The sequence below is a fragment of the Juglans microcarpa x Juglans regia genome, chromosome 3S, assembly GCF_004785595.1.
Source record: "Juglans microcarpa x Juglans regia isolate MS1-56 chromosome 3S, Jm3101_v1.0, whole genome shotgun sequence".
NCBI lineage: Eukaryota > Viridiplantae > Streptophyta > Magnoliopsida > Fagales > Juglandaceae > Juglans > Juglans microcarpa x Juglans regia.
In genome coordinates, this window is record NC_054599.1 from 26,009,820 (window position 1) to 26,073,082 (window position 63,263).

At 35.2% G+C, this 63,263-nt stretch overlaps 8 protein-coding genes across 10 annotated transcripts; 4 read left to right on the plus strand and 4 right to left on the minus strand.

The window, feature by feature from the left end:
* Nucleotides 1-651: 651 nt before the first annotated feature.
* LOC121256931 (7-deoxyloganetin glucosyltransferase-like) lies at nt 652-2,655 on the plus strand. Its single transcript, XM_041157740.1, has 3 exons — nt 652-1,186; nt 1,330-2,323; nt 2,522-2,655. Exons 1-2 carry the CDS (start codon nt 667-669, stop codon nt 2,265-2,267), a joined length of 1,458 nt encoding a protein of 485 aa, XP_041013674.1. The 5' UTR covers nt 652-666; the 3' UTR covers nt 2,268-2,323; nt 2,522-2,655.
* Nucleotides 2,656-5,383: 2,728 nt separating this feature from the next.
* On the plus strand, nt 5,384-7,142 carry LOC121258281 (7-deoxyloganetin glucosyltransferase-like). Its single transcript, XM_041159744.1, has 2 exons — nt 5,384-5,941; nt 6,084-7,142. The coding sequence occupies exons 1-2, from the start codon at nt 5,422-5,424 to the stop codon at nt 7,016-7,018; spliced, it is 1,455 nt and encodes a 484-aa protein (XP_041015678.1). The 5' UTR covers nt 5,384-5,421; the 3' UTR covers nt 7,019-7,142.
* Nucleotides 7,143-20,139: 12,997 nt separating this feature from the next.
* Nucleotides 20,140-21,867, plus strand: LOC121257785 (protein EXORDIUM-like 2). Its single transcript, XM_041159017.1, has one exon. The coding sequence runs from the start codon at nt 20,731-20,733 to the stop codon at nt 21,640-21,642; it is 912 nt and encodes a 303-aa protein (XP_041014951.1). The 5' UTR covers nt 20,140-20,730; the 3' UTR covers nt 21,643-21,867.
* A 968-nt stretch (nt 21,868-22,835) lies between these two features.
* On the minus strand, nt 22,836-25,568 carry LOC121256881 (polyadenylate-binding protein 2-like). 2 transcript variants are annotated; one of them, XM_041157668.1, is made up of 6 exons: nt 25,423-25,568; nt 25,222-25,324; nt 24,862-24,932; nt 23,520-23,711; nt 23,270-23,391; nt 22,836-23,138 (listed from the first exon to the last, which is right to left on the minus strand). In XM_041157668.1, the coding sequence occupies exons 1-6, from the start codon at nt 25,480-25,482 to the stop codon at nt 23,090-23,092; spliced, it is 597 nt and encodes a 198-aa protein (XP_041013602.1). In that variant the 5' UTR covers nt 25,483-25,568; the 3' UTR covers nt 22,836-23,089. The 2 variants fall into 2 exon arrangements, with proteins under 2 accessions (XP_041013602.1, XP_041013601.1); XM_041157667.1 differs by having other exon boundaries at nt 23,270-23,394.
* Nucleotides 25,569-26,853: 1,285 nt separating this feature from the next.
* Nucleotides 26,854-33,977, minus strand: LOC121258133 (ABC transporter G family member 1-like). Its single transcript, XM_041159508.1, has 8 exons — nt 33,551-33,977; nt 31,820-31,899; nt 28,744-29,214; nt 28,560-28,646; nt 28,343-28,471; nt 28,050-28,244; nt 27,840-27,926; nt 26,854-27,687 (listed from the first exon to the last, which is right to left on the minus strand). Exons 1-8 carry the CDS (start codon nt 33,873-33,875, stop codon nt 27,088-27,090), a joined length of 1,974 nt encoding a protein of 657 aa, XP_041015442.1. The 5' UTR covers nt 33,876-33,977; the 3' UTR covers nt 26,854-27,087.
* Nucleotides 33,978-45,045: 11,068 nt separating this feature from the next.
* LOC121258571 (eukaryotic initiation factor 4A-3) lies at nt 45,046-51,971 on the plus strand. Its single transcript, XM_041160107.1, has 8 exons — nt 45,046-45,580; nt 47,169-47,409; nt 47,526-47,606; nt 48,887-48,994; nt 49,112-49,231; nt 49,748-49,915; nt 50,604-50,690; nt 51,619-51,971. Exons 1-8 carry the CDS (start codon nt 45,270-45,272, stop codon nt 51,730-51,732), a joined length of 1,230 nt encoding a protein of 409 aa, XP_041016041.1. The 5' UTR covers nt 45,046-45,269; the 3' UTR covers nt 51,733-51,971.
* A 682-nt stretch (nt 51,972-52,653) lies between these two features.
* LOC121258569 (phytosulfokine receptor 1-like) lies at nt 52,654-54,984 on the minus strand. The gene has a single exon (XM_041160104.1). The coding sequence runs from the start codon at nt 54,801-54,803 to the stop codon at nt 52,836-52,838; it is 1,968 nt and encodes a 655-aa protein (XP_041016038.1). The 5' UTR covers nt 54,804-54,984; the 3' UTR covers nt 52,654-52,835.
* Nucleotides 54,985-56,193: 1,209 nt separating this feature from the next.
* On the minus strand, nt 56,194-60,176 carry LOC121258570 (dicarboxylate transporter 2.1, chloroplastic-like). 2 transcript variants are annotated; one of them, XM_041160106.1, is made up of 5 exons: nt 60,056-60,176; nt 59,117-60,020; nt 58,241-58,554; nt 56,899-57,347; nt 56,194-56,557 (listed from the first exon to the last, which is right to left on the minus strand). In XM_041160106.1, exons 2-5 carry the CDS (start codon nt 59,921-59,923, stop codon nt 56,442-56,444), a joined length of 1,686 nt encoding a protein of 561 aa, XP_041016040.1. In that variant the 5' UTR covers nt 59,924-60,020; nt 60,056-60,176; the 3' UTR covers nt 56,194-56,441. The 2 variants fall into 2 exon arrangements, with proteins under 2 accessions (XP_041016040.1, XP_041016039.1); XM_041160105.1 differs by having other exon boundaries at nt 59,117-60,010; nt 60,046-60,176.
* Between the last annotated feature and the right edge of the window lie 3,087 nt (nt 60,177-63,263).

The window sequence follows — 63,263 nt, forward strand, 5'->3', positions numbered from 1 at the left end:
TCAGTGATTTTTTTTTTTTTTTTTATTATATCTTTTTAATATATTTAAATATTTTTAAAAAATAAAAAAATATATATCAATACACTTAAAATTATTTTCTTAATCATGAAGTCAAAAAAAAAAAAAAATTTAACCAGCAAATTGAACGGACAAAGGGGGAGGCATTATAGTTGTATTCTTCTTGAATTGGAAGCGGAGATCAAAAGTCACTTCTGACGACTGAACGGTGAAAAGATAAAACATGTCATCTCTTACGTTTTCTTTCGGCTGTACGTGGTCGCAGTGTCTAATTAGGGTAGCTTCCACATTTTCCCAAATGTCAACTGTTTCCTTTTATTCGACTTCTTAATTCCCTGATAATTACATAATGAATAAGTGCTGTCCAATTATTTAAAAAAATATAAAATTTATAAAAAATAATAATAAATTTTACTCTTTTTTAAAACCTTTTTATACAACTGTATAGCATTACTCATATTAAAAATCGCAACAAATCAAAATCTGAAATCTGAAAAGGTGAACATAAGCAAAAGAGGAAGGAAAAAGCTCAGTTCTGTTCACACAGTATGGCTATAAAAGGGCTTGAAATGGTGCAACTTCCTCCAAGCTTTCCCCATCTCATGTGCCTGAGCTGCGTGTGTTTGTCAGGGAGAGTTTCACACAGATATGGTTTCCATTTCTGCAGATTTTAGAGGTCATGTTCTCTGTGTTCCATACCCACTTCAAGGCCACATCAACCCAATGCTCAAGCTCGCCAAACTCCTCCATCACAAAGGCTTTCTCATAACTTTTGTGAATACCGAGTACAACCACAAACGCTTGCTCAGGTCCAGAGGCCCCAATGCCCTTGACGGCTTCCCGGGCTTTCGCTTTGAGGCCATCCCCGACGGCCTTCCATTTTCTGATGCCGATGTTAGCCAAGATATCCCTTCCCTTTGCGATTCCACCTCCAAGAATTGCCTCGACCCTCTCTGCAGCCTCCTCTCCAAACTCAACGATACGACCTCTTCCAACGTGCCTCGCCCGGTCACCTGTATTGTGTCTGATGGCTGCATGACCTTCACCCTTGATGCTGCTGAAAAGTTTGGAATTCCAAACGTACTTTTCTGGACACCTAGCGCCTGCGGCTTCTTGAGTTATATGCATTATCGTCATCTAGTTGAACGAGGTTTAACACCTCTCAAAGGTACTTACGTAGAGTCTCCATCAACCTTAATATCACTATTTATCAGATTTAACTTTTTAAGGCAAGTGTTTCCTATATAGAATCATTACTATGTATCAACCTTAACAAAGATTTTACCTTACTTCGATGGATGTGATTCACAGATGCAAGCGATCTAACGAATGGGTATTTAGAAACGGCAATCGATTGGATTCCCGGAATGAAAAACATGCGGCTGAGGGATCTTCCGAGTTTCATTAGAACTACGGATGAGAACGATATCATGGTCAACTTCCTCATCCGGGAAACGAAGAGAACTCCAAGAGCTTCAGCTGTGGTTTTGAACACGTTCGACCCATTTGAAAAGGACGTTTTGGATGCTCTCTCGTCTTTGCTTCCTCGTATATACACCATCGGTCCAGTTCTGTTACTTGCCGATCAGATTAAAGATGACATATTGAAATCATTAGGTTCCAATCTGTGGAAAGAACAGCCCGGGTGTGTGGAATGGCTAAATACAAAAGAACCCAACTCCGTGGTGTTCGTAACTTTTGGCAGCATCACTGTGATGACGCCCCAACAACTCGTCGAGTTTGCTTGGGGACTCGCCAACAGTGGAAAACCCTTCTTGTGGATTATAAGGCCTGATCTTGTGGTGGGAGACTCGGCCATTGTGCCTCCTGAATTTGTTACCGAAACTAAAGATCGAGGCATGCTAGCAAGTTGGTACGCTCAAGAACAAATCCTGAAGCACCCATCAATAGCTGGGTTTCTAACGCATAGCGGGTGGAATTCCACGCTTGAAAGCGTGTGCGGTGGAGTGCCAATGATCTCCTGGCCCTTCTTTGCCGAGCAGCAGACGAATTGCAGGTACTGCTGCACTGAATGGGGCATTGGGATGGAGATAGATAACAACGTCAAGCGGGACGAAGTTGAGAAACAAGTGAGGGAGTTAATGGAGGGTGATAAGGGTAAAGAGATGAAGAAGAAGGTAATGGAGTGGAAGACAATGGCGGAAGAGGCTGCAAAAGCTGGTGGTTCTTCTTACCAGAATTTGGAAAGCTTGATTTCCGACGTACTCATAACTGCAGGAAACATGTAAATTAAGTAAAGCTAGGGAGGAAGATGCTGGCAAATATTAATTAAAGTTTACAATCAATAAAGTAGCTAGCTGTTGATCTGCCTCGGAGCCTACGTGGACCGCTGAGAATAGACAAGCTTGGCCTCCCCTATATCGTCCTAATCTGGTTTACTTCAGTTTTAAAGGTTTTTTTATCAAGGTTTTAGACAAATGGAAAGACAGGTTCATCAATAAAATCTGGAGGTTTGGTCCTCCCTTGATAAAAATAAAATAAAATTAAGTAGCTAGCTGTTGTGCTATATATATATGATTTTGATTTATTAATCAATAATATTCAGATCATCTACTTCATTAGCATTGTTATGATGATCAAGAGAATAATTAATCTGGTCTTTCTAATTTTTCTTTCTTATGGCTTTTCTAATCAATAAAAAGGCGGCAATGTTATTGGATTGTTTGGATGGTGAGATAAGATAAGATGGTTTTAGATGAGTTGAATAAAATATCATTAAAAAATATTTTTTAATATTATTATTATTTATGAATTTGAAAAAATTGAATTATTTATTATATTTTATATGATAATTTAAAAAATTTATAATGATGAAATAAGATGAGATAAAACAAGACGAGTTGATCAGATGATTTCTATATCCAAACCAACCTGCCTTATTTAACTATTTTTTTTGTTTTTCTCGATTATCATTTTACTCGCTTGTGTATGGTCAACTTTCTTACTCAGTCAATGCAAAAGTAAAAATTAAAAAATTCTTATTGAAATCGATAAAATATTCCTATCTCCAAAAAACAAATATCAAAATGGACAAAAGGTTTACTCTGATGATCTGGGAGAGGTGGCGCCGGATCTAGCAAATATTTATTTTATATCATTGTTGTTCAAAAGTTTAATACGTCAAAAAGATATAAATTTATCATTTATCTGACAATTATTAGATAAATTTTATTAGCTATATATTATGTTTTACCAATTTTATATTTGCGTTTATCTCAGCACTATTGTTATTATTATTTTCTTAGAAATTAACTAGCTTGCTTGTAACTCGTAAGATGAGGTATCTTAAGATTCTTGCTCTCCGAAATAAAATTATTAAACAAATTAATGTTTTTACAATGATCGAAAGTTAAAAGTAAATTTTTTTATAAAGAAATGAAAAAAAAATAAACAAAAAGAAATTAAAACCAAGAACTAAAATAAAGAAGGGTACTGTGGGTAGAAGAGTCCGCCGTCCTGCAATAGTACTCTCGAGTCTCGATGGATGTGATCACCCTTTTAATAAAAATTCTACTAATCGGATTTATACCATAAATACATCACATTTTTTTTTCTTATCAAATATATGATTTATGGATGTAATTAAGAAGAATAAAATAAATAAAATAAGAGTTCTTAAACAGCACATTGCACTTAATTTTTTATTTTATTCTTATTAAACTAAAAGAATTATTTTACTATCATTCATATACTATATATTTTATAAAAAAATAATAATAATATTTATAATGTATAGCGTAAGAATAATGATAAGGACATAGAAGCATTAAAGCCCGAGAGAACCAGTCCCAATCGAGGAGGCCTACTTTTTAAAGCCCTTACCTTAAAAAAAGGAACCCAGTTCTGTTTCTGAGTTGTTATGAAACTTGTTATTAGAAAATCAGTTTGTTTTTGTTTTCACTTTACTTATATAAATATGTTTGGTTTTTTGTTTTTGAAATTCTTAATTTTAGATATCTAGATTTTATTTTTATTTTTTATTTTTTATCCCCACAAAATAATTAATTAACGATAGTGAGTACATGCATTGGGTTTATTAATTAAGCGTATTATTGCATTAATGGGTTTTTCTCATGTAGCATGGATCTAAATAATTATTTATGTTTTTTTTTTTTAAAGTAAAGAAACTAATTCAATTAAATATTTTAAATCAGGATTGTGCATTAATGAGGCAATTTTTTAGGAAATTTCTTCAATTGTATATATATTGAGGCTATATATTTTGGGATAATTGATTTGAAATATATATGAATGTAGTACTAGATCAGGAGACCAAATAAATTAGGAATACATGTTCAAAAATGGTTATCATGAAATCAATCTCGATCGGCAAATTAATTAATTATTAATACTCTTCTCAAATAGGACGCTAGAAATTGCTTATAATCAAGCAGGCGAAGGCACTTCGTTATCAGACATGACCAGATGAAGAAAACTGCACACACACACACACACACATATATATACACGCAGATGGCAAAAGACACAAACTACGGACAGACAGATGCATCGACCATTTTAGATTTGGCATTCAAATTAATTAATTAGCAAATTAAACAAGCTAGGGTTGCTCGCATGCATGTTGAATGCGTACGCGTACATTCGGCACTCTCATCATAGAGTACTGCGTACTGCTGACCATAATCGAGCAGTACTCCTGCATGCCCTGCATGGCCGGCTACGTACGTACAGCTGTAAAGGACATATATATACGATGAACCTCGAGAAACAATATTATCAAAGTGCATGTATATCTGTCGGAAAGATCGACAAAGTTTGGATGCATTTTACTCCGATGGCCTTTTTTTTTTATTATTACAATATTTGGTGAGAATCAGATAATGATGTTGAGAATGTATTTTACAGTTTGGTTGGCATCGAGAACCCAAGATGCCCCCGGATTCACCACTCTTCTCTTATAGTATTATTTGTTTCATTACCGGGCCGGGGATGCTCATGCTGTCTTTAGTTAAACATTGACCGGCCAAAAAATATATCTCGAAGAATGTATAATCTCAAGTTAAACTTGAAATGTACAAGTATTCTTATATACTTATTTGTACAGTTTTAAATTTTGAGAGTTTTGCGCATTCACTTTAAAAAAAAATTGACAAATCTAAAAAATATGTGAAAAAATTCATTCTTTAATGATAGATCTCATTTTTTAAAATAAAATATGCAAAAATTACACACACTATATAACTATATCTAATATTGTTCTTATTAATTTACTATTTATATATATGACCTCAATTAATTACTTAAAAGTGATAAGTAAGGTTGCACATTCAAAAAGTTTATTAAGTGTAGTAGTGCTCATGTGCTGCGAATTCCAACTTTCTCCGAAGATAACTTAATTTGTGTGCCTGCGAGAGAGTAGAGATGGGTTCGATTTCTGCAGGTTCTAGAGGTCATGTTGTCTGTGTTCCATACCCACTGCAGGGCCACATCAACCCAATGCTCAAGCTGGCCAAGCTCCTCCACCACAAAGGCTTTCAAGTCACTTTTGTCAATACGCAGTACAACCACAACCGGTTACTCAGGTCCCGAGGCCCCCATGCCCTCGACGGCTTGCCGGACTTCTGTTTTGAGACCATACCCGATGGACTTCCACCTTCGGATGCCGATGTCAGCCAGGATATGTCTGCTCTTTGCGTCTCCAGCACAAAGAGTTGCCTCGCCCCGCTCCTCAACATCATCCACAAACTCAACGACATGACCACCTCTTCCAACGTGCCGCCTGTGACCTGTATTGTGTCTGACGGCGCCATGTCCTTCACTCTTGATGCTGCTGAAGAATTCGGAATCCCAAATGTACTTTTCTGGACGCCTAGCTCTTGCGGCATCTTGGGCTTTATGTATTGTCGCCAACTAGTTGAACGAGGTTTAACACTACTCAAAGGCACGTATTATATATAGTTCTATCCTCATCCATAGTCATTTTATCATACAAAAAGGTTTCTGTTTGATAGATTAATTTTGAAGTGAGCCATGCTGTATCCTCACAAATTTTATACCTTTGACTTTGATGTGTGTATTCACAGATGAAAGCTGTTTTAAGAAGGGGTTTTTAGAAACCGCTGTCGATTGGATTCCCGGGATGAAGAACGTCCGTCTGAAGGATCTTCCAGCTGTTCTTCCATCAACGGATGAGAACAAAATGATGATCGACTTCCTCATCCGAGAAACCGAGAGAAGTCCAAGAGCTTCGGCTGTGGTTTTGAACACGTTCGACCCATTTGAAAAGGACGTTTTAGATGCTCTCTCGTCTTTTCTTCCTCCTATATACACCATCGGTCCGCTTCCGTTGCATGCCGATCAGATTGAAGACGACAGTTTGAAATCTATAGGTTCCAATCTGTGGAAAGAACAGCCCGGGTGTCTGGAATGGCTAAATACACAAGAACCCAACTCAGTGGTGTTCGTGAATTTTGGGAGCATCACTGTGATGACGCCCCAACAACTCGTCGAGTTTGCTTGGGGACTCGCCAACAGTGGAAAACCCTTCTTGTGGATTATAAGGCCTGATCTTGTGGTGGGCGATTCCGCTGTTCTGCCTCCTGAATTTGCTGTCAAGACTAAAGATCGATGCATGTTAGCAAGTTGGTGTCCCCAAGAACAAATCCTGAAGCACCCATCAATAGGAGGGTTTTTGACGCATTGTGGGTGGAATTCCACGCTTGAAAGCGTGGGCGGTGGAGTACCCATGATCTGTTGGCCCTTCTTTGCGGACCAAATGATGAATTGCAGGTATTGCTGCACTGAATGGGGCATTGGGATGGAGATAGATAACAACGTTAAGCGGAACGAGGTTGAGAAACTGGTAAGGGAGTTAATGGAGGGTGTTAAGGGTAAAGAAATGAAGAAGAAGGTAATGGAGTGGAAGACAAAGGCAGAAGAGGCTGTCAAACCTGGCGGTTCTTCTCACCAGAACCTGGACAAATTGATTGCCGATGTCCTCCTACCTGGAAATGTTTAAATCCAGACAAAGAAGCCACTTTCAAGTTTATAATAATAAACTTATCTATAGGATTTATCTGGTTGCCTTCTTGCATATATGCATTTTTAAAGAAAATCTAATTGGCAATTTATATTTGTTTTAACATTATCTAATGTGTGGCTTAGACTTCCCTTTAACAAGTAAGTCTAATACGTGAAATATTTAATTAAAAAGATAAAGTATAGAGCTAGAATTCAAACTCAATATCTCTACTATGATACTATATAAAATTATCAATTGTTTCGAAAACTCAAAATGATAGAAGAGATATATTTAATCATTTATACTGTTATAACAATTAGATCAAGTCACATCTATTTATAAATAGATTTAATTTCATAAGATTTTTTTTTATAGACCTATCCCTCTTTTATTTTAAACCTAGTCTTTCTCTTGATCAAGCTAGCGATCAGAGTACTTAGTTGGAGTTAATGTTGTTAGAAAGCTGGGATCTGGGCTTTCGCTGCTTATTTTCCGACATTGCTGATGGGTTTCGATGTTTTCATTAGCTATTTTGTTTTGTTGTATGGCCTTGGACATAGTGTCAATTGATTTGGTTTTAAAAATCCCCATCTCTATAATAAAGGTTTGGGCTGAGGTGGGCTGGGCTTGAATTGGATTGGGGGCAAGGGACCTAACCAACACTTGAGGTGGACCACATGGTGTTGACTTGGATCCAAAGAGGTTTAGCCCAAGCAGTAGATAGGCCTATCAGATGTGGGTAAAGTTTGGACACACTTATTACATCAGAAAAATATTGGGAGCAGCCACGGTTGGTAGCAGCCACTTTTGTACATCCTATGTGGTATTATCCAAACTACACATCTCCCAAATTCAAAATTACTACCGTTATGATAGAGAGAGCGGAGATGAGAGAGAGAACCGAGATGAGAGAGAGAGATAATGAGAGAGAGCAGGCGAGAGAGAGACGATGAGAGAGAGAGAGAGACCGAGAGAGCGGAGATGAGAGAGAGAGAATCGAGGAGAGAGAAAGAACTGGCGAGAGAGAGAGTTGATGAGAGAGAGATGATGAGAGAGACGCTAGAGAGAGATGATGAGAGAGAGAAAGGGGTACAAGCCATCTGTGCGTTTTGCACCAAAAAAAAAAAAACAAAACAAAACAAAAAAAAAAACAAATGGATTAGAAGCAGTCACGTAGTGTGTGCAATGTGTGCATAGCTACAGTGGCTGCTCTGTAGCAATACTCTATTACATCTCACCTGCCTTCCAATTCCTTAGGCCGAAACATTGTTGTGCGCTGATTTGCTTCTGCTTGGTTCCTTCAAATGAAAGATTAACATGATACCATTAAAAGAAGTCTAGAGAGTGATGAACAAGAAAGGTTTTTCCTTAATCCATGGATTCACGCGAGAGTGGATAACGTTTGACGTTGTAACACTTCAGTTAAATTTCCAAAATACTGTAGATAATAAATTTCTCACTTAGAGGGTGAGTACCTCCAGAACGATGGAAGAAGAAAGAGAAGATAGAGAAAAATAATTAACTGTCTATTACTTTTTGTATAAAAAACTCAATATTCCCTCCCTTGTTATATTGTTCACCACAGTAGTGACACTAACCGAAAGTGGTCCCAGCCAATGAGACTTTGACAGCTAAAAAGGATATCACAGGAATTGTAAATGCAAAGGAAGATAAAACGTAAACTATAGTTTGCCTCTAAAATGAAAATACAATAATATGATTAAAGATAAGTTCAACCCTCACCACGTGTCTTTCCCAGTTGCTTCACAGCTTCAAGATCCAATAGCTACGAACTGGAACCCTAACTACTAACCCTTTGACTCGTTGACTGGCCTTTAGACTTCATTCTTTCCTTTTTTGTGTATTTCTCCCGAGCTTCTCCTTCATCTTCAACCTTCAACTCTTCTCTACAACCAATTGTGACAATACTCCCCGTTAGAACACCTTGCCTGCAAAGTGGGCATACGGCTGATATACGATTCCCAAGTGGCGTCCTTAGCCCTCTGTCCTTGCCAATGGGTAAGTACCTGTATCACTGGTTTATTGTTTCTCTTGACCACACAGCGAGCCAGAGCTTCCTCAGGCTCATGCTTTAAGACTCCTGCCGCATCCTCGTATGGTATAGTAGCTAAAGGCGTAATCTTGACCCCCAAATTCTTTTTCAACTGAGACACATGAAAAGTAGTATGTATCTTGCCAGATGGAGACAGATCCAGGCGGTAGGCCACCAATCCCACCCTTTGCAGCACCTGAAAGGGCCCGTAATACCTCAGGGCCAGTTTTAGATCCCTCCTCTGTGACATCGATATCTGGGCTATAAATGGAGATAGACTCAGTCCCCAACGGTAAACTCCCTTTCTGTCCTCTTTAAATCTGCATACCTTTTCATTCTCTCTTGGGCTTGGCATATGCTCGATTTTAGCCCTTTCATAATCGGATCCCTTGACTTAAGCTCTTCCTATACTGACTCTCCTCTTATTGTGCCAGGGATATAATTCCTGATGCGAGGGGGTGCATACCTGTATAAGGTCTTGAATGGAGACAACTTTGTTGAGACATGAATATCGGTGTTGTACCACCACTCGGCCAAGGTAACCCACTTGGACCAATCCCTTGGTTGATCTCCATCAAAACATCTCAGGTAATTCTCTAAACACTTATTTACTGCTTCTGATTGGCCATCGAACTGGGGGTGGTACGTTGTGGAGAAAGCCATTTGCACCCATTGTAGTTTAAAAAATTCCTGCCAGAAATGACTGGTAAAGGTAGGGTCATGACCTGAGATGATGGATAGGGGTAGGCTATGGTGTTTAAAGATATGTTAAGGAAGACCTGGGCTATGGTTTTTGCTATGTAAGGGTGGGCTATGGGTGTGAAATTGCTGTACTTTTGCAAGCGATCCACCACGACTCAAAGGCTGTTGTACTGTTGTGAAAACGGAAGGCCTTCTATGAAATCCATGGTTGTATGTGACCCTGGTTGAGAGGGTACTAGTAACTTGGTAAGAGTTGTAAGAGTTCTCCAGAATAACTCTTCTCACCTTTCACCCTCTGGCACACATCACATTCCCTCATATATTTCTTCACATCTGCCTTGAGTCCAGCCCAGAAAAATTTCTTTTGAGCACGGTGCATAGTCTTGTCATAACCTGCATGTCCTCCCAATGAACTCCCATGTACCCAGTCTAATAGCTTAGCCTTAAAGGCCGCATCTCTCGGAACATATAGTCGGCCCTTGTAAAACAAAAGGCCCTCTCTGTAGGTATAATGGGGTGGTAAGGGTTTGGAGATCAGCTCCTAAAGTTGAGGGTCATTAGCATAGGCAATCTTTAACTCAACAAGCTAGTCCACTGAGGGAAATGAGATCAAACAAAGAATGGCTTCTTTCGGTTCTGTTTTCCTTGAAAGTGCATCAGCAACATGGTTTTCCTTGGCCCTTTTATACTCCACTATAAAATCATACCCCAATAATTTAGTTAGCCATTTTTGTTGCATGGTAGTGCCAACTTTTTAGTCTAGTAGGTACTTCAGGCTCTTTTGGTTAGTTTTGATGGTAAAAGACTAGTCCAATAGATAAGGGCGCCACTTGTGGACTGACAAAACTTGTGAAAACAATTCTTTTTCATAAGTGGAAAGCTATAGTGCTTTCCCCTTCAAATTTTGATTGAAAAACATGATTGGTCTTCCACCTTGCATGAGCACTGCCCCCATTGCTCCCCCGAAGTATCACACTCTATGCTGAAGGGCTATGAGAAATCTAGTAGGGCCAGGATTGGTGGCTATGTGACTCCTGCCATCAATTTTTCAAAGGCCTCCCTTGCTTCAGGTGTCCACTCAAAGTTGTTCTTCCTTAGCATTTGAGCAAAATGTACTGCTATACTCCTGTATCCCCTAATAAATCTTTTGTAGTAGCCTGTTAGGCCAAGAAAACCTTTAAGCCCTTTTATTGAATTAGGAAGTGACCACTGCAACATGGCCTGTAGTTTCTCGGGGTCTGCCCAAACCCCTTGAGCCAAGATCAAGTGTCTCGAATAAGTAATCTTACTGCAGCCAAACCGACACTTTGATAGTTTGGCTAGAGTTGTTGTTGTCTCAATATCTCCAAGGTAGTTTTTAAGTGTTCAATATGTTCCAATTCACTCTTACGGTAGATTAAGATGTCATAAAAAAAATCAAGATAAATTTCCTAAGAAATGGTTTAAACATCTCATTCATGAGGTTTTGAAAAGTCAAGAGCGCATTAGTTAGCCTAAAGGGCATAACTAAAAATTCATAGTGACCCTCATGTGTCTAGAAGGCTGTTTTGTGAACATCTTCATGCCTAACACAGATCTGGTGGTAACCAGACCTGAGATCCAGCTTAGAAAAATTTTTAGAGCCATGTAATTCATCCATAAGTTCTAATACGAAAAATAGGTCTCACACAAAACAGGTTTTGTTTGGGGCAGTATGTTAATTGAGTGGTCCTGTGACCTAGGAGGGGGTAACCCTTAGGTTTTGCACAGACATCAACAAATACTTCCAACAACTCTTGTATTGGCCCAACTTTTTGTTCAGCTTCATAACTCTCGGGTTCTTGCATTAGGTGTAACACTACAACTCTTGCTGCCAGTTTGTGACTCTTATTTAAGTCCCACTCCTCTATGAGTTGGGAAGCTGCCAACGCTTTAATTTTTACCTTCTAATTTTGATGAGTAAATTGCATCGTGAGCCTCTCAAAATTTCATAAGATGGAGTCCAAACCCCTCAACCATTGGATGCCTAACACCATGTCACACCCAGCCAACAAGGACATGCATGATTAACCCCTTGAATATTGAACCTTGTATGGACACTTTCCCCTTCACTTATTAGTTGCTCCCCACTAGACACCCTGACCTTAACTTGCTTGTCTTGGTTAATAGGTAGTTGTCCCGTCTCCACAACAGCTGGGTCAAGAAAATAATGCTTGCTGCCTGTATCTATTAAAACGATGGACCATTGGGAGCCTACTTTCCCTTTCACCCTCATAGTTCTAGGATTTAAGGGAGCCCGCAATAGCATGCAATGATATCTTAGGATTGGCCTCAACAGAATTGAGGTCCAATGAGGCTACAACATATTCTTGATCTTGCAACTCCACCTTATCTGTAACGACCCGATCCAATATTATTAGGGATAAATTGTGAATAATTTTATTATGTCTAAATTAGGTTAATGGGATAAGTGGGAATTGGCCCGAAAAATTTATAAGACAGGTTGTATTATTTTTAGAGATTGAGTCGAGGCCTATAATTCACTGAAAAGCCCAAATCTCATACTCCCAAAACCCGAGGCCCCCACCCGTTTGCCTTAAACCATGAAAACCAACTCAGTTTATAATAAGTTTCTCCACCCCACACGTCTCCACTCCCATGCACAACACGTCTTTATTCCTCTAGGTTTCCTCTTGATTCTCAATCACCTATAAATATATATATATATATATATATATATATATATATAACGCTTATCCCTTCTCCTGGAAAGAAAACTCCAAGCCACAAACCTCCTCTAAAGCCTTCCCTTCCATGTACGCTGCTCCCTTCTTCAAACACCACTTTAAGCCCTCCACCGTGAGCCTCTTCATCCACGTCGCAACCACTCCACTACCGCTAACGAGGCCAGCCCGAGACAAAATTGGTGGCACGTGATTCGTCGTGTTGCTACGACAGAAAACCAACTCCGTGTTGGTCAAGCCACCCCAAATTACCGATGCTGCCCAGCCCCACGTAAAGCAAAAACCTTAGCTCCTTTCCATAAACCACTGCCACTCGCTCACACGGCAACGCCACCACAAGCCGCCCACCCCGTTTGTTGACCCATACTCCTCAGCTGTTCAACACAGAAGCACAACCTCACTAACAACCTCTCATCCACCGTGAACAACCATGGGAACAACCGACAGTAAACCCATGAAAGCCACTTCTGTTTTATACCACCAAAACAGGGAAAGTGTTTCCACTGTGAGCCACATCGCCAAGCCCCAACCCGTCGTTACCACCGGCACAGAGAACTCCGACGAGCTCTCCACGCTGTTCCAGGTCCGCCGTGTCTCTCTCTCCTAGTAAGCCACGACGAGCAGTTTCCTCCCTTCTCTCTCTCTCTCTCTCTCTCTCTCTCTTTCTCACCACTCTCCCTTTCAGTCGCATAGTCGCCCAGCTCGTCGAAGTTGCCACCGCGCTTGCAACTGTTGAGTGCAACCCATCCTCACGTTGCACTGCCTAACTCACGGTAAGCCACTGCTTCTCGCATAAGTCCAACCCGAATGCATGCAATCCGTAGCATATATTTTAGGTAAGTTAGTCAAATTATAAAAATACCCCTGCAATCCAGCTTGGGTTCCTGTCTGAATATACTTGAATTTCTGGGCCAAAACTTGGACAAACAGTCCTACGCCTGCCAGTTGAATGCTTGAAGACAAAATCTAGCAGCATGTCGCGAAGAAGACGAAGGTTAGGAACCCAGCAGGCAGAATGTGATTAAATAATTAAACGCAGTTGAAGTTAGAAACTTTCCCAAACCAAACTAGCAGTTCAAAACCGAATGAAGATGTTGGCCATTGATAATGATATCAAGAAAAGAAGAGGCTAGAGACAAGATCAATTATCTGATATGCTCTGAATCTGTAAAAGTAGATAGAGGTGAAAAGTAACTCGTGTTAAAATTCAAAGCTGCAATAATTTCTTTCAATGGCAGATTCTCGACCGTCCTTTGTCTTTTTCTCTGCTCTTTAATTTCAAGTTGCCTAGGACAACTGTACACCCTGCATGACGTCCTTCTAACCAATGTACCAAATAATTAAACATGATAATGCTGCCACAACCATATCTTTGACTCTGATTTTTAATTGAAAGATAGTCCTGTGAATCACTTCCATAATTAATAATCCAATTGGGTCACTTTCGTTGTCCTTCAAGACTTAAACAGTGTCCTGGCCTTCTCCTTCTAAGCCAAGATAATGATTCAATGCTACTATATATTATATAGTACTTCGTAATATACTGCATGCTGTACGCCTAAAATGATTAAAACAGTGAGTACCTGCAGCACCAAAAAACACATCATCGATGACATAAAAATCGTATCTTTTTCCTTTATTAGGTCCAACATTGACTTGGATATTTACATATTTATCACAATAATTCTTTGGATACTGACCCATGGCATTCAGTGCCACCCACCCTTGTTCACTCGTGCAGGGTAAGGCTGAAGTGGTACTGCTGTCCTAGGTTCAAAGTATACATTAATTTTATGATCTGTACACTGAAAAAAATAATGTTTGGTTGGGAGACTATATTTTTGTAATAATTGGCTCGACCAAGTTCGGGCCACCCCCTTATAGTTATCAGCACCACCAACCAGTCGCATGGAATAATGATCTCTTAGAGCTATGCATTCACTGCTGATGGCATTTTGCCTAATTACCTTCATCTACTTCTTCAATATGACATTGGTTTCTGATACATGCTGAGTTGTTTGACCATTGACCTGTCTGTGAATGCCGAGAGTACAAATTTTCATTTACTGTCAAGATAAAAGATAGAGGTTGCAGACCAACCAGAAGGAAAAAGCTTGAAACTAGAGATCTAGGAAGTTGAACTGTGATGAACACCAGCTTGACGATGTCTGCTCCAGACAGTGGAAAGCATTTGAGTATTCAAAATGGAATTGGAGTTAGTTTTTATTACTGGCCCAAAATGTATGTGAGTGAAGTAGTGGTAAGTTGGAGATCAGACAGCAACCTCAAAATATGTTGTCTGAGAATAATCTGCGCCCAATTGGCTCATCTCTGCTCTTGGAAAATAAAGCTTATTTATCGGAAAATCCACTTGTGCATGCATCTTTGATTCTAGAAAAAGGCTCACTGCTTCTTAATTGTAAGCATGTCTGCTACAAAAATAACAAAGCCAACTTAATCAGCCGTCAGGCTAGCTCGCCATTAATTTAGTGTTAATTCTCGATCTATACTACTATTGGCGAGTAAAGTCAAGAAAATTTATTATTAGAAAGAAACACATTGGCAAAGTACGGTATGGTTCAATCCCCACTTGTTCTAAACTTATAAATTAATAAAAATAAATTTAGTCATATATTAGACCTTTGACAACATCATGTAAGAACAATCTTTTTGCAGGTTTTCTTTTCCTTTTTTGTGTCATTTTCCATTAAAGCTGATTTATGGTAATAGCTTGTTGGTAACGTGTTGGTTTCGCGGGTAATGATAACCTTATACATTCTTTATTATTATTTTATTATTTAAATATTTTTTTCCTTTTTATAATTTGAATCTAAATTAAAAATTACTTTTTTACATAATTTAAAAAAAGATAAATTCAATTAACCAACTTAATCTTGTAAATAAATTAAAAATAAATTTAATTTAATTTTAATTAAATTATATGATTACGTTAATTGATTAAATTTATTTTCTTCTAAAATATGTAAAATCATATAGATTTTTAATCTAAATTTAAAAAACAAATGAAAAAAAACTAAAAATAAAACAATAATAGAAAATAATAAGGTTACTATCTTCCTAATACCTATTTATTATTCTTTTATATTTAATTTTTTTTAATTTTATATTTTACTTAATAGTTAAAGAAGTAATTATTAGTAAAATTATATATTTTTTTAATTTTATTTTATGATTAAAGATGTTAATAAAATATTTAAAAAAATAAAAAAATAAAAAAAATTTCAAATACGTATAAATAGTAAATAGGTGATAGGTGATAATAGGGTAATAATAGGACTAGTTATTAGGCGGCTAGTGCAGCCGACGTTGTATGGATTCCGATCCATAAGCTAATCTCTGTCAATCACTTTGATGGAACCACCTTTGTATTAATGCTACCTTGGCGTCGGCAGCTTCTTCATGAATCTTCTTGACTAATCCAGAAGCAACACAGCTCATGTTACACATGAAAATAATAATAATAATAATGCCTAGTTGGTGGACTTCATTTTCATGGCGCATGCATATAACATGCATCGTTCTAACTATATACAGCCTGTTAATAACTCTAATCACATCATCATCATGATATATAATATATTAATGCAGTGCATGAGCAGTAAGATAGTGACATGTTTTTTTTTTTCTTTTTCTTTTTTTTATGGCCACAAAACTTTGGTACTGTTGAAATATATAGAATTAATTTCCCATTTAATTTTGGAGTATATAGTTTTCTGAAATTGAATTGAAGTGGACTTGTGTCTTTTTTTCCGGCATTAATATACTAACAAATGTTGATCTATATTTGACCATGTTCACATCGCACAGGGAAAAAAAAAAAAGATTATTTTATTAATTTCCCGATCGACTATAGTATTACATGCATGTTTCAAACACCACTCAAAGATTAGGTACTTGTATAAACAATGGATGCAACGAAACTAATTGGTCTGACTAAACATAATATTCGATCTTTACAGATAATCAACTCGTGGGTTAAAGCTTACAAAACCTATGTATAGGATTCTTTTTTTTTTTTTTTTTATAATTTTTAAATCCAAATGTAATTATAATTTCATGAATTTAATTTATAGCTTTAAATTGTTGAAGTGTTTGAACAGTAAGATGAGATGTAAGTTAAATAAAATATTGTTAGAATATTATTTTTTAATATTATTATTGTTTTAGAATTTAAAAAAGTTGAATTATTTATTATATTTTATGTAAAAATTTAAGAAAATTATAATGATAAAATAAAATAAAATAAAATAAGAAGAAACTATTTTTATATCTAAATGAGACCTAAGTCTGATCTCTAAAATGTACTGCAAAATAATATTTGTTTCCTCTGCATTTTCAGTCAATAGATTTTTTTTTTTAAAATATTGCTTTATATAATTATTTTACATATTTTTTGTATATTTCATTAATATAATTGACTGTACTATTTTTATTTGATTCAATCAATCATAATAATAAAATACATAAAAAAATGGAAAAAGTTACTTTACCTCTTAATTTTGATCGCTTCATTTTACCATTCGTAAAAAATATATATTTTTTATTTAGTAATTAAGAAAGTGATTTTGAGTATATTGATATATATTTTTTTATTTTTTAAAATTATTTAAATATATTAAAAAATATGAAAAAAAAATACTGAACGGATAAGAATGAAACAGTAGAGTAGCCCTATTCTAAAAAAAAAAAAAAAAAAAAAAACAGAAAATGTCAAATTTTTATTTTTTAAATACCTGTGTGTAGTCAATTTTCTAGGTTTAACTTGTAGGACATGTACACGCTATATGCCTACCGAACCTAATTTTCCTTTTAATTTTTCTTTCTGGCAAAGAGGCTAAGAAAAGTAGGGTATGGGTTTCGACGTTTCGTGTACAATGCGCCTCTGTATAGTCGAGTTATGGGCATTTATGACACATCAATTTAAGGTTTTGAAGGTCCATGCAGTTACGTTCCCACGTAATAACTGAGGCATTTACTGTCCCCATAAATCTCTTGCAACTGCAGAGTTTTTTTTAATTGAATTAGAAAAAATAATTCGGCTCCTCTTTTCACATCATTATAATTTTTTTAAATTATTATATAAAATATAATAAATAATTTAATTTTTTAAATTTTAAATTATATTAATATTAAAAAATTATATTCTAATAATATTTTATTTAAAATTATCTCTCATCTCACAGTCTAAACCCAACCTTAATAAATTTGAAAGTGCTTAATGTATTGCTGGTTGGCCATGCATGTATGCATGCAGGTTTGTATGGAACAGCTGTGATCGGAGTAAATCGAGGGGCAACTTGTTGAACGAGAAAGATTATCACGCATGCGTTGGAGTTTGTGATCATATTATAGCTTTTTTCGCCTGTGAGTGTGAGATCAGATGGGTCCACCGCTTGCATTTATAACACGAGCCAAACGTGCCTTTTCCCTCTAAAAATGAGACCTTTGGGAGCACCCCAAAAGATGGCCAGGCATCATCCTGTTATGAAAAAATTTAATTGTAAGCGATTATGTGTATTAATATGCATATTCATTCAATATGATTGGTCAAAAAGTAAATTTTATTGAAAACAGTACTAATTTGAATTTAGAATATAAAGATAACAACATTAATACGCAGATTGGTACGCAAACTTGCTTGTACCTAACAAAACTCTTCTGTTCTCGTAGGCCAAAACCAATCTATTCTCGAGGTGATTTGAGATTGTAATGAATAATTTTAAATTAAATTTAATATTTAAATATTTAATTTTTAAATTATTAAATATTTTTTAACTTAATATTTTTTACACGAAATATCTATAATTTTTTTCAATTTTTTATAAATATGTCTAAATTCAATTTAATATCTAAATACATTTAAATTCATCTTAAATAAATTCCACAAAATTTATTCTATCATTTTATTTTATTACTATTTATAAAAATTTCAAGTCATTTTAATTTAACTTAACATCCAAATGGATTGTAATCAACCAAATTATAGCCTTTTTGAAAAAAATAAAAAATAAGCATAAAAACAAAAATTTGAAGATAGAGAGAGAGAGAGGCCAATGTCCTTTTTAATAAGGCTTATTTTGTCGTATTTTTAGGTCACGATCCAAGTTAATTAGTCTTGTTGATTAAACTCCTCATCGACTCCATGATTCTGCTTTTTCTTTTAAGATTGCTTTGCACCGTTCCCCCTTTTTCATTGTATTGGTTTTGTTTTGGACCTTTGGTTCCGTCAATTTGTTTTCATCAATTTCTCTCTTTTATTTTATGGGGTCCAATGCGTTGGGACCATCCACTCCACCCTCAATATCCCTAGATTTTGTTTTTTAGTTCTGCTATTTTTCTTTAAAAAAAAAAAATTAGTGTCTTAATTAATATTTCCAAAACTAAAACGTTGCCTTTGAATTTTGAAAGGCCATGAATCCTGTACGCACGTGTCCAGGATGGGTGGCCTTTCCCCGCACACGTTGCCAATGTGAAACATGTCCGAAATGCACCAAGTTGAAACCTTCGGCCGAGGTTTCGGAACTATGCCGAGATTGGGCCCAGCAATCGCGGGTTTTGAGTCTTGACCAGACACACACCCATTTGTCGTGCCCCTGTCCTTGTGTGCCGACGCTGTCTGTTCCGCCAGCCACGTCTTTTTAATTTCTGCCCACATTCACCGTTCTGTGTTCACCGCTTCACAAATAAAAAGAGTAACTGTACCATACCAATTTATTGTAATTATTTTACAGCTTTATAAATTATCATAAATAAATTATATTTTACAAAATAATACTCTCTTTAATAAAAATACCCACAATTTTATAAGTTATGTAAAATAATTATATAAAAAAATTGCGTCTGGATAATACCCAAATATATGCATGTGAATTAAAGTCGCTTAGTATTCGGCAGCTACAAAACAAAACAAAACAAAAAAAAAAAAAAGGAGCCCACTACCACCAGCCTGGGTTGTTGCCATATTGTCCTTGCCCTATTTACCATCATGCCCCTCTTATAATACAATAATAATAAAATTTAAACTGAGGTAAGTCTCCCAAAAGCCTGTGAGTGGGTCCCACCTAAGCTCACAGGTCTGAGTTCCTGGAACCCAGCTTCTTGACTTGAAGGCGTCATGAAGGCTAAAGCCCCCCTAAAAATAAAAAAAAATAAAAAATAATATCAACGGGCTTCTTATCTGCGCGGAAAATGCTACGCTTAACCGTTGGGCTCCCGCTGATAATTTTATTTATTTATTTCGTGATTAAGTATTTTTTAATAATACTGTAAATTTTTTTAAAAAAAATATGTAAAAAATATTGAAATAATAATAATAATAATAATAAAAATCAAAGTACTGCAACACATAAATCGAAGTTGTAAGCCTCCCTTGAGCCCATGTCAATGTCCATAAAAGTCCGTGCTGGGGCCCACATCACCTCCCCAATTATGCACCTTTCTTCTACAGTTCTGCTACTACGGTGGTGGTCACTGGTCACCTCACGGCCTGTATGGATTTCAACAATTTATAGTTCTTTGATCCAATTTAATTCAAGACTTTAGAGATAAGACAATGAGCTTTACGGTATTCATAATTATTTATATAATAAATATACCCGCCATGCATACCGTATACTAATCCTCGCTTGGTCATTGGGATTCCAATCGAACGGTAGGGATAATCCATTTAGTAGGCTGCTGATTTCTTCTCTCTTGAAATTAAAGGTGAGATATGGAAAGAGAGCGTTGGAGGAGGTGTGATTAGCGAGCAGTGGTTTTGCATGGGGATCCGTAAAAAATCTATTAAGTTATAGGTCAAATCAGCTCAAATATGATTGACGTCCGTCCACACACTCACAGCTGCTGAAACGATACCTAGCTACACGCTTTACTTACTACTTAAACTGGGGAGTGGGGCTCTACAATTGCATCATCATCATCATTTCCTTCAGTTCAAAAAAATACATACATCTCTTTCTACTACAGTAGACCCACCGACTACAGAACCTTTGACAGCCTGTCAAAGCCTCCCCCCCTCCCCCTACTTTTCCTGCCATTTGCTTGCTTGCTTGATGCGCACACCTCTTTGAGCTGTTTCTCTTACGCTTTCCTCCCCCCCCCCAGTATAAATACGACAAATCCACGATCCTCTCTTCCACTCCAACCAGCTTTTTAGCTAAAACCCAAGACTTTAAGCAATAGCTCACCACTCCAACCAGCTTTGAATCACCATGTCGCTTGTTTTCTTTTTAGCGATTCTTATCTCTCTCTTCTGTTCGATCGACCCCGCTCTGGCTACTTCCCGGAAGCTCACCGCTCTAGTCGAGCAACAGCCGCTCCTTTTCAAATACCACAACGGCGCTCTTCTCAAGGGAAATATCACTGTTAATCTCGTCTGGTATGGCGATTTCACTCCCGTCCAACGCTCCATTATAGTCGACTTCATCCAGTCCCTCAACTCGCCTCGGGCTCCGTTTCCTTCCGCGTCCTCGTGGTGGAAAACGACGGAGAAGTACAAGGGTGGTGCCTCCACCCTTGTCTTGGGAAAACAAATCCTCCACCCGGCTTATACTCTCGGAAAGTCGCTCAAAAGCTACCACTTGGTGGCTCTGGCCAACAAGGTAAACCAGCTGAACGCCATTAGCGTGATTTTGACGGCGAAGGACGTTGCGGTAGATGGGTTCTGTATGAGTCGGTGCGGCACCCACGGGTCTACTCGGCGGGCCAGTGGGAAAACTCGAACGGCGTATGTCTGGGTCGGTAACTCGGAGACTCAGTGCCCGGGCCAGTGCGCATGGCCTTATCACCAGCCCATTTACGGCCCACAGACGCCACCGTTGGTCTCTCCCAGCGGAGACGTCGGAGTGGACGGGATGATCATTAACCTGGCCACACTTTTGGCCGGCACCGTCACGAACCCCTTCAACAACGGGTACTTCCAGGGCCCGGCCACGGCGCCATTGGAGGCTGTATCGGCATGCACGGGGTTGTTCGGATCTGGAGCTTACCCGGGTTACCCGGGTCAAGTACTGACGGATAAGAGCAGCGGAGCGAGCTACAACGCTAACGGGGTGAACGGGAGGAAATACCTCTTGCCGGCGATGTGGGACCCAGAAGCATCCGCCTGTAGGACACTCGTGTGAGGGAGATGGTGATAAACGATGACGTGGCGTCACATGTGTCAGAAATTTGTGTTCGTATGTAGAATACCGATGTCGGGTGGGTTTGGTGTTCAGGTGGTCCGTGTTATGGGGAAAGGAAGCGGATAGGGTTTCTGATATTTTTGTACACATTTTAAGATTGTCGTCTTGTGTGACGTGTAAATTCCCTTTTTTGTTTCTATATAAAAAAGTTCGTAAATTATGAAAGTGGGAAAATGTTCTCTTTTTACGTTTTTAAATAGTAATACAATTGATGGCCATGGATGATGCTCTGATGCCTGGGGACCTGGGAGACGATGGGGGTGAGGTCAAGCAAATGATGGGCGATAAACATTCATACGACTATGGCGTATTTGCATTTATAATGCTTTGGGTGGGTTGGTGGGGCCCAAAGCGTAGAAGCTCAATCATGGCACATGATTTCAAAATGGAAAATGAGATAAGAAGGAAAAGTCAGATTTCCTCAACGAAGGAAGCCTGCTGATTTTTGAAACCGAATAATCTTTCCCCCGCGACTATTTACTACCAAAAAACACATCTTATAAAATAAAAATTATTTGTATAACCTTTGAAACCCCAATGAATTCTATTTCTATATGTGAAACAATTTTACCAATAAATATGATAATTTTGCAGACAGATAAAAATATATGAGCTGGTTTTGGTTTGAATTTAAAGCCGAGATGAGATTATTTTATATAAAAAAAATAAAAGTTAAAAAATATTATTTTTAAATATTATTATTCTTTTAAAATATTAAAAAATTCAATTAAAATTATAATAATAAAGATGAAATATTTTTTTGAATCCTAACGAGCCGTAATCAATTTGAACTTGAAGATTGTTGTTTCTCCTCAAATTTGTGGACATGTCACTCAAAATTTCACGAAAAATGAGCTAACCAAGCCATACATGTTAACCACAACCAAAATATGACACCCAAAATATGTTTCAATAAGCTCAAATATGTTTCATTAAGAATTTATTTGGACAGTAAAATGAGATGATTTTAGATAAATTGAATAAAATATTATTTTTTAATATTATTATTAATTTAGGATTTGAAAAAATTGTAGTGATGAAATGAGTTAAGTTGAGTTGAAAGTCTTTCTGTATAAAAAAAGGGTCCTAAATAAAAAAAAAAATTAACTACAACCAAAACTTACAACGGAAGCTTCACGGAAAATCTCAGCAGTATTATATAGAATAGGCAGCATGGCCGGTGCAAGCATTGAAATTATATCGTTATAAATCAGCTGAACAAAATGCTCAAATCTCAAACAATTAAACAGCAACAACTTAAGCAGCACAACTGTCTCTCTGAAATCTTTCCAACACATTATCCATCAGATGACAAAAGGAATAAGACGTCGAACCTGTCCATTCGATCGTCTAGCATCATATCTGATTCATGCAAAACTTGAGCACCTCAAAAGTATGGACTGTAACGCATTGGCATTCTGAATCTCGGAACCTTCCTGCATACGAAATATGCCAAGGTTCACAAAGTGCAGTTGCTAACAATGAAATCAAGGAAAAGCAAGATTTTTCAGGGGAATCACAAGTTAATGCGTGACCAAGAAGAGGAGGCAATGTTCAAGAAGCATACCCATAACCATAAGGGGAGTATAAGTAGGGAGCAACAATGGGACTACTAGCTCGCATATAGGGGTTGGGTCGACGAGGACGATACTGCTTCATCCCAGGCACATTGGTCCGTTTAGCAGTCACCTGCAAACATGTACAAAAAGTTCATACGGTTGAAAAATGAAATAAAAAGGATAAGAGTTAATAATTAATCGTGTCAATATAAAACCAAATGAGAAAAAGGGAAAAAAAACTGGAACCATTGCTTTCACCTTTAAGTGACGTCCATGTAGTTCAGAGTCATTCAACAGAAGAGCCTCTTGAACAGCCTCAGCTTCAAGGAATTCCACATAAGCATAACCCTTAGGTTGGCCAAACTTGTCAGTGCGAATAGTGACTCTGTTCACCGTCCCACATGGCTGGAAATGCTGATGTACTTCTTCAGGAGTACAGGAATAATCCACCTGCAGAACCAATTTACACATGAAAGCGTTATTTTTGGCAAAGAACAACCAAGCAAAGAGAAGAAAATAATAAACATAAGCCTAGCAGATCTACCCATTACAGCCGAACTAGAGGATGGAAGTGAAATCAACCTGTTACGTCTGATATTAGTACAACTGGCTATTCAACTTTCCATTACATTAGATGTTAGAAATATGATATAGGGAATGTACAATTCTCGTGGCACTCTAGATTCCTAATCAGTTTCTGGTATGCATGTTCTTCGACAACTCTTCAAATAACACTATTATTTTTTCTAAAAGAAAAATAAAAGATGCCAATAATTATATAATTAGGCCTCAAACCCACCCCATCATCAATGCCTTCACCACTTGCTAGATTCACCTTAAGAAACTTTCTTGCCCCAATTTCTAAGAAAATGATAAAGGCTGAAACATAGATGTTGGGCAGGTATAAGGATCCAACGTCAACCAAAAAAGAGTTTTTTGATGAACCTTCAGTATGATAAAGAATAGAAAAAGATAGACACTAGCATAACAAAGGAAGAAATGGCTTTTGTGTGTGTGCGCACCTGTTTGCTTCCCATTAAAAAGAACAGTTTTATGTTCCTAGAGTAAGGGGCATGGAGAGGGAAGGGGAAAGGGAGAGGAATCCACCCGGGAAACAAAACCATTGGAAACACGTGTATCAATTTTTCTTCTTCTTTTTTTTCTTTAAAAAAAAAAAATCTGTTAATAATAAAGTAGGTTTCAGTGTTCTTGTACCGAAGATCACACCTCCATCCAATTCTGAAAGGGTGAGGAGATGCCATTCAAGCTAGAGCTCATTTGGAAACTTTCAATAACTATTTTATCTAAAACAACCGAATAGGCCCTCATTCTCAAGGGCATTTAAGCAGGAACATTAAAATTACTTCCTGTCTCAGATTTCAAAAGATTCAACTTTGGTTGCACCGAAATGTCAATATGGTATTTTATTTTCCTCTTTCACTTCAATTTCCCAATGCTTTTTTTTTTCTAGGTAAAATAGTTAATATTGAATTTCCCAACGCTAATTATACATTCCCTTTTCAGACATTTATCAGACTACATTAATGATATCAAATTCTACAAAGCCAAACAGCAATTAAATAAGAAAAAGTGGCCTCACATTGCCAACAAACACTGATCGAGAATCTGCTTCCTCTCTATTTGCCTGTGTTGCAGCTGCACTACCAGGATCTAATTGCATGCGAGACAGAGAGAGCGGAATAAGTGTGAATGTTGTTTAAAACAAAGCTTAATCTTCTAAATAGCAGTGCATTAGGGCCCAAATCAATCTTCTCACATAAGTTTAACTTCCAAAAAAGGAATGTAATGCCAAAGAGTATTCAGGAAAGTAAAAAGGTAAACTGGTAAACATCCGAAGCCTAGAAGTTTGATTAAGAAATGAAATTTGAAAAAAAAAAAATGAGAGAAAAATAAACGGGAATTTGAGGAATTCTACAAAAAACACAAAAGAAAAATAAACCTTGTGTGGAAGCCATCTGCGACTCGAACTTGGCCTGCATCTCTCGCAGAGCAGCCGATTCATCCTCCATCTCTTTCAAGCGCTTCTGCATGTCTTCCAGTTCCTGCAATACACAGTTAACAGTTAGGGTTTCGTTGTTTATAAACTGTCTTCACAAAGAATCCAATCAAATAAAAGGTTTTGGAAAAGGAAGAGTATTACTGTTTCGTTGTTATCGGGGGTGCCCTCTGCGCCCGCCATGTCCACATCCGCATGCTCCATCTCTCTTCCTCTTCCCTCCTCTCTCTCTCTCTCTCTCTCCCTCCTCTCTCGCTCTCGCTGCCGCTGCGTGTGCGTCTCAAGCACAACCAACAGTAAAAAGCGCTACGAGGCCCACTACTTGTTGGGCTTTCACTATGGTCCTTGTAATCCTATTTGTTCCAATTCCCACGTGACACGTCCGCATTAATAAAAATAAGATTTTTTATTTTTTTTAAAGAGTAATTTATTTATATTCAAATAAGATGTGACATTTTTATTATTTTTAGATATTTATTATTTTTTAAAAATATAAATTTAAAATTGTTGATAACATTACCTCCTCATTACAAGTAAAATGGGAATATAATTTATAGAATTTTCTGAAATATAAATAGAATAACATTGTATATTCCTATCTTTAACTTACTATAATTTTTCAATATATATTTAACAAACATTTTTTCACTAAAAAACGTTTGGGCCTTCAACAAAGAAGGATTTGGATCTTGGATTACATACCGGTTTCGATTTGTTGCATGGGTGAAATGAAGACTTAAAACACAGTTTAGCCGCTTAAAATTTTTGAAAGTTGCGTGGTGGAGGATTATATAGAGTACTAGTAGACTTAAAGTTACCTTTAGATATTAAACTGAATTGAGTTGAGATGATAAAATATTATTAAAATATTATTTTTTAATATTATTATTATTTTAAGATTTGAAAAAGTTAAATTATTTATTATATTTTGTGTTGAAATTTGAAAAAATTGTAATGATGAGTTGAGATGGATTGATGATCCAAACGTTTAGTAAGGAACTAGGCATAATTAAATTTTGGCCAATTTTTAATTATTTTATTTAAAAAATATCTATATCAAACTAGTCAAGTGTATTGTAATTTTGGTCATCATAATTTTGGCTACCAAATCTAGCCTATCCAAATCTCTGGTAAAATTATTTTTTAACTTCTTTTTTAGCCAGAAAAACCATTTCATTATCACTAACATGTTCGAACATTTTTTTTTTTTTTTTGGGCATGTTCTGAACTTTCTTTAGCGCTTAGTTTCTGTCTCCATTAGTTTAAACTGATCAATGAATCACTTCCAGATTTGGTGGGTTACTGATGATTTGGTTAATGATCTTATCCGTTTTCTTATTGTAAAGAAAACTATTAAAAAATTATATTCGTTAGAATAATATGAACGTTAGAAAATTAATGTATATTTTTTTAATAATGAATAAATATTCTAATTATAATTGGAATTAAAATAAATAATGTCAAAATAAAGATTTTAATAAAATAAAGATAGATTCGAAGAGTTTGTTATTTGATGTGGTTTAAAAGTAGTTAATTAAATTTATAAAAGTGAATTTATAAGAAACACAAAAGGAAAGCCAAATTTCCATTTGCAGTACTTTCAGCATTAATTATGTATACTTTGATAATATCAGATATCGACTGATGTACCTCTACAACCATATTATTCAATTTCAACCACGGATTCATGAAGCAACTCTATTGCCAACAGTAGATTTTGCACTTTACAGAACATATAGCAAACACCTTTGATCCAGATAGTGAACTCCAGCAGCTTCTCTCCAGGACATGAAGATCACCTTAAAATAATCAGGGTCTGACCTTTTCAGTAAGCTTGACGATGAGCAGAAACAAGAGTCGATAGAAAGCAATCATCCCCAGCAATACAGCAAGATCACCCCACTTAGAGTAACCCATTTCAGCTTGCCATGTATCTCTCAAAATCTCCTCCCCGGTGATGTTGTGTTGCCCTCCATCTCTGTTAGTACTGTGAAATATTGTTCCTTCGAACTCGTTCTTGAACATTCCTTGGTATGCATACTTGTGGAAAGCCACCTCATGTAATGGGTATTTCCACAAGGGTTTAGGAAGATCATTTGGCAATCTGAAGAATCCGCCAACTAAAAGCATCAGCCCTTGAATTCCTGCACCCGCAATTATACCCATCAGATAATTGGGCACAATGCCTGCCACAATCATCATCTGGCTCTCGACCAACATCATACAAGCAAATAGCGACGAAGCGAAGTAGACAAAGTATTCTTGTCCGTTGCGCAGTCCAGGCAGGAAATAGGCTATAGCTCCCGGAATGACTGAAACCAGTAGCAGGTATGGCACGGCAGAGAGTGTGTTGCTAATTACAAATGCACCAGTGCTGTAATGCCCATTTAATCTTTCTTTTTCAAATATCTGGATTATGGCGGGAGAAATGTCCAGCAATTCTGGTAATTAATGTTAACACGATACAAAAGAATTTGATTTGAAAGGAAAGCATAAAGCTAAATTCTCTTGTACACTTGTGATTAACAGAAAGAAAAGGGTCGAAGTTTATATATACGGACCTTCATGTCCTCCACAAAAGATGGGAATCCACCAATGGCCATGAACGTTAGGAATGAGGCTATAAAGATGATCAGTGAAACTCTTGCCTGAAACAATCCAATGCACCATGTTCAATACACACGAGTCATCATGTTAGTTTGAAAAGATGGAATCATGAACGTAATTTGCTTCTATCAAATTTATTTCTTCTTATCCTCATGATGTTTCACCTGAATTGAACCATAACTATGGCCAATGTTGAAAAACACTGTACCGAGGCCTATAGCCAACGCGATATAAATTGCTAGGCGCAACCAGTAGTAGCCTAGATCACGATACATGTTCACAAAAGATCTTCTTGTTAGAACATGACACTGAGTAAGGAAACTTGCATGGCTTCTCTTCGTCTCCAATTCTCTGTGGTCCTTAAAACAGCAAATCGAAAAACGTCAGTCGTCAGTTTGAGTTTGAATATTAGCCTGTTGTGTGAATAACTGCTAAATATATTTACATGCATGCTCACCTGTTTACATATCTCAGCTACCTGCTTTGGTACTTGTTGGAACCTGTCTGATGATTTATACGACTCTACAAGTCTTTCAATTGCTTCCTCTGTGGATATTGCTGATACAGCTAAACCTTCTTCAATGTCCTGTAATTACACAAATTCATGAGCTTTGAGAGCATTGTTTTTTTTTTCCCCCTTGTCTTAGCACTCTGAGAAGGGACATTGAACCCACCTTTTCGAAATCCTTGTTTATGGTTTTTAGGAAGTGATCAGAAGGATTTTGGAGGGTAGGGCATGGGAAACCACTTAAAGCAAAAAACTGCAAATGAATTAATCAGAAGGAAGAGTAGTGGTTAATTAGATACTTACTTCGAACTCTAGCATGCTGCAGAAACATGGAACGACATTTAACTGACCTGATTTGCTGCAGAAGCATGACCAAAATACACGGCTCTACCTGAAGATAGGAGACAGAGATTGTGAAAGAGTTGAAAGACTTCAGTGCTAGGCTGATGAATGGATGCAACAATGGTCCTTTCAATCCCATCTCTTTGACCGAGGTGTGCAATTCTGCTCATGACATAATATGATGCTGCACTGTCAAGCCCGCTGGTTGGCTCGTCCAGGAAGAGAAGCTTGGGGCGTGTTAGAATCTCTATGCAGATGCTCACTCTCCTCTTTTGCCCACCACTAATGCCTTTGACTCCCCACCCTCCAATTCTGGTGTTCATTGCATCTTGCAATCCCATTTCTCTTATTGTCATGTCTGCTCTCTCCTCCTTTTCTGATTTTGACATTGAGTCTGGTAACTGGAGCTGAGCTGAGTAGTACACTGCTTCTCTCACCGTCAAAGTCGTCATTAAAGTATCATCTTGTGTTACGTATGCCTAAGTTACATAGAATTTATATATTTGGGAAATCTGTTAGAATTGGAATGGCTTATCATATGCAATACGTTTTTATTTTAATTTGAGAAATGATATTTACAGTCGTGAGTGTACAAATACCGTGTAATTACTTGAAAAAAAATAAATAAATATGAAATCTACATAAAAAAAAATTAATTTTTTAATAATAAATTCTATTTTTATTCAAAACGATTGCATAACGCTTGTATACTTTAAAATTACATATAGCATGTACTATCCATCAACTATTTGATCTAATTTTATTTTTCAAAATGATAAATTCAAAGATAGATTAATAAATTCAATTTCGATGGCTTTTAGGACAAACAACAGTGTTTTTGGGTCACGGGTGTTTTGAGTTGGGTGCAGGTTTTTGGATTTAAGCTTAATAAGGATTGATGGGTCAAGTTTAAACTGATTCAGCATTATAAGCGTGCTAATAAGGATGTCATGATCTACAATTGCATTAACCGACCTAACCTAGTCCCATCCCTAGGCAGCCCCAACCTTCGTTTTGTTCAATGACTTTGTCGTTTCCGGCTCGAAACGAGTTCCGCTGCTTACAGTAACTTTCATATGCTATTTGTATTCTCTTTGTGTATTAAGAGGTGTAATCGGTTCGATCTAATCTGATTTTAGATAAAATTTAGAATTAAATCAGTATGTATTAATTTTATATTTTGTAAAATCGATTACGCACCGGTTATCTTCCTAAACTGATATTTTCAGTTTTATCGATTTCCGGTCCGATCCGATCCGATTTTCTGATTTTTTTAAAATGTAAGTTTCATAATTTATCATTAAAAAATTATTTAAAAAAAAAACTAATTTAAAAAAAATTGTTTTATACTTTTATTAATATATTAGACTATATAATAGTATTAATATTAGACTATTGGTATAATTATAAGTTATATATTAGTATTAGTTATAAACTTTTAGTGATTTAGTATTAACATTTTATGTAATAATTTATAAATTATAATAAGAAGTTATTTCATATATGAATATATATAATTATATATATTATATATAAAAATTTCACATAAAAATTCATAATTATACATAATATATAAAACTTATATATATTAATATATATATATATATAATATTTTGTATAAAATTTATATATACAATAATACAAATATTATTTTTTATATATATTTTTTATTAACCGGTCCGGTCCGGTCCGGTCTGAAAAATCCTAAAACCGGAACCGGCTGGTTTTCACATTCTAAGAATCGGTCTGGTTCGGACCAATTTTTTGGTTTGAATTTACACCCCTAAAATTTCTACTGATGTTATTTTGGCCTATTGATATGATTGGTTAAAATAATTATTTTATATTAAAAAAATGATGCAACCAATCACAGTAGTATAGTATAAAAAGAATATACAAAAGTGACCACACATAACTTTTTTGAATGTTATAGACAGTTTAAATAATGATAGAGTTATTATTCTATTACTACTCATCTACTACTTTTTTTGTATTTGATTTTTTTTAATTTTTAATTTTACTTAATGATTAAGGAATTGAGTATTAGTAAATTTATATATATTTTTAATTTTTTTCTTAATAATTAAGAATGTTAAAAAATTATTTAAAAGAAAATGATAAAAAAAAAAACTTGGAATGCAGTTAGGTAGTAGATAAATAGTAATAGGATAATAACTCTATCACCACCCATACAGTTTTTGAGTGTGTGATATTTGCATAGTATTTTTGAAAAAAAAAATAGAGGCCACCATAAAAAAATATAATTTTTTTATATAGGTCCCAAATTTATTTTTTTAAAAAACAAAATACTCAACTATTGAAAATATCAATTTTTCAACATTATTTGTTTACAATTTGTTCTATTTTAGTTTTTGATTGATTAGATATCGATTCATACATACCGTCAAAACTTGTAATACTTATATAGCATTATCTGTTCAGATTTATATTTATAATTAAGTTGGTATAGAAAATATATCATTCACGTCACTAATATTAATATTTAATCTGTAAAAGATATTATAAATAAAATTCTATTTTTTTACACTGACTTACGATAAATGACTTTTATTTTTAAAGAGAGAAATTTTATTTGCAGTCCCTATTTAGAGATTGTATATACTGGTTATTTATTAAATGAGAAAAAATATCATTTTAAGAGAGATATTTTTGTAATTTTAAAAGATAAAATTATCTAAACTTGTATTAATGCAATCCTCAAATAAAGACTGTACGTAATATTGCGCTTTTAAAAAAATATTTAAGTAAGAAATTATGGAAACTTTTGATCCATATAACCCAAGTGCACCTCATAAAATATATTGACTATGCTAGAGTGGGTTTTTCTTGTAAAAAAGATGCTAGTTGTACTTAAGAAAATTTTACAAAAAATACTAGTTGTAATTAAGAAAAATTTATAAAAAATTTACATTTTTACGTGTTAATTATTCTAAAACTAAAAATTATAAAATTTGAAATTCAAAAAAAAAAAAAAAACTGAGAAAACAAATCTTTTACATAAAAGTATAAGTATACAGCACTACTCTTTTCTTATATATACGATCTACTTAATTAATTACATACCGATGTTCCATAAGCCAAAACCTGCTTACGGCCATTTATCAGAATCTCTCCCGTTTGCCTTGTGTTAGAGTCCAACCTCCCTGCAATAATATCAATTGATCCAATAATATCAATTAATCCAAAGTTCTAGTTTTGAAGGTATAAAAACTAAAGCTCGGTTTGATTGAAAGAGGCTTTCAAGCCATCTTATTTCATCACATATCATCATTATAATTTTTACAAATTTTTATACAAAATACAATAAATAATTCAACTTTTTAAATATAAAACATAATAATATTAAAAAATAATATTCTAATAATATTTTATTCAATTTTAAACTTTCATATCAGCTAATCTCATCTAAACTCACTATCCAAACCTAACCTAATTAGGTCGTTACTGTAAACGACTAAAAAAATCAAAACTTAGACATAATAAGAAATTAAAAAAATAATAATTATAAGAACCCAAAATGAAAATTAAATTGATATATAGAGGCCAAAATACACTCTCCTAAGATATTAATATTTTTATTATTCTTATAATATTTGATCATAGATAATGTCATAAATCTCAATTTTTGTTGTCATAAATCAAGACAACATGCAATTCCTCCACGAACATGTCATGTTAATATTATAGATTGCATTTTATGTTATAAAGCTTTCATTAGAAGTACTCATGCATGCATTTCTACCAAACATTTAAATATTAAAAATAAATTTTTTAATATTTAAATGTTTAGAATTTTGTTCGACACCATTAATACGTTGGTTAAAAACAAAAAAAAAAAAAATGTTAGTAGAGTTTTTAAACTTACCGTTTAATCTTAGTACTGCTAATGTATTTAAATTTTTTACTTAATAATTAAGAAAGTAATTATTAATAAAATTATATATATTTTTATTTTTTAATGATTAAAAATGTTAAAAAAATATTAAAAAATAAAAAAATAAATTTATGATCAGCTGTACGTTCAGCGGTAAAGGCTGGTCGGCCAGCTAGCACCATCCCAAAAAAAAGGTCGGTAGTCTGCAATATAAATTGTACCAAGTCTAAACCTCAAAATTCGAGTTGTTTTAAACCCAAATTAAGAACATCATTTTGAATCCAGAATCCTAAAATACAACTACTCCAACTAACAGTTTAATTTATTTATCGAGACTTATTAGGTATAAGCGGTTTGACGTATTAAATCGCGTATTACACTAAACTGTGTTTTGATATTGATATGATTTTTTTATTAAAAAGAAAAATAAAAGAAGAAAAATCTTGAGAGAAAAAGAATGTCTTCTGTCTCACAAAAATAATTTCTATCTCAATTCTCATCGTTTCATCAAACGAATGCATTTGATGTCAGCATCAATGCGCGATTTGGTATACGAACTTGTTTGCAAGAAGATTTTTCTTTATTTATCTCCTATATTCTAAAATTTATAAACTCAAATGTCTTATTTTTTATAAATAAAAATCAGATTTATTTACTCACCAAAAGAAAGAACAATTGAAAACAAAGGTACGTACGTTAATTATAACTGTAGTATTTGATGCTGAGGTAATATTATAAGAATTACTTAGCAATCACGAATTATTTTTTTCCATTTTCTAATTAATTTACAAAAATTCACGAAAACAGTACCCCTCAAATATTAGACACGTATCTTCATCTGAAAGCAAGAGTACTTCAGTCAAGCAAGGAAATTATAATATCAGGACTTGGGGGCATACTATAATTAAATTATTAATTACCAGCTAAAGCATCAAGAAGTGTAGATTTGCCGCAACCAGAAGGACCCATAATGGCTAGAAGCTCCCCAGGTCGAGCATAACCTGTTAGATCCTGAAGGATTGATTTTGTGCCTCTTTTTCCATTGGAAACTGTCACGCTTAGATCCTTCCATGTCAAGAAAACTCCATCATCATCCTGCTGATCTGTCTCAAACTCCTTCATGTTAGAACCTCCTCCTTCTCTTTTGTTTGCCACTGTGGTTTTCTTGATGGTTTCCATTTCTATTGTGGTATTGATTCCATGGTCTGTGAGAGGTTGGAGAGCCAAGTGAGGAAGAGAAGCCATAAGAGAGTACAAGTGCTGCTGCTCGCTGAGGGAAAGGCTTAATTTTACATATATAGACTTCGCGGGCTTATGCTTGCTTGAATAGGGACTGGAAGCGTGGGCGGCTGAAAATCAGAGGCGGACCAATTCTAAAAGAGAAAGTCTATTTTGTCTCTCTAATTTGACACCTTCATTTTACTGCTAGTCAAAATTCTTTTTTTTTTTTTTTTTTTTTTACTTAGTGATTAAGAAAGTGATTTTAAGTGTATTAGTATATATTTTTTATTTTTTAAATATATTTAAATATGTTAAAAAAATGTGAAAAGAAAAAATAGAAAAAAAAAAAGATTTTACGTTGGGCGGTATGCCCAGCGGTCAAAATGGGGCGGCATAGTAGCCGCACTCATTCTAAAAAGCTTAATAATATTTATTAATAATTGTTATAACCACAAAAAAAAATTATAAAAATAAATTTACAAATTGATATGACTTTATTAGAAATATTATATAAATGTATTTTACAATAAAAGTAACTTTATAATATAATGTACCACATCAAACCACGTCAGTTTATAGATTTATTTTTGTGAAATCTCTTTTGTGGCTAAGACATTTCTCATATTTATTTTTTTTAGATTTTCTTATAAACCAAAATTTATAAAAATTAATCTGTCTCATCCTTGTTTGTTTTTATAATTTCTCTCAATTAATCTAATCTAATCATTATAACTTTTCAAATTTCTACACAAAATAAAATAAACAATTCAATTTTTTCAAATTTTAAAGTAAAAATAATATTAAAAAAATATATTTTAATAATATTTTATTTAACTTTTTAACTTTAATTTCAATTCATTTAATCTCATCTGTAAAAATAAACGAGGTGCTGATTCTGAATATTCTTTTCCTAATTTTATTCTTAGACCGAAGAAACATGACTAGAAGATGAGTAGTACAATATATGCAAATACTTTATTATGCTACTGATGCGGTAGATTTTTACATCAGTGATATGTTTTAATTTGTATGTCAAGAAATTCGAGAAATTTAAGACCCTGCATTTCAAATATAATTCAATGCTCAAAGGTCGATGACAAACATCCTCCACACACTTGCAGATATGAGACCACTCCGAACAAATTTTCTGGACCCATGCATTGTTCTCAGAGATTCTGACACTCAGAACCAAACAATATAGGTTGGGGCAACGTCAGCGGGATCCCGTACTTCAAACATCACGATTCGGTTTTTTTTTTTTTTTTTTTTTGTAGTGATTAAAAAAATAATATTCAATAATATTGTGAATTTTATATTTTTAAAAATATTTAAAGTGTTAAAAAAATGATGTGAAAAAAAACAAAAAAAAATATTTTAAATATTTTTTTAAAATTAATTTTTTAACACTTTTAAATATTTTTTTAAAAATAGAATAAAAATTTTTTAATCACTACGTAAAAAAAAAATTAGAAGGAAAATAAATGAACGAAATTCTCCAACAGCATCCCAATCATTTTCCTATAGGTTGCGCATGCATGTTGAATTGCCATCGTGAGAACAAGCCAAAAAAATAGAAAAAACCCATTTAATGATGGATCGTGACCGATTAACTAATCCATGTGTTCATTGCACCTCTCTGCAAAAAACGTCTCGTGACGGGAACGCCAGGTGTTCTTCTTCAATTCAATTGTGTATAGAAAGCTGTGCTTGCTTGTCTTGAAGCGTTTCCTTTAACTTTGGACAAATGGTAGGACTAATCAGCATCGCAAGCTTACAAAATGTCACCACAGAATGTTTCAAGTCGGCCAATGTCCTCCATCTGCTCATCGATGCGAGATCCCATCTACCAAAGTCCTATTCACTCTTTTTTCCTATACAACTGTACGTTTACTCAAACTTTTGATGATCAATCATCTAGACCGAGAATAACATAAACTTCCTTAAGGTTACACATCCTTGTTTTTATTTACAAAAGAAATCTTATAATACTAGATTTATAATCCAACAGGGCACACTGATCATAAAACAAAAGTAACAATATAATATTAATACTATTCATCTAGATTTCAGACTGGATATCCAAGATTCAAACTCGTGTCAGAACCTGAATGAATCCAAGTTTTTGAAATTCAGAAATCCAGATTTCGAGTTGTGTCCGGATTTTTTTTTATTAATTGTTTTTTCAAGAAAAAAATAGTGTTGAAAAGCATTTTTTATTATCTAATAGTCTATATTTTATTATAATTTTTTCAAGAAAAATGTAGAAAACTAAAAATATATCAAAATTTAAAACTAAATTTATGTCAAAAATAGCTAACGCTATAAGCCTATAAACAACTAATTAACTTTTTAACTAAATGCATGTATAAAAAAAAAAGTTCAATATTTATCATGTAAAATGCATGCAACATACACAATGCAATCCACTACATATTATATTATTTGAACTAATTTTTTAAGAACATTACAAAACACATATATTATTTTAATTAAACTCTAATACACAACAATAAACTACCTTTCACTGGATACTAATTACTTCGTTAGAGCATACACCACTAAGCATGGCATTTAATTAGTTTCGAAATTCTCATCTTTTTTCTCTGCTATTTTCTGCACTCTCAATCTGAGACTAACAGCTCTGTTTTGAACACTTGTCAGGGCATGGATAGCTGAAGCTGAAGCTTTTCTACACCAATATTGAACTTGAATCGTTGAAAATGGCAGCAACTGAGGAAATCAGAAAGAACAAGGAGTATGTGAATCGTGCGAGATGTTTAAAGCATAAAACCCACCTGCAAATGGCCAGCCCCTAAAACCAACTCAGCAAACCACAGATCTATAAAAGAGAGAGAGAGAGAGAGAGAGAGAGAGAGAGAGAGAGAGAGAGAGTCAATTACTGCTCACCGTGCGAGAATATAGAGGGCAAGAGAGAGACTAAGATCAAAAGAGACGCAGAGTTCAATGGTAAGAGTCTCCAAATAAGGACAAATGTTCAGTAAGAACCTGAAACCCAAAGGGCATAAATGTATTGGGTTTTGGGGCAACCTAGATAAACATGAAATCCAAAAAACAAAGTCACTAATCTATAGCTTAATCTAGCTTTATGCATGGATGTAGTCATACCTCAAATCTTGAAGGATTATTGCTTCTCTGAAGCTGAAATATATAATGATGTATAACAGAAAGAAAAATAATAAAACAGTGGCATTTTGACCCCTTTTTTTTATGATGGCAAAAGAAACAAGAGATGGGGCGAAAGAGACTTGTTACCCCCATTTATGTTATAGCTAGCTGCTTGTTGATCCATCTTTAGAAGGTCAGCTTCATCAATATCAATATAGACAAGAAAACTGCAAACAAGAAAGATAATATTTAACCAAAAAGAACCCACAGGAACAAAAGCCAAATAAGGAGGAGGATGAGATGAAGCTCTACTGATAAATAAGAAGTCATGCTTCCAATATGTAAAGTGATGTTTGATTCTGGTGCATCATCATTGAAAAACCAAACTGAAAAATAAGGACAATAGCCAACAAACAAAATAAATAACTAAGTAGCACAATGAAATTCTCAAATGGAATGTTAAATGTGACCAAGAAATCACAAATATGCCTAAAAAATCATGCAGATAAAGTTGTTTGAGGCAATTACCTTACTGTTTGAGGCAGCCCTTCGAAGTAGTGCTTTGTGTAATTGGGTTGGATACTCAAGGCTCGATTGAATATAAAGCTGGATGATCTTCTAAAAAAATATTAGAAATTGAGTTAAGTTAAATAGATAATAAACTATTTAACTTATCTCAACTTATCTCACTACTATTAACTATTATTCATCAACTTTAACCCACAAATCTCACTACTATTCACAACTCATCTCAACTCATCTTCGAATTCAAACGACTTCTCAAACAAACAAGATTTCAAATTTCAAGTAACTTATATATAAATTTACCTTCAAGGTCAATCAATAGTATGCATTCTTCCAACTCATGAAAGTTGACCGCTTTAGTCTTTAACTAATTTTGAGTGCAAATGAGGGTTTCGACAGTCTCTGGAGACAGGGAATTCTGAAAAGAACCCAAGATGCGTCCTCTAGTACTAAATGCAGGCTCCGAGGCAGTGGTGGAAATGGAGGTGACTAACACATCACGTGCTACCTCAGCAAGAACATGATAATTGGTGACATTAACCCTCCACCAATCTAAAATATCAAAATCGGGTATTTTTGTGCATACCCTACCGACAAATACCTATTTAGTTCTTATCTAAATTCCGTAAAACCATGCTCCTGAAGGTATTTGTCTAACATGATATCAAATATAATCGAGATAGTAGTAGAAGTAGAAGTAGAAGTAGAAGTAGTGCTTGGCCTCCCTTGAGCCATATTAGAACTCTCCCTACTATCCACATGAAATGTGTTATACTGCTCAATCAAGTGGCTTAACAAGAGTTTAACCTCGGCCTCTATTATATCCGTCAACTCATCTCCTTTGTAATTTTTCAACTAAAACCTCATTGACACCATTTTGTATTGTGAATCAAGTACAAAAGTAACATATATTATCAAGTTGATCCTATTCGTTCTATCCCAATACTTGTCATACTTACTTTTCATATTTATGCCCATAGTCCTAGTGATAATATCATGACTCATGCACATATCATTTAATGTATATTTAGTTGTGCAGAGTTTCTGAAAATATACATTAGTCGTCACATACAAAAAATCAGAAATGTTCAATATAACAATAAGAAATTTTCAGCAACTCTATAAAAATTTGTTCTTTTTTTCTAATCATCACTAGTGGGGTTTACGAATTCATATCCACATACATATAATAGTGTTCAAAAGCTTATTTTTGTTTTTCAGCAGTGCTCAACATCAAATATATGGAGTTCCATCTAGTAAGAACATCTAACCAAATCATCATCCCATTAATCTTTTACGTTGCCGCACAAGTGTTGAACTTGAAAAATCTTAACGGCCAAGATTTCACATATCTGACGGCATCTCTAATCCTTGTTACAAACTCATCAACATCTCTCAAACCGTCCATAACAATCAAATTCAATATATGGGCAGAACACTACATGTGAAGAAACTCGCCACCCAATATGGTATAATCACTATCTTTTATTCTCCTCCTCATGTAATCAACAGAAACAACATTAGAGGAGGTGCTATCAATAGTGATTGTCAAAGTCTTATTAATCCCACAATCATGCAACTCAAAGTCTAACACCCTCTTAATAATTTTGCTCCTATGGTTGAGAATTTGGCAAAACTTGATTATTTTCTTATGCAATCTCCAATTGCAATCAATAAAATGTACAGTAATGCACATATAGTTCATATTTTACACCGACGTCCGCATATCAGTGGTTAGACAAATTTTTTGAACATCTAACAATTTCTTTAACTGTATCTTCTCTTCATTATACAGCTTAATACAACTTTTTTTAAAGTGGTTTGGGATGGCAAAGATATTCATGGGATTGGGTAAAGATATAAACACATATAAACAAAGCTGATCATTCAAGTCAAATTTTTCTTAACATATATAAACGAAGCTTTTTATTTTTATTTTTATAATAACGAATCACATTTCATTTATTAATAGAGGATATTACAAAGTTGACTTAAAAATAAGCTACTTACAATCGTTAATAGCTTCTCAATACACTTTCGTAACTAACATGGTCTACTCCAGATAGCAAATCTCTAAAGACTTAAGTTTAAGAGATAACACAACTCTGTCCACAACAGAGTTAACAATAACTGGGTGACAAAATCTCGTACCCCAACTAAATAGAGTAGGGTGCACCACACCCCCACTATAAGCACCGTCTAAGTAGAGGGGGGACCACTCAATTCAGACTAAGGTCCGAAGACATTATTTTTTAGATTTTTATTTTTCTAAAAAATAAAGACAAGACACGAAATAAAATACATTTGGAAAGCATTGCGAAAACCAAAAAAATAATGCACAAAGAGACTGTTGTGGTGCATGCAGTACATGCGCTACTCTGGGAGGAAAATCGACGATCGATTTTGGAAGTCTCAGACTCAAAAGCCCTAGAAAAGCAGTGCATGGCGTCGGCAGAGAGCTTTCCGATGGTGCGTGAAAGTCACGCGCCGAATGTCTTCGAGAAGTTCAACCTGCACGTGTGGGCTACTCACCGTTCCGTTTGGCGCCACATTCAATAGTCTTGAAGATCGGCAGCTGGGCAACACCATAGAGGGGCGCGTGCTGGTCTATGGTCGTTGAAAAATTTCAGATCTGTGATTCTCCCTTATTTGACTTGAAAAAGTACTAAAAACACACAACGAAACACTAAGCAGAGGAGGAGGGAGGGGGAGGGGACCCCTCTATCCGGGTTTGTGGAAAGAGTTTAGAAAGAAAGGAGAGAGTTTCGGTCTAGAGAGAGAAGGGAGTTCTCCGTCATATATAAACAAACCTGGTCATGTATTATGCTTACTCCACTCCACTCCACTACTGGAAGGACACTTTCAAAAGAGTAAAGATTGACCATATATGTATGGAATTGGGTCATTTTCGACAGCTAGCTTAACTAGTAGTCCAATCTGCCTCTTTTGTCCAACAAAGTTTTAGAGCTAATAAATTTGGAAATTGGTTATGGAGATAAAAACAAAACCCTTCCTGTACAATATATAACTAATTCACTATGTATGTTTTCATGCTAATGAAAGATCGATAAATATATATATATATATAAATAAAAATAAAAAATAAAAAAAAATAAAAAAAAAAAATAAAAAGAAGAAGAAGAAGCATAAGCATACATCCATCTACACACCCAAAATAAAAGTAGACTTTCAAGTGAAAGGGGCATAGCTGTAATTCACGATGTGTACAAGAGACAACGCAAACCACAGCAAGTCAGAGACAATACCTCCTCAGACCATTTGCATATAACACATATATACTACCTACACAGTCCATCAAAGAGCCTAGAGATGATCACACATTGATGATCCAAATGTCATTGATGATCACACAGTGTGTAACACCACCATATCATAAACACGAAATTAATTAAATTATATTCTTTTTTCGATATGCTTCTTAATTATTCCATGCAATTAAATTAATGGTTGGATCATTGATGATCACACAGTGTGCAACACCACCATATCATAAACACGAAATTAATTAAATTGTATTCTTTTTTCGGTATGCTTCTTAATTATTCCATGCAATTAAATTAATGAAGAATATTTTATATATTAGCCACTATTTATCCCTATATCTCACACCTACAATTTTTTTTTTTTTTTCCATTGGATGTGCGGATGTTTTTCATAGGGTGTGGAGTGTGGGATATTGAATAATGACTGATGAAAAAAAATTTTCTAAATTAATTAGTATACAATTCTATTTAACATGAAGACAACAATCACCTAAACATAATCACACATCACAAATAAACATTGTAAAATTTAACAAATGCAAGCACCCATCCAAACCCAATTAATTTTTTTAACAGTGGGCCAAAACCCAAGCAGGAGTGAAAGTGTATTGTTAAAATCAGTAAAGAATCCAGTCGAGCATGCTCATTTGGAAAAAATTATAAAATGGGAATCTAATTTAATTGTGGGTTTACTCTTTTCCTTGTCCAAAAAGATTTGGGGGTTAAAACTAAAACCATTATACGTTCTTTTCACACTATAACAAAGACAGTACAATATTACTACTGAATCATGAGACAAATATAGATTAAAATTTCATTCCCCGGTTGTGAATATAACCAGATACTATACAAGTTTAATAAGACCCCTTTGGATACCAAAAACATCTCAACTCATCTCGTCATTACAATTTTCTCAAATTTTCACACAAAATATAATAAATAATTCAATTTTTTCAAATATCAAAATAATAATACTATTAAAAAATAATATTTTAACAATATTTTATTTAACTTTCAACTTTCATCTCATCTCATCTCATCTCATCTCACTATACAAACCACACCTAAACCACATTTTCCAAGATTTTAAGCAAAATAGACCATTAGTCGATACATCTCCAGAAAAAGAAAGCATTTATTGACCGAACCTTCGAATCAAAATAAAATGCAGAGAAAAAATCAAGCTAGAATCAAACATCTACCAATCCAACACTATTCGAACACAAGCTAAGAGATTATACAAGAATCCATGAGTTATAAAAGCTCATGACGTTGACGACAGAGTGACACAAAGTGATGACTACGGCACGAAGCAATGGAGCTTTGATTGTCAGAGGAAGAAGTGCCAGGAGGCTAGGGTTTCGATGTGAGAGAGAGAGAGAGAGAGAGGGGGGGGGGGGGGGGGGGGGGGGGGGGGGGGGGGGGGGGGGGGGGGGGGGGGGGGGAGAGCAATCCTTAAGGAGTGAAGGGTTTCTGCCCATCTGCATTTTATCTATTAGCACAAGAGCGGTGCTACTCTTTTAATATATTTAAGTATTTTTAAAAAAATAAAAAAAAAATACATCAATATATTTAAAATTACTTTTTTCATCATTCGGTAAAAAAAAAAAAAAAACACCGAGCGGTCAAACTGAGAGGTAACATTTGGGCGGCATAGTAGACTTTTCCTTAGCATAAAATGACGCCATTTTGGTTTATAAAAATGAAGCGTCGTTTTGATACTTGGAGTTTGTTTTAAAAAACCTAAGTGCACCCGAGTTTCGGACTGACCCGAACCTAATGAACAGGCCTATACAAGATTATAAAGTCTTGTGGATTTTATGATTTTTCACAAGTATGATTTTAGCTTCCCACCCCTCGATCATAATTTCATTGCTAGCCGAAGTCTACAAATCTCATCCGCTAGCAAAGCCGGCCATGTCTAGCCGAACCTAGCAAATAAGAAGATTGCCAAGAACGCCACTGGCGGCCATGGCGAGCCCCCACTTGGTGGCAGCAAAAATTAATTAAGCTTCATGCTGCACAAAAAGTGCTCGAAGTCTGAAAGGGGAGCCACAACACTGCTTTTGCTGGCAAAAGATCTCGACCTTGCCACTCCTTCCATATAGTTTGATGGGGAAATAAGTTCAAACTAGTTTCACTATCATTTTTCTTTAATTCTCGAATCCTTTTTCCGTAGGTAACTCCTTGTTTCCATTCTTATTTCTTGACATTTAACGTCCATGCAAGGCCCAATTCCAGATTACGAGGAAAAAAAAATACTTTCCAGGCACAAACTTTTCCTAACTACGTCAAACCTACCATTCAATATTAAAGCGCCACGGCCATCCCATACGGTCATACCATTCTTCTCCACATCGAACAACACTGCATATACATGACAAAGGAAGATGATAGTAGCTGAAGCACCATGCACCAAACTAGAACCAAGACTACTAGAAGGGTCAAAATCCTCTATCTGACCCGATGGGTCCAATAACGCCACCCATGTAGCCAAACCCAGAAAGATGAGCCTCAGGTGAATTGAGTTAATTGACTACTAGAACTAAGACTACGTTTGGATGTTGAGTTAAGCTGAGATGAATTGAGTTCTTTATGAATAGTTGTGAGTTGATATGGTGAAGTGAGTTTTGTGGAGCCTACCTAAGATGAATTTAGATGTGTTTAGATGTCAAGATGAATTTAAATTTATTTATAAGAAGTTAAGTAATGTTTAATGATTTAAGAGTTGTGCGTTTAAATGTTGAGTTAGACTTAAGTTTGAACTCAATTCAAATAAGTTCAACTGCTTCCACGTTTCAAACGTAGCCATGAGAAGTTGAAAAGAGAGTCGCATTTAAATCAAGGGCCTAATCGGGTTCTTCTCGACTTCAACTAAGGTCTCTTTTATGATAACGTGTCTATATATCATTGGAGGGAGTAAATGGGCTAATCACACCACATCGGATTTGTTGGTTTTCTCAAACCAAAAAAAAAAAAAAAAGGCATTAGTCAAATGAAAAATCTATATAGCAAACTATCATCTTACTCTAATTCTATTATATAAGATGTAGCACATTCATTCAATAATGATAAATATGTCACATTTTACATAATGTGATGAAAATAAGATAAGAGTATGGAATATAGCATTACGGGCCCCATTTGGATAGTGAAATTGTTTCATTTCATCATTACAACTCTTTCAAATTTTTACACAAAATATAATAAACAAAATTTTCAAATCCCAAAATAATAATAATATTATAATAATATTTTATTCAACTTTTGACTTTTATCTCAACTCACTTTCTAAATGGTACCTAAATCTTTTTTTCTATTTTTCAGTTCTTCTCAAGTTTTTCTTTCTTTTTGTTTTGTTTTGTTTTATTTGGTTCTGTTATTAATTAAATGATGAAGATAATGATAATTAAACGCAGTCAATGAGTTCCAACTCAAAACGTATTTCCTCTCCATGTAAGGTTACTTACCAAAAAAGAGTAAGTTGGAGATGAGTGGAGGTTGGAGGACCATTGCCATTGGTGTGGGTCAAATTTGAGATATTTTCCATTTTTTGATCTGTTTTTAAGAACATCCATCCTTCATGGGTTTTATGGTTACTACCTAACTTGGGAATCTAATAGCTCAAAATGTTCAGAAAGCGCATGGTTTTCATGTAGGGGTTTTCAGAAAGCTCAAAATTATATTCTCATAGAGTACACTTAATAAATTGCATAAGTGATATAATTTTATTTTAAGAGATAAATTTAAAATTTTATAATTTAAGGCCCTATTTGAATTTAGAGATAATTTCATTTCATTATTACAATTTTTACAAATTTTTACAAAAAATATAATAAATAATTTAATTTTTTCAAATCTCAAAATAAGAATAATATTAAAAAATAATATTTTATTCAACTTATCTAAAACTATCTCATCTTACTATACACACGAGCTCTAAATTTTACCATTTAAATTCTCTATCTATTGACTTTATAACATAATAATTTTAGTTTTCGAGAAGCTAATATGGGCTGTTAACATTAATTACTAAGGCTTTATTTTTTTTTATCGATGAGATAAGTTGAGATTAAAATTAAAAATTAAATAAAATATTATTAGGATATAAATTTTTAATATTATTTTTGTTTTAATATTTGAAAAAATTAAATTATTTATTTTATCTTGCATAAAAATTTAAAAAAAAATTATAATAATAAAATAAAATAAGTTAAAAATAATTGTGAAAACAAACATTTCCAAGCGTTCCAGCCATTAACATTGATCTTTGTTAAATTAAAAAAAAAAACATTCATCTTTGTTTTTAAAAATAATATTGGTAAATTAGAAAGCGCATGGTTTTTTTTCAAAAAACAAAAGAAAGCGCATGGTTTTCATGTAGGGGCCAAAACGACTCGGACCCTTTATCGAGTCTCATCCAGCGCTCGTTATTGTCCTCGTTTCGCTTCCTCTCCGAGAACCAAAAGAATAAGCTAGAGCCATGACCGACGTCGGCGGCGCCAGTATTGTCCGGCCGAACGCGCGTCGCGTGACCGCGCCAGAGGATCTGCTTGAGTTCGAGACGTCGCGGGAGGTGCAGGTGGTCACCAGCTTCGATCAGATGGGCATCAAGGACGACCTGCTCCGTGGCATCTACAATTACGGCTTCGAGAAGCCCTCGGCCATCCAGCAGCGGGCTGTGGTGCCCATACTCATCGGTCGAGACGTCATCGCCCAGGCCCAGTCCGGTACGGGCAAGACCTCCATGATCGCCCTAGCCGTTTGTCAGAAGGTTGAAACTACCACCAGAGAGTGCGTCCCTTCAAATCCCTACTCTTCTTAGAAATCCTAGAATTCATCCTATTTTCTTTTTTGTTTTAATATATGTATATAGACATGTTTCTCGTTATAGGGCTTAGGTGTGTGGCAAATTTTATTTTAGGGCAATTTTGTTCCATGGAAACTATTTTGGGGGGGTTTTATTCCCGGAATTAAATCGTCTTACGTGCCTTAATTAAGCTGTAGGGGTTGTTCTGGAGAATAAAAGTATGTGCTAGTAGTAGAGCTGTGAAACCCTTACTTTCTAGGTGCGATAATTTAGGAAAATTTTAATAGGAAGAAATAAAGGGTAAATCGTTTTGATTAAACCTTGAAGGAAAAATCTCTACTTCTAGAAAGCCTAAAATGGGAATTGGGAAGTTATGGGTGTGGCTTATGTTTTAGGGATTGAGCTTTGAAAGGGTAATTATTTAGGCGTAAAATTTTAGGTAAAGATAAATTATTGTGTATTATGTGCTCATGTTCTGTTAGATCACTTTTAAATTTTGCCACTGGATATCTCAGCTGTAAATTGTTAGAAAGGAACAAACACTTTCTAAAGAGATGAAATTTTTGGTTGTAGACATTTATTAGTAAGGTTAATTAAACGTGTTATCTAAGTCTTTCTAGAGAACCCATTAAGGTTACTTATGAGAGAGAGAGAGAGAGAGAGAGAGAACCCATTAAGGCGTGATGCTTTTCTGCTAACTCCAATGAAAGATATTCGAAATGAAGTTGATATTGTCTTGGGGGACTAATGCATTATTCGAAATGAAGTTGATATTGTCTTGGGGGACTAATGCATTATTCGAAATGAAGTTGATATTGTCTTTGATAGGCTCCAAAGCATCTCGTTTTCCCCAACCTGTCTAATTCTAAGAGAGCATAGAGTCAAGAATAGAAGAAGGGATTTTATCTCCCAATCTTGTACCCCTTGGAAAACACCGCTACCCATTAAGGAGACCATTTTAGGACTATAAGTTGTCTACCACTGATGCATCCTTATTTCTATCATTGTTGAATAGGTCTGGGAAGGTCCTTTTATAAGGTTGCTTGCCACACCATAGATTATGCGAGAAAACTTCATCTTTGTTCCACCCCCCACCTCATATTTGGTGTACCTAGAGAATTCACCACGAAAAAATGAACATGCCATCTGCAAATAATAGGTGTGAGATAAAAAAATTTCCTCATTGCGGACCCCCACTGAGAACCCTCATTCACCAGTGCTGAGATTATTCTAGAATCCTAGAGGGAGAAGTATGATGTAAAAAACCAACCTTTTCAGAGAATGTCTTGGGTCACTTTGAAATGATGTAGTTGGTTTGTTTACTCCTGATGAGGACACGAGACTTCACTAGATACAGTTATTATTGCATGGTGTTAGGATTGTTCGTTTCTTTTACTTATCAGAAAAAAAAAAAATATTGTTCATTTCTATAAGTGTCTCCAAGAGCTGATGATATGTTGCCTTTTGTTTCATTTTATATTGAGGCTGCTTTATGATGGTATTGATGCTTTATCACTTTCTTTACTTGTAAAAAAATGACGGTATTGGTGCTTTAAAAAAATTATTAAACAGGGTCCAGGCCTTGATCTTGTCACCAACAAGGGAATTGGCTGCTCAGACAGAGAAGGTTATATTGGCAATCGGTAATTACATAAATATTCAAGCACATGCATGCATTGGAGGCAAGAGTGTGGGTGAAGATATCAGAAAGCTAGAACATGGAGTTCATGTGGTATCTGGAACTCCAGGCAGAGTCTGTGACATGATTAAGAGGAGAACACTGCGAACTAGAAATATCAAATTATTAGTTCTTGTGAGTTCCCGACTTGTCCCCGCAGCATCAATATTATACAGATGATTTGTTTTTTAATGTTCTGTGTATAGGAGCTTCGTGGGGATTAGATTTTGATTTGTTTGATGCTTCAACAGGATGAATCTGATGAGATGTTAAGCAGAGGGTTCAAGGATCAGATTTATGATCTGTATAGATATCTCCCACCAGAGCTTCAGGTTCTCTCTTTCTCTCTCCCTCCACCTCCCAAAAAGGGGTTAACAAAAATTTACAAATTTTTCAAATTAATTAAGTGTTTCTTATATACAATGCATAATTTATGATCTGTACGGACCGATTGTTAACATATGGATTTCTTGCTGTCCATCAATATATATATATACATATACAATATATATGGATTGCTTTCTGCAACGTCTTCTAATTGTACATTTAGTAATAGCAGGAACAAAAGTGGATGTAGGGTTTAATGCTGGGAAAACAGAAGGAAGAGAAAAAATAGTTGGTTTGGGAAATAATTCTCCAGCACCATCTGTGGTGATGGACCTTAGATTCTACGAGGATATTTTAGTAGTGGTTTGATGTGAAAAACAGGTAGCACTCGATATGGTGTTATATAATAGGACTTCTGGTAGGAATTTAAGGATTTATGGGTTAAAATCAAAGTTCCAGGTCTGGTTTTGCTGCAGACTGCAGATTTTATCTACTTCCAAATTTGAAAAAGAAGCAAAAGAAGGAAGTGTTGCCTTGGTAATCACAGGTAGGTATAGGTTTCCTAGCAATTGCACCTGAGTTTGACACTCTGACTACTGAATTAGGGTTGAAACTTAGTCAAACTACATGAAAAGATTCAACAGCGATTTAATGAGTGAGTAATACTAATGAAACTTAGACCTATGGACTACAACTATAGAAAATTCAAGCAATCTGGTACTTAAGAAATGTCCATGAGTTTACCTATATATATATATATAAAAAAAAATCCACGAGTTTATAAGACTTCAGAAATTTTTCGGCTTCATATTCTTTTTCCTGTAAAAAAATAAGACTTACGAAAATGAGTAAAGCTAGTAGAGTACTGTATCAACTTAGAAAAATAAAAGAAGAATATTATGCTCAATTATGTGGCTGGGAAACTTCACAACTTCAAAATGTGAAGCATCTTTTAGATTTTTTTTTGCTCCTTCGACTTGCTTATTTGTAGAGTTATTGTAGCATAAATTAGTAGATGAGGGACTACTGAAATTTGTTTCCTTAATTACTGGAATTTCGACTTGTCTACCTCATTTTGAGGTGTGATTAATTATGCCAAATATTTTCAAGGATCTGCAAGCACTGCATTGATAGTTTCCTTTTCCAACATTCACGTGGCTGTAAATCTTTGTAACATTACACAGTTAGAGATAAAAGTAATTGTACATTGCTTCCTAAGTAGTATCTTGCAAGGTTCTCAAGACACTGTCATTTTGGTACTGAAATTTGTATGCTGTTATTGTAGGTTGTCTTGATTTCTGCTACCCTTCCTCATGAAATTTTGGAGATGACAAACAAGTTTATGACAGATCCTATTCGCATACTTGTGAAACGTGATGAATTGACTCTGGAAGTACGAAATATTAGCTGGTTTTTATTGCGGATCTAGAATTCGATACAAGTTCTTCTTGCCCGTACAAATCTGGAGTTTGATAAAAGTTTTCCTTCTCTTTCCTTTCTATGATTACAGGGCATCAAGCAGTTTTTCGTTGCAGTTGAAAGGGAAGAGTGGAAGTTTGATACTCTCTGTGATCTTTATGACACTCTTACAATCACCCAAGCTGTTATATTCTGCAACACTAAGCGAAAGGTAATAGTATTATTCATGAATTTATGGATTCAAGTTGTAAGAGTGGTGTCTTTCCTAGTTTTAAGAATATATAAAAAAAAAAAAAAAAATCAAATGCTCTGAAGACTCATTCCTGTTAGGTTTTCAGTTTACTCAGTGATATTCTTGGCCTTATCCTTGTTCGCATAAGTATGGCTTTATACAAGTCCAAACGGCTACAACAAACAATACCTGGCACATATCTGATTCTGGACCATTGTGTAAATAATTGTTCTGATATATGAGAATAATTGCCCCAAATCCCTTTGTAAAAAACTTGTCTTGTCTTTTGCTTTGGGCCTTTTTGAGAGTAAGATTCTCTTTACACTTCATTAGAGAATTTTATAATCCCTCTTTTCCCTTTTTGCTTAGCGAGTAAAGTGCATTTGTGGGTAATTATATGTCTTTCCATTTGCGGCTCCTGTTTTCATCGTTGCTTCATGGCTCTTGTGTACTGGTCAATGAATCTATTATAATACTTGTACACTCTTGGAACAGGTGGATTGGCTAACTGAAAAGATGCGTAGCAATAACTTCACTGTTTCATCAATGCATGGAGACATGCCTCAAAAGGAAAGAGATGCGATTATGGCAGAATTTCGGGCTGGTCAAACCCGTGTCTTAATAACGACAGATGTTTGGGCTCGGGGGCTTGATGTTCAACAGGCAAGCTGTCCAGTTTTTTTTCTTTTTTTTTTTAATCTATGATGACATGATTTTTGATATTCTGCAACAAGCTCTTACTTTTTGGTTTTGGGTGGGGTGGTGGTGGTGGTAAAGAATAGATCTTAAGTTGCTACTTTGAAAAATATCAGCAATCAATTTCTATCTAAAGAGGTGAAATGACTACATGCTGCCCAAGTAGACCATGCTAATTTGTTGGAGACATTTACCAATTTATATTTGAATGGCTGGTGATTCCTGATATTGGGAGTACAGAAATGTTTGCGATATCTAAAATAGATGTTTGACTTATAAAAAAAAAAAAAATAGACGTTGGGGATTTCTTTGGGTACTTGGGATCAAAACTTGCCATATGCTTGTGGTGCCAAACTTGTTTCTGTTGTTGTGTATTTATATGTGCATGCACTTGAACAGAAAATATATAGGGTTTTGGGAAATAATTTTCCAAGAAGTTTATAAATTGTATAGTATGCATTTTGTCCTCTGTGACAAAAGATCATGATTCTTTGTAGGTTTTTTACTCGTTAAGTTGTCTGTTTCATTGCTGATGGTCACATGGCCTTGTGCATTTGAGCTTCCATAGCTATGGTATACGTTAGTTTTATTTTTCAGAATGAATTGTGGTGTTTATGCTTTTCTGTTCATGCTCTCTTCATTTTTCTCCTGTCAGGTTTCCTTGGTGATCAATTATGACCTTCCAAACAATCGTGAGCTATACATTCATCGCATTGGTCGTTCTGGTCGTTTTGGAAGAAAGGTACTATTATTATTGTTGTGTTGTGGATAAGCTTATATATTGATGCTGTTGCATGGCCTTTGTTTAAGAAGTTGATTATATCTACTATATTATAATAAGTGGCTATCTAACTGTAAATGGTAACTTTTGTTTCAATTTTTTTTAAATAAAAAATTAATAATATTTTATTATTATATAGAGAGTAAATAGATAATCCAATATGGATGCAGATCAATGCTCATACTTTGCTGAAGTTTAGTTTTTTTTTTAATCTTTATTTGTTGTCTTTCTTTAACCTTGTATTTTATTTTCGCAAACAAATAAGCTATTGAATTTTTTACTTTTTTTATTTTATTTAAATCATTATGTCAGGTGCATCTCAGGGCTAACGCACCCGGGGCCGTACCCTAGTATATATATATATTTCTTACTTATAAAAAAAAGGTATATATATTACTTCTGGTGCATGAAAGATTTCAATACACATCTTGTTGCCTCTAAGGTGCAAAACCCAACTCAGTAACAACATATTATTTCTGACTGCAAAATCATACAAATAGTTAAAACTTAGAAGTGCAACTAAATGTAAGGTCTCTCAACTTGTTTAAAATTAGAAATAGAAAGTTCATTGGAAATACAGATTTTGAGTAGAAATAGAAATCTCATTGCATTACCAAAGCAATATTTTCAACCAAGAAGTATTTTTGCTACTGATAAAAAAAAAAAAAAAAAACTGTGCAAGTATTTTTTATCATTTCATATTCGTCTTGTTTGTTTCCATTTGTGTCATTCTTATTCATGTCGTGGTAACTACTCTGCTAGGTAATGTTCTTGTATATTCATTATCTTTCTCAATTTCTCTCCCTTTTATGGTATTGTCTGTCAGCTAGAGTCAGCTAGGGATCGTGAAATTGTGATTGTCATTGAATTGGCCTTTTGATGGTTGCAGGGTGTTGCAATAAACTTTGTCAAAAGCGATGATATTAAAATTCTAAGAGACATAGAGCAGTATTACAGTACTCAAATCGATGAAATGCCAATGAATGTTGCTGATCTGATATAAAGACTTGCCGGACATCTTGTGTGTGGTGCATAAGAGTTGTGGTTTGACATAATTTTCTTTGCGATGGTTTGTACACAATGGGACCTTGAGACTGACAGACAACATTCTCTAGGTGGTTCTGTGGAAAGATACATAAATTAGGGTTGCATTCTGTCTGATAAGATTATGTGATTGAGATTTTCCGCAGTAATGCTCGGATTGTATGGGTTTCTTGTGATGGCAATGGATATTTTGGAGTAGCTCTCTCTCTCTCTCTCTCTCTCTCTCTTCCCGTGTTGTTTTGAATATTGCTTGTAGTCCAGGTATGTTTTATTCTATTGTGGTCTTTGACACTCGGAAAAGAAAATCCAGTCTTCATGCTTTATGTTTTTGGGTAAATATTTAATAATATTTTAGTCAATTTTCAACTTTTATCCCATCTCGAGACCTTAATCCTTGCTTTTGATTGGTGCAGAAGAATGATGAATGCTTTTGAGGAGGGTATAGATGAGATGAAGGGGAGGAGCTAATTAAGCTAATCATATGATTAATATCTATCGATAGATAATATCCATTTCTAGTGAAACGACGTGGGATGAGATGAAGTGGCCATTGAGTTTGAATTAAATTTCCTAATCCAACAAAGAAATCACTACTCTAGATGTATACTTTTTATATAAATGATTTCCTCTTATCACAAAACTGAATATAAACCAAACTCAATCTTATTATTATTACATACACAAGAAACTCCACGAAACTTGGGTGGTCCGTTGTTTGCTATAAATCATAACCCGCCTAAAGCTCCGGCAACTAGAAAAGCAGTGGTTGTGAGAAAAATATGTAGTTATTTTTATATAATTTTTTTGTAGTTAAAATATTTTTTATAAAAAATATCAGCCGAAGAAAATGAAAACGTTTGGTGAATAATAATAATAATAATAAGTAAGAACATAAAGCCTGTTCCTTTCCTTTTCCTCCAGGTCTTTTAGATAACTTCTACAATCTTGAAAGTCGATGATTTGTCATACTTACCTTCTTTCTGCACAATTTGATATTTTCGCATGAAGTGAACAAAGGCATGCAATCCTGTCAAACTATCGAAGAAAACTCGGACATTTTTCCTAACTGGAACACGCCTCATACCTTCCAATTCTAGTTGCTGCCTTCTTTCTCTTTCGCGGCTTCGGAAGCACCCATCCGGACATGAAGCAACAGCTGACAGTAAGAACAAAACCACTTGCAGCTCCGACTCCAAACTGCCAGCCAAAGATTTTCATCTTTTTCTCTCTCGAAGAATGAGTCGGAGTTTTTTTAGATTCACAAGTACAGACCGCACGACACAGACCGTTGTTTCCTTCAAAGCTTCTATCTGGGAAAGTATCGAACTGACCTCCTTTTGGGACTTCCCCATACAACTGATTATATGATACGTCAAAAGCCGACAGAAAGCTAAGTTTTAATAGAGAATGAGGTATTTCTCCTGACAGTTTATTATGAGACAAATCCAAAATCTCCAAGTTTGTCATTGCTGATAAACTTCCTGGAATACTTCCCGACAGATTATTCTCTTTCAGCTTCAAAACATGCAGCTTCTGCAGATCTCCAAAACATGGGCAGATTGGTCCCTCGAGCATGTTTTTGCTCAGGTCTAAAGTTGGTCGAAGGCCTGAAATCTGCTTATAGCTCAACCTTTGCCCACTTGCTGCACGAGTGTAGTAGAAAAGTTGAAAACTTGTGAAAGGCTCTTCTAATGAGATATCCCCGCTTTTGAGGCGCTGTATTTCTGTCAAGCTCTTTGGTATCTCGCCATTGAAAGAATTATTTGACAAATCCAAGTAAAACAGAGATTCAAACTTTCCAAACCAGGACGGAATTCTTCCACCCAAATGATTCCACGCTAAATCCAAAAGCTGTAACTTGGTGCAACTCCTCAACCATTGTGGGATCGAACCTCTGAGTCTACAGTTGGCAAAAACTAGACCCCTGAGGTTCTGGAATTGCAGATTCCCACTATCAGGCATTTCTTCATCATAAAAGTTCTTCGTAAGGAATAGCATACTTAGGTTCGTGCAGTGTTGCAGAATCTCAAGAGCTGATGATATATTTTCAAGACTGTTGTTTGAGAGTGAGAGAACTGCAAGGGCGTCGAGATTCTTAAAATTGTTGGGAAGTTCACCTTTTAGATTGTTGCGGGCAAGATTAAGCGCAGTCAATCTACGGCAGAAGGATAGACTATCAGGAATTGGACCGTGGAACAGATTAGAACCAAGATCTAGGGAGACGAGGTTTTTCATTGCAGAACAATTGAGATTGATTGGACCACTCATAGAGTTGTTGTTCAAGATGAGCATTTGAAGTGATGGCGAGTTCACAACCGAAATAGGCAAACGACCGATGAATTGATTTGAGGAAGCTGAGAACTGCTCAAGTCTTGTAAGGCTCCCAAAAGCATCCGGAAGAATTCCAGAAAACAAATTAGAGGAAATATCCAGTTTCTCAAGGTTGGAAAGGTTGGCAATTCCATTCTTCAGCAGCCTGGAAATCCTATTATCCTGAATATGCAGTTCACGAAGATTTTGCAGCTGGAAGATACTATCAGGCAAACTTCCTGATAAATAATTCCCACGAAGGTAGAGATGATGAAGAGAGGTACAATTTGCCAAATCCTTTGGAATTTCCCCAGCAAAATCATTAAAGCTTACGTCTATGACCTCTAAATTTTGCAGTCTAAACAAATCAGCAGGAAGGGAACCGCTTAGAAAATTTTGAGAGAGATTTAGGAATCTCAACTGATCAAGGTCTGCCAAGGATTCACAGATCTTCCCCTCGAGTCTTTTGCTATTAAGTTCCAAGCCAACTACCCTTCTGCCAGAAACAGTGGAATTATCACAAGTGACACCAGTCCAATTGCAGCAATCAGGAGAGGCCACGCTGTTCCACGCAGCAATCACTGATCCTAAGCAACTGGAGAAACCCGACAATGCTTTAAGGTCATTTGAATTGCATGCCAGGCTACTGGAGCTTGAGATCGAATCCTCGAAACGGAAGGCCAATAAAAGGAAGGACAGAAAGAAACGTCGGAAGCCCATTGTAGGCGAGTCGCCGAGTAAAAAAGTGATTTTGAGAGAGAGAGAGAGAGAGAGAGAAGTTTCTACAAGAGGGTTTGAAAGCCCATTTTTCTTTTCTCCTTTTTTTCTTTCCTGTTCATCTCTTAATTTTCTTCAATCCCATCTGCTTCTTCCACTGGGTTTCAGATGAGAAGGACACGAAAGGCCAAAGGACTGCAGAAGTAAAGCGGTAACCATATGACAAGGACATGAAAGTCTGTAATAGTCGCCACAAATGACTAACAATTATTTTACTCTTTAATGCCACTTGATTTTCAACAGTTGCAATCTTTTTGACCAAGTCTCGCTATAAGCTTTTGTGGAGCCAACCAGGTGGTACTGCTTGACGACGATCCTGCCCGATATATACGAATGTAGTAGTGTGAGGAAGCTGGCGTGAAGACAGATGAAAGCTGGGCAAAACGTAGTCAATGTTTTTGTGTTCAGAGTCCAGACCCTTCCCTTCTTTCAACATCAACGACAGTCACTTGAATTGAATCAATATCTTGAGGACCAAGTCTACACAAACTGATCCCTTGAGAATAGGATTCCATTTCACTCCCATTTTTGTAGATTAGCGTTGTCTCGAAATTCAGGCACGAGGCCATGCTCAGATGTGAACACTGCTAATCATATTGTCAAAGGAGTTTTTTAAAGGTAACATTTATCGTTTAACGATTCCTGTTGACAATATGAAATACTGCAGTACTAAAAATAACCTCCTCCTGACTTTTTCTCTTACCCCCGGTCCCCCGACGACCTAACCCACCTCCAAGGGCAAAGGAAGGGGGGGGAGTCAAGGGGGCACACATGCTTTTACCTACTCTCTATATTTTTCTATGCCAAATTGCTAATAAAGTAAGGATGATGCTTGACATGCTTAGCCGATTTTACCAATTTCCCTGCCACTCAATTTCTTGGAAAGGTCAGTAAGTATTGATCTAGCTCAGCCTCCACATATGTATAATTCGACTATTTTCTGCAGCCAAGAACTTTCAATTGTCTAGTGCTATTCAAAAGCTTATTGGATTTCTGAAAATAGCATCAATAATTTGACTGCCTATGTGTATGCATTATGCACCAACCTTCATCCCATAGTAGATTAATTGTGTTTAGGTAGTGAAGTATTTTCAGGTATTTTATGAATAGTAGTGAAAAAGTAAAGATAGAATATTGAATAATAGTGAAAAGTATATGAAAATTAATAATAAAATAATGAATATTAGTGAGGTATTCTGATGTATTCTCAGTACCAGGATATCCAGCCACAAGATTTTTGCTTGGGTTCCCTTAACTAGTTCAAAAGGCTAGAATATCAAAAATATCATTTAACAATGAAACATTCAAGTCACCAAATGGCATTCAGTGAAAATGCTGAAGAATGGGAGAGGATATATTCCAAGGCTTCTCAACTACATTCATTCACCGAAGCACTTAATCAATCATGCATGCTTAATTAGTGCTATTATACTAATTCAATCGTAAAACAGAGCTCAAGCTCATTAAAATAACTACTAAAAATGAAAAGTTTCTTCGAGATAAAAATTGCGAGCTCAAGAATGTCCTCAACGGGATAACGTACACCAGGGAAAGACCATTTACTTGCGTTGTAACTGAAAATCAATAGAGGCCCAAAAACTTCCACCAAAATCCTCCAACTACTCCCCAGATGGTGGCATTCGTAAGAGCCATTATGAAGCCCATTTTGAATACGTCGGGAAGGTCAACGTAACCAGCTGTTGAAGAACAATAAAAATCTAATTAGACATCACACTGCAATAGATTTTAAAAGGACAAGAGAAATAATAAATGTTCAAATAAAGAAGAATGAAAGAATATTGACATCTTCAAATAATTTATGATCATCAATCATAGCAATAATCAGAACAAATAAAACCTTCTATTTTCCATCACTAACGAACCGAATGGCAGAAAGTAAAACCCTCCAAAAGAAATGGTAGAAATGAGAAACTGAAACTATAGATCAGAAGGATAACTGAAATGAAAGAAGACGAACCCTCATCTAAAAGCAAGGATGAATGAATAATGTATGCATGACCGTATAAAAGAGTCGCACCTCCATAGTATACAGCAGCCTGACCGCTGCTATAATGTGTAATAGCACCGAAAAGATTAGTGTTGTAAGCCAGAGCCAGAGCTGCCAACATGCCAGGAACCCCCGCTGCCAAGTGCATTGCAAGGAATGCAGAGTATAAAGCTCCAACATGACCTGTTTGACTTGCAAAGAGGTAGTGGATCAAGAAGTAAGATGCCTGAAGAATGCCAAATGCCGCTGACCAACTTAGAGAGAGAGACTGGAGGGACTTGGCCACACTATCAGACATCCAGGCGACGATACCAAGGTTTGTTAATTGTCCAGCCATACCCACTAGAACCGCAAACCAAGCTAAGGTATCCCATGCTGATTTTTCACTTAAGCAATCCTCCCAATTCAGGACTCCCAGCAAAAGGAGTATTGATAAGCCTATCATTGCACCTACAACACTTGCTATACCAAGAGCATCTCTACAGACCAATAAAATAGTGGTTATTCAGAAGCCTAACAGGACAAAAAAGATTTGAATAGAAACCACAACTTGCAAACATAATGAGTTGAGAACTGTGATCTAAAAAAAATATTATATATAGCACATCTATATATATAAGAAGAAATATAATGATTATTATTGGTAATACCATCACATTCAAACAAAAGCTCCAAAAATGGATCAAATATAGAACATATTTCCGTGCAGCATTAGGGAAATTGATCGACACACTCCTTTTTTTTTTTTTTTTTTTTTTATGTCGGGGAACGTCTCCAAGGCAGGGCTCTTCGGACCCACCCCTACAGAGTAAACTCCGGTCCCGTGCACTGCACCTTTGGAAGTTTCCTTACACGGAACTGGTTAAATCGCTAGCTTTTCACCAGGGGGTGTGGCCCCTAGAGATTATTTGCACCCAAGGGGATTTGAACCTTGGACATGGGGGGAGCGTACCCCCAAGTCCAGGGCCTTTACCACTTGAGCCAACCCCTAGGGGTTCATTCCAAAATATACTAGAGATTATTACTCATGTGATCAGAGGGCACTGTCATGTTGATTTAAGACAACCCACATTTCAACCTTTCACTTCTGATATTCTGAAATCAAACCATGGGACTCCCCAAATCGTTAAACAAAAATGTGCAGAATACGTAGCATATTTTTTTACTACTATCGCGTGGAACTTTCTGAAAGGTATCAAGCTCAGTGAATGGTTTCACACGCTCATCACAATATTTCATTTTCAAATGAAGTGGAACAAGGTCAAGGGCTATAAAAATAAATGGAGACTTCAACTCTCCGTCATTGGTTAATTGATATATACTACTTATTAGATGATACTTGCATTAAACAGCACAAAGGCCTACTACATACCCAAAGACCCACAAAGAGACTGCAAGAAGCATTGTACCAACCATTGCCCACTCATTTCTGGTGACAGGGCCCATGTTCTCCAGTTTCTTTGCAGCCATGGCAGGGGCATCTGGTGTATCTTTGGCTTCAGGAGGATATAGCTTGTATAAGATTAATGGAGTAGCTAGGAGACAGACAAGTGCTGGCAAACTAGCAGCCTTCAACCAAGAAATCCAGGGGCTTTTAATGACCACCCCTAGCTCCTCGGCTAATTTGAGGCAGAGCAGGTTTTGAGCTGCAGCAGTTAGGAAAAGAGCACTAGAGTTACAAGCAGACTGTCACGCACACGTTAGTAATGCATTAGTCACCGAGTTGTCACATGATAACAAAACTACCAGGAAGATGGAACGACACACATTCATAAATCATAACGGAACAGGGTATAATATGCCTAAATGCTGAAAAAAACAAGTGCAGAAATCCTCCAATGCACCTCCATCTGTCCCAGGAAGACAGAGTAATTAAAAAATAGAGGTATCCGGTAAAAAGACAATCTCATAATCAACCCTCTATAATGAAATATATAAATATGAACATGCCTGAATGTTCCTTTATTCTCCAAGTGATCTATTATCTAAAAAGCGTTTTCAAATATGAAAATAAGTAAATATTATCTATGGTAGCACTAAAATCATCATTTTTTTAGGCAATACAAAATAAATAATATCAATTTGAATGAACGCCATCTGATGAATACATGATATCACTTAATAATGCAAACAAATGCGGGAATTTGTGTTTTCTATCTTCCAATATCGGTATCGATTAAAAAGCAGTAAGAAAAACGTACTACATTTCTTGTGATCATTATCTATACAGTAACAATATCCGTTCAACCTGAAATTGGGACTGAATGAGATAAGACCCGAGCTTTCTTGCCGAGGGATCCCCCGGTTTGCTCCCTGCTGAAAGCGACAGGGATTTGATTATTGGCAAGAACACGCCACCAGCCCTCGCGGTGGTGCTCGGCATTGCCGGCGCGATAAGAACCTCGCTAATCGTCAAGCCGTATGACAACCCCAAGGTACTTTTCCCCAACCACTTGACGAAATAGGTGGCGATCCTATCCCCCAACCCGGTCTTCACAAAACCGCGGGCGAAGAAGAAGGATATGACAATCAGCCAGATGACCTCGTTGGTGAACGCGGCAAAGGCGCTGGAGAAGGTCAGCGTTTTGGTGACGATGGAGGAGGTGAGGCCGAGGAAAGCCCAAGCGCCGACGGGCAATGGGCTCAAGACGAGGCCGGCGACGGTGGAGAGGAAGATAGAGAGTAATTGCCAGGCCTGGGGAGTGACTTGTGGTGGTTTGGGGACGAGGAAGCGGACAATGAGGCCGATGGAGATTGAGATTATGAACGGGATGGGTTTGGCACCTTGAGGAGGAGGAGGAGGAGGCGGAGATGGGTTTGTGGTTTTGGAGGAAGAGGAGGCGTGAATTGGTGAGAGACGCGATTTAAGGAGGGAAGGCTTTGGGACAGTGGGAAAGGAAGAGGATGAGAAGGTGGAGAAGGAGGAGGAGGAATATCGGAGGGTTGGAAGGAAAGGTGGGGATTTGGAGATGGGGCGGGAGCGGTGGAGGAGGAAGGAAGTGCGGGAGGGGAGAGAGAAGGATGGGGAGATAGAATGCAGTGCAAAGCTCTCCATTTGTTTACCCAAAAAGCAGAGAGCTTTGGTAGTGGTTGCGGGATGGGGGTGGAGAAGAGTGCACTGCAGAGCAGATTGAGACTGAGAGAGAGAGAGAGAGAGAGAGAGAGAGCTTCCGAAAGGAGAGGGGGAAGACAGCGGTATTACTGTTACATACAATCAGGGTGCGTGCAGGCTTTGTGAGGAAGGAAATCAAATCTATGGAAGGAGCATATACAATACTGACAAAAATAAGAAGCAGCAGAAACTCGTTTTATGAGGTGGTGCTGTATTTGCTGTATACGAAACTGAAGGGTCAATAAAGAATCAAGATATGAATTTGATAGGGGAATGGTCATCTGTGTTTGGTTGGCCATAGTAGATTTGGATTGACATCAGCTATTTTGTGGGTGCCAACTCTCAAACCAAATCATAAAATTAAAACTTCGTTTAGATGTTGAGTTGAGTTGAGTTGATAAAATATTATTGAAATATTATTTTTTAATATTATTATTATTTTAAAATTTAAAAAATTAAATTTTTTATTATATTTTATGTTGAGATTTAAAAAAATTATAATGATGAGTTGAGATGATTTTAAATTTAAAACAAAGCCTAAATAAATAAATGATAAATGTCTTACATTCCATTAAATATATGCTTATTATATTATACTTATTAAAAAAAATTATATTTATCATTATTACACCGCACACTAATATGTACTTTGTTATTTTTATCTTTTATTTAAACACACACATATTAATATATAAATATGTGTATTTAAATAAAATGATAAAAATGATAAATTACATATTGGTGTGTGATGTAGAGATGATGAATAGCATTTGTCACCTATTAATATTATATATTATATGATTTACAATAATCTCATTCTATTTTTATCTTATTATAATGAAATGACATTTACATCATCTCTTAAATCTTTATTTAAAAGAATAAATGATGATTTAAATGGTTATAAAAATAAAATGCTACGTATTATATTCTCTTTCCATTTTTATCATACTATTGAAAATATGACAATTTTATCACACTCAAATTATCATTTATTTAAAAATAAATAAAATATTAGTGAACAATATCATCTTATAATAGTAAGATAAAAGTAGGATCAGAATATGTCATTTATAATTCTTTATTATTACAAGTGTCATATTTTATATAATGAAAAGAAAATAAGATCAAGTGTGGCATATAATACATATATGTATTACATATGTACATATAAAAAATAAAATAAAATAAGCTTTTTCAAAATGTGGCGTATTAACAAGTGATATTGAACTAAAATAAAGATTAAGATTAGCAGTAGAGACAACCCCTCCATCAACATCTCACCCGCAGCCGGAATAGGAATAGGCATAGGCAGAGGCAGGGAGGGATCCCTTTCAATGGCCCAGGAGGAATGCCAATGAAGTGGTCAAAGTGGAGGAAGTGGCGCCATGGAGTTGCAATTTTTAAAGCCAGACCAAACTCAAAAGAAAAGAGTGGGCCATTCTCTCTAATCTTCCACGCCCCGCTCATGTAATTTTAAAAAAAATGATAAACACATAATACTTTATACAATATTTTATATAACAATATTTTAAAATGAAGTATATTTTTATAAAATATCTTATAAAACTAATATTATTTTATAAAAATACCTTTATTTTATAATGTGTTGTAAAAAGTATTGTGTAAAATATTGTATGTTTATCACTACTCAGAGTGTGTGTGGATGTTGAAATGAGTTGAGTTGAGTTGAGTTGAGTTGTGATGATAAAATATTATTAGAATATTATTTTTTAATATTATTATTATTATGAAATTTAAAAAAGTTGAATTGTTTATTATATTTTGTATTGGGATTTGAAAAAGTTGTAATGATGAGTTGAGATGAGTTGAGGTGAGTTTGATAACCAAACGAAGCCTTAATTTTAACTCTTTTTCCAAAAGGACAAATTTAATGATAAGTAATTATGTATATTAATATATACATTCATTCAATATAATTGATCAGTAAATAGATTTTATTAAAAATAATATTAATTTAAATTTAGAATATAAAAATAACAATAGTAATATGTAAATTAATACATAAATTGACTTGTCCATGACAAAACTCCTTCCAAAATCACTACACCCACCCACCACACAAGCTACCTCTTGTCACCCGCATGCTTCCTATTGGATCTCAAAGTTATTCAACAGCTACGCGTTAAATTCTGACTACAACTCCTAACCAATATAATTTTAATACTATATTCCCATTTTTTTTGAAGTTATATCTGATATTTTAAAGTGTTTATTGAGACTTTTACCTGTTCGGGTTAAAATCAGTGTAAATGTTAAGCCTACTAAATAAAGTTCGTTACATTGGAATGGAAGGGAAAATAAAAGAAAGAGAGAGTCTAATAATGATAATATTTTATCGAATATATATTATTTTTTCTATAGATTTATATGAGAGTAGGGCCGACTCTTTCGCCAGCCGACTTAGGCAATTGCTTAGGACCTTAGTAGAAGAAGGCTTTCCAAATAAAAAGTCTAAAGTATAAATTTTTTAAAATGGAAAAAAATTTCAATGAAAAAATTAATTAACTCAATAAGAGAACATCAAAAGTATCAAATAGATATTATATATGTCATTATTAGTTTTAAAAGTATCTCACATAATAATTATTTCAAATATTCTCTGTATAAGAATACACTTCTCTTTTGTCATTATTAGTTTAATATATAATGTGAAAATTATATATAGCAAAATCTAATTTTTGAGTGTTCATAATTTTTTTTTTTTTTATGATCCTTTGAAGAGAGAAGGACCCACTTTTTTCTACATGTGTAGGTTATTTATAGAATTTTTTTGACAATAATGATTATAATTGTTTTTAGGGCTCTTTTAGATACTAAGAACATCTCAGAATATCTGTGAATAGTAATGAAATAATTTAAGTTAATATGTTTTATTGAGTTTTGATAAATGAGATAAAAAAAAATTGAATTTGAGAATATCTGAAAATACCTGAAAACAATTGTGTTCTCAAATGACCTCTAAGATTCTAGAGCATGTCTTGTAAAACTAGATTTAATAAAATTATCTCTAAATCGAAATTTTCTAAATAAAGATTAAGTCGGTTATTAGTTGAAAAAGTAGTATAAAATCTTAATTAATAATTTTACTTGGCAAACAATATGAATTATTTTTAAATAAAAATAAAATAAAATAATTTAATTTTACTTTTAAAAATTTATATATATATATATAAAACTTCATTATTTATTTTATTTATAGTCATTCATTATTAAACAATCCATGTATGAACATTGCAAGCACACCGCCAATAAAACCACC

Bases quoted from the DNA above. Each gene is read 5' to 3' on its own strand.
- LOC121256881 (XM_041157667.1), bottom strand. From the start codon at position 25,482: ATGGAGCATGCGGATGTGGACATGGCGGGCGCAGAGGGCACCCCCGAT. The intron at 24,933-25,221 runs GTTTATTTTTCT...GCATGCAATTAG, and splicing joins GCAGATGGCTTCCACACAAG to ATCCTGGTAGTGCAGCTGCA. The intron at 23,139-23,269 runs GTATGCTTCTTG...TTTCGTATGCAG, and splicing joins TACTCCCCTTATGGTTATGG to GAAGGTTCCGAGATTCAGAA.
- LOC121256931 (XM_041157740.1), top strand. From the start codon at position 667: ATGGTTTCCATTTCTGCAGATTTTAGAGGTCATGTTCTCTGTGTTCCA. The intron at 1,187-1,329 runs GTACTTACGTAG...TGTGATTCACAG, and splicing joins AGGTTTAACACCTCTCAAAG to ATGCAAGCGATCTAACGAAT.
- LOC121258281 (XM_041159744.1), top strand. From the start codon at position 5,422: ATGGGTTCGATTTCTGCAGGTTCTAGAGGTCATGTTGTCTGTGTTCCA. The intron at 5,942-6,083 runs GCACGTATTATA...GTGTATTCACAG, and splicing joins AGGTTTAACACTACTCAAAG to ATGAAAGCTGTTTTAAGAAG.
- LOC121257785 (XM_041159017.1), top strand. From the start codon at position 20,731: ATGTCGCTTGTTTTCTTTTTAGCGATTCTTATCTCTCTCTTCTGTTCG.
- LOC121258133 (XM_041159508.1), bottom strand. From the start codon at position 33,875: ATGGCTTCTCTTCCTCACTTGGCTCTCCAACCTCTCACAGACCATGGA. The intron at 29,215-31,819 runs GTATGTAATTAA...TATGTAACTTAG, and splicing joins TTTTGGCTTATGGAACATCG to GCATACGTAACACAAGATGA. The intron at 28,245-28,342 runs GTGAGCATGCAT...TGCTGTTTTAAG, and splicing joins TAGCTGAGATATGTAAACAG to GACCACAGAGAATTGGAGAC.
- LOC121258570 (XM_041160106.1), bottom strand. From the start codon at position 59,923: ATGGAGAGCTTTGCACTGCATTCTATCTCCCCATCCTTCTCTCTCCCC. The intron at 57,348-58,240 runs GTATGTAGTAGG...ATTGGTCTGTAG, and splicing joins GTCTCTTTGTGGGTCTTTGG to AGATGCTCTTGGTATAGCAA. The intron at 56,558-56,898 runs GTGCGACTCTTT...GTTCTTCAACAG, and splicing joins GGCTGCTGTATACTATGGAG to CTGGTTACGTTGACCTTCCC.
- LOC121258571 (XM_041160107.1), top strand. From the start codon at position 45,270: ATGACCGACGTCGGCGGCGCCAGTATTGTCCGGCCGAACGCGCGTCGC. The intron at 48,995-49,111 runs GTACGAAATATT...CTATGATTACAG, and splicing joins GTGATGAATTGACTCTGGAA to GGCATCAAGCAGTTTTTCGT. The intron at 49,232-49,747 runs GTAATAGTATTA...CTCTTGGAACAG, and splicing joins TCTGCAACACTAAGCGAAAG to GTGGATTGGCTAACTGAAAA.
- LOC121258569 (XM_041160104.1), bottom strand. From the start codon at position 54,803: ATGGGCTTCCGACGTTTCTTTCTGTCCTTCCTTTTATTGGCCTTCCGT.